The sequence below is a fragment of the Homo sapiens genome, chromosome 9, assembly GCF_000001405.40.
Source record: "Homo sapiens chromosome 9, GRCh38.p14 Primary Assembly".
Taxonomy (NCBI): Eukaryota; Metazoa; Chordata; class Mammalia; order Primates; family Hominidae; genus Homo; species Homo sapiens.
The window spans coordinates 67,756,334-67,817,281 of record NC_000009.12 but is presented as its reverse complement, the minus strand read 5'-3'; the positions used below and the strand labels follow the sequence as shown (position 1 = coordinate 67,817,281).

General features: G+C 35.0%; 2 pseudogenes; one reads left to right on the top strand and one right to left on the bottom strand.

Annotated features, from left to right (window-relative positions):
* Window positions 1-20,100: 20,100 nt before the first annotated feature.
* Window positions 20,101-20,195, bottom strand: LOC124900280 (uncharacterized; annotated as a pseudogene).
* Window positions 25,500-25,783, top strand: RN7SL787P (RNA, 7SL, cytoplasmic 787, pseudogene; annotated as a pseudogene).

Below are 60,948 nucleotides of genomic sequence, written 5' to 3'. Positions count from 1 at the left end.
TATTTTTATCCAGACCAAAATACTTTCTAATTTATCTTTTGATTTACTATTTGCTACAAGGCATCATTAGAAGTTTATTATATCTAAATATTTGGGGATTTCATTGTAGTTTTGGTTTTGTTTTTTATTTTAAATTTAATTCTATTGGGTCAGAGAACATACTCTCCATGATCTAATCCTGTTAAATTTGTTGAAACTTTATTATTTGTTACCTAACATGTGATGAATGTCAGTGCACTTGGAAAATAAAATAAGTTTTTGCTGGTGATGAATATAATATTCCATGCATCCTAGAACTTGTTAGGTTATAATGTCATTGAATTTGTAGATATTTTCTTTAAAATTTTTTATTTACTTGTTTAATAATATCAGAAAATAGTTTTCAAATCTTTAAATATATTGTGGATTTGTATATTTTTCTTCTCAATTCTGTAAGTTTTTGTCTTGAATATTTTAAATGCATAATTGTTTGTTAATGTGTGAAAAAACATTTTGCATTATCAGGTTCTCTTGATGAATTGGACCAATTATATTGATCTTTATCCTGCTAAAAATATTTCTTGATTTGTGGCCCATTTTGTCTGATATTAATAGAAGTCTTCAGTTTTTATATACTTAGTGTTTATACCATAGAAACACTGCCATCCTCTTATCTTAAAAGGGTCCAGAAATTTGAACTTTCATGTAAAATATTTTCAATATTAATTTATAATATTTTATAACATTACATAGTAATTTTGAAAAAATATTTGTTATTTATATAAAAAGCCTACTGAGATTTGGACTGATATTGCAATTAATCTAGAAATCAATTTAGTAGAACTACCTTCTTAACACTATAAAGCATTCAAATTATTGAACTTGGTTTATCTCTCCATTTATTTAGGTCTGCCTTAATGTCTCTCAGCACTGTATTGCAGTTTTCTAAGTATCAAACAGAATGGTTCATAGTGGATATTTTTGCATTCTTTCTTATAGTAGGAGGAACCATTTGGTATTTCACTATATTAACTATTTTTATATATGTTTATTACTTTTGAAATAATTTGTTTCTCTTGCCTACTTTTCTGTAAGTCTTTATTATGAATATGTGTGAAATGTCATCAAATGCTTTTCTACTTTTAATAAAATAATCCTATACAAATTTTTTAAATCAAAATGTAGATCTGTAGTTTTCTGTTAATCTCTACCTATTTTTTTCCTTTAAGGGTAATCTGTACCTCATATAATGTACTGTTAGGGTTGCTTCCTCTTTTATTTCTGAAAGACTTTGCATAGAATTGTTACTATTTATTCTTTAAAGATTGTGAGAATACAAGAGTGAAACCTTCCTGACCTGGAATTATTTTGTATGTGAGTTTCAAATTATAGATTTAATGTATTTAATAGATGCAGGATTATTCATGGTGTCTCTTTATTTTTAAGTGAATTTTGTAACCTCTTTTCTCTCAAGTAATGTGTCCGTTTACCAAACTTTTAAAATGTATTTGCATAAAGTTTAAACATTGTGTGCTTACTATCATTTTATAACCTGTAGTATAATTAGTGACAGTCTTTCATTACTGGCTTTAGTATTTAGTATTTTTTCTCTTTTTTGTTGAGTATAGCTAGAATTTTTTCATTTTTTAATAAATGAGCTTTTTATTTTATTGATATTCCATTTTGGTGTTCTTTCAATTTTTATTGATTTTTGTTCTTATATGTATTTTATTATTTCTTTGTACCTTAGTACATTTTGACTGCAATAGAAAAATACCTTTTTGTTGTGGCTTATAAACAACATAATTTTATAATTTATAATAATATAAACTTATAACTTATAAATTTACTTCTCATAGATCTGGAGGCTGAGAGGTCTGAAATCAAGGCTCTCAAAGATTTGATGTCTGATGAGGGCCCATTTCCTGGTTCATAGATGGTTCCTTCTCTCTGCATCTTCACATAATGGAAAGAGCAAGGTAGCTCTCTGGGGTCTCTTATGTAAGAAAACTACTCATTTACTATCCTTAATGTAGTACTAATTTAGTACCCTTATAAAAGAGCCCCAGATCTCTACTTTCATGACCTAAGCCCCTCCCAAAAGACCCCATCTCCTAATAACATAAGTTTGGGAGTTAGGATTTCTACATAGGAAATTCGAGGAGACACAAACATTCAGACAACAGCATTCTGTTTTGTTTGGGTTTAATTTGCTTTAGGAACTGATTAGATTCTTTTTTCTTTTCTAACATAAACACATGGCACTATTACATTTATCTAATTCTTTATTTCTAAAAAATTTTTAATTATTATGGATACATAATAGTTGCACATATGTATGGGATACATATGCATACAAGCATATGACATACAATTATCAAATCAGGATTCTGATATTCATCACCTTAACTTGTATAGTTTCTTTGTGTTAATATTGTTTAGTTATCTTAATAAATTGACCCCTTTATAATCAGTGAGTATATTTTCTATCACTGGTCATATATTTCGTTCTGAAATATATTTAGTTTGACATTAATATAGTAACTCTAGTTTTCTATAAATTTTTGTTTGTACTACACACACAGATATCTATGTATTTATATTTACAGTAGAATTTTAGTAGACAGAATTAGATTTCTGATTTTTCATTGATGTGTATGAATGATTTACATGTAATGTAATGTGATTATGAATAAGCTTAGGTTTAAATATACCTTCTTGCTATGTTTTCTATTTATCTTATATGCTCCTTGTTCAATTTTTTATCCTTTTTTTACATTTTGTAGATTAGTTAAATATGTACTTCATTATTTTATGTTATTTCTACTATTGGTTTACTAATGTACTTTTTTTTAGGTTCTGCTTTAAGGTTTAAAATATAAATACTTCTGTTTTAAGGTTTAAAATATAAATACTTCTACTTTAAGTTTTAAAATATAAATACTTAACTCATCACAGCCTACTTTCAAATAACAGTATATCACTTGATATGCAGTATAATACATTGCCAGTTTTTTTCTGCAGACACACATATACTTCTCATAAAATTTTACTTCTGCCTTAGGACTCTTTCTTATAAATGACAATGGAGGGTGGCTGACAATGAAATTCTTTAGATTTTGTTCAGTGCTGAGACAACGTTGAGATGAGCAAATTACCTCTGGTGAAAAACTTAATGAGGAACTCTCTCGGGTCACACAAGGCACAAGTCTTGCACTCTCAATCTCAAATATATAACTCTGAAAGTGAGTAGCTCTTTAGGTTTTGGGACCTAGTTGTGTCATTTACTTTACCCTAGTTCCAAACCTATTTTTAATTTTCTAAAAATAAACGAGCCCTATTTTACTTTAGTGCTTAAAATTTTCTACTTGTTATAAAAATGTAGATAAAGCTGTTTTTTATTATTTAATTATTTATGATTGCTCCATTGTCTCCAAGTTTTCATAGTTTCTGAAGAAAATTGCCCGTATTTGTGTGTGTGTGTGTGTGTGTATTTCTTTTGATGTGGATTATTTTGTCATCTCTGATGCCTTTTAAGATTTTTCTCTTTATCACTGATTTTCAGAAATTAGACAATAGTTTACCTTGCCATTTTGTCTTTATTTGTGATTCTAATAACATTTTGGCAATCATTTCTTCGTATTTTTGGTTTTGTTCTTCCCTACCACATACTCACACACAGACATCCACTCAGTGTTCTTCTGGGACTCCATCTCTTCTTGTATTATGCTGCTTGATATTGTCCAACACAGTGTGGTTGTTTTTTCAAATGTGTCTATGTTTTCTGTTTTGGATAGTTTATATTGTTATGTTATCAAAATCACTGGTATTTTTTCTACAATGGTTAAAGTGCTGTTAAATTTATTCATACATTTTTAATCTAATATACTTATTTTTTCTGTTTTAGGAGTCTGCTTGTTTTTATTTCTTCCATTTTTATTTTCTCATAATATACATATTTTCCCATCTTATTTGAAAAAATAAAGCATATTTTTAACAACTGAATTAACATGTTTCAACACTAATTATTATGTTCATCAAAACCAGATATTGTGAATTCTATATTGTTATGTGATGGATTTTGTTGAATTCCTTTTGTATATTTGTATTTTGTTCTCAAACACAGTTAAATTATTTGGAATCAGTTTGATGCTTTTAGAGATTGCTATAAAATTTTCTTAGAGAAGATGTAGAGTTGCTTTAGGTTTAGGAATGAGTGAGTTCCATCACAAAAGCAGGATTCTTCCAAAGATTCTACCTAATAGCTCATATATTACCCTGTCTTCTACTTTGGTTTGTGGCAACAATAATATTTGCAGAGTTTTCTTGAGCTTTGAGAATTGTTCTTCAAACCCTTTGTGTTGGCATTTTACCCCAGGCTTCTGTTATTTTCTCTCATGTATTCACAGTTTAGTATTCAATGAAGGACTCAATAATTTCCTAGGAAGGTCTGCAGACACACGGTCATCTGTATTCATTAGCATGGGCTGCTATAACAAAATGCCATAGACTGAGCAGCTTATAAACCACAGAGATGTATTTCTCAGTCTAACCTCACATGGTGGAAGAGGGAGGGGTCTCTCTGGCACCTTTCATAAGGGCTCCACTCCCATGATCCAGTCACCTACCAAATTGCCCATTTTTTACTATTATCACCTTGGTGGTGAGAATTTTAATATACAAATTTGGGGAGGTCAATTAGACCAGAGCATAATTCTTGGCAGATAAAAGAAGCCATAAGAAAGCTGGTGTGATAAGACCAGAATGAGCCAGAGGGAAGTTTTAAGGTACAATAAAATATTAGGCTAGACTATTAAAGTACTTTGTCATTAGAAATTACATCTTTCAGATGAAATCTACCCAATCCTTGCTTGTACATCTTGCTAAAGTTTTAGCTTTTCCATTGATTTCATTATATTTGTCATGTCTTTCCTATCAATTTAATTTTCAATTATCTTCACTTCTTATACATACTGCTATATATTATTTAATCATTCTGCCTTAAATTATTTTGTGTACAGTTATAATACTTCAGCCTAGTTTACTAGGAACTCATTACAGTTGTTCCCCTGTATTTGTGGGGTACTGGTTCTAGGAACCCTCAGACACAAAAATCTACAGATGCTCAAGACCCTTCCATAAAATGATGTATAATAGTATTTTATACACCTACATCCACACTGTCACATACTTTAAATCATCTCTAGATTTCTTATGATACCAAGTACAATGTAAATGTTATGTAGGTAGTTATAGTGTGTTCTTTAGGGGATAATGACAAGGCAGAATTCCATATGTGTTCACTTTTTCATAAATGTTTTTCCAAATATTTTTGATCCATGGGTGGTTGAATCCACACATGCAGAACCTATGGATATGGAGGGTCCACTGTACTTTTTTCTATCCTCCTAACTACATATTGGTTTCTATTTTTGTCTTTATTAAATCTTAAATTGTAGTCATACTACAAATTTGATCTTTTCTATTGTTTCATTTTTTTCTATTTCTTGAACAGTATTCTGTTTCTGTTTCAATGCATTAGTATCCACTTATTTATGTTTACCAAAATATTATACAGTCAAATAATTCAGGAAGACTTTGAAAATTTAAAGTCAACAGATTTGTATTAGCCTCAATTATATCGTCTGTAATAAATCAGATTATCCTGTCATTAGGATTAAATATTAAAATCTATTTAAGACATCTTAAAGAATATTTGAGATATTATGTATACTTAATATGGATATTTGTTTTCTTCCCTTCATTTTCTGACTTATTTTAGCCTTTTCATTTGTATTGTTTTATGTACCTTACAGTTACATAAACTCCTTAGTATCTGGAAACTTGTCTTCTTATTTTAATGTGCCATTCATCTCCTTAGCACAATTTCTTACACATATATGTTCTACAAATGTTTATTAAATGAATTAGTGTCAACTACATGCATGCTTTATTCATTAAGCTGTCAAAGGATTGATCTGCTTTACAGCTTTGTCAAACTATAGAACTTTAATTCTTTTGCCATACTTTAAAAATAATACATGTTTAGGTAATAATAAAATCAATATTCATACTCATAAAATAACAGATTGTAAAAGCATTGTAGGCTAACCACATACATTTTGGAAAAGAAACTGAAATTAATTCTTAAATTCTTTCAAATTCTTCATCTTATTTACTATTTTTGTAAAGTAAATGTTTATCTTGTATTTTAGTTTTAAGCTCTTAGAATCTTCAACAATATAGTTTTTTGTACATAAAATATTTAAATCAACTTAATCTATGTACATGTTATAAACTAAGTTCAAGTAAAATTACATAAAATGCAACAATGCATTTTATTTTTCTATTCATATTTTTCTAATAAATCTTGTAAGTTTAAGTAATTATTTTAGTTAACGCTATGAAATTCTACCTAGGCAGGTTAGGTGTTAATTTCCCAATTTGTATGCAAACTGAACAATTTTCTCTGCGCTCTTCATCATTTCATCTTTCCACTTAACTTTCTCTATTTTAACCAAATAATATTTATTGTATTTTGCCCCATTTAAACTAATGAATAAAAATTTCCCTCAGTGTAAACTCTATGTTGATGTTTCAAATAGAATATTTTATTCCCTGTGTGTTTTGAGTAGTAGCACCTTTAATGTTTTATCTATTTATATTTGTACAAGGCATATTACACATCTGAAATGAACACAGTACTAATTAGCATAAAGTCAATGTTAGCCTTAGACTTTACAGGTAAGTCTACAGAATACAGAAAGAAAAAATATAATGTCATATGTACTTCTTAAACAGTTGTATCAGTGGAAAAACTGATGATGCATTCATGTTTTCCTCAATATTTAGTGAGGAGAGCAAAAATGAGTAATAAGAAGGCAAGAAAAAATATCCACTGCATGACTGTAACAGGCACTAGATGATGAGGTCATAGAATGTATTCATCTTTATTTATTCAGAAATTAGCTCCATACCTAGCACATAAACACTCCCATCTCAGGTCTCAGTTCGCTTGTGCTTCTGTAACAAAATAGCTGAGACTGATAAGAACAGAAACTTGTTTCTCACAGTCCAGGAGGCTGAAAAGTTCAAAACCATGGTTCTGGCAGGTTTGGCACCAAGTGAGGTCCCAGTTTCTGCTTCTAAAATGGTAACTTGAATGCTGTGTCCTTACATTAGCTAGTTCCCTTCAGCCCTTTTGTAATGCACTAATCCCATCTATGAGTACAGAGTCCTCATGGCCTAATTACTCCTAAAGGCCTGACTTCTTAATACTATTGCATTGAGGATTAAGTTTCAAAATGGCTTTTAGAGGGGAGACAAACATTTAAGCTAAAGTATAATAATCCATAATTTTTGAATGAATGAACAAAAAGTCACTTGCATTTAAATGTGAAAAGGTAGATACTTTCGGTGTCAGTTATTTTCTGTACAATTGTGATTATTCCTCATAAAAATTCAGAGCAATCAGTTGGCTTTCAATTAAATTTACACATTAGTTATAAACATTTTAAATGTTAACTCTGTTTCTACCCTTCATGATATTTAATATGTATATTAATTTTACAAGAATTACTTAAATATTTTTCTTCCAATTTTCTAATTCTCTTTCCCTTGTTGAAATGAGCAAACACACAAAATATCAAGTGACAGATAATGCATTGCTAATGTCTTACTTTGGTAAGATATTTTCATTAGTATTTTAAATAGAACTGAGATTTTTATTTTTATATGTTTTTTAACCAAACCTGACTCATATTATAGATGATCTAAAGTATTAATGTAATACAAAACCATTGTATTTCTTGGCACAAAGAAAAAGCGTGGGTCATGTCAAACACCTGCAATGACAGTAAAATCATGTCACAAATAAGCTAATTATGTTGAAAAATGATTATGCACACACTATGTAAAGCATTGTCCTTTTCCTTTGTTGGAGGGCATTTATTCATAGACATCATGTATACTTTCTTCCCAAAGGGTAAGGTTGACCTAGAACCCTATGGACGACCCTTTATAGTTAAGCTTGCCAACTACTTGTCAGAAATGATTAGTGAGAAATGTAGGAAAGAAAATTTCCCCTGTTGATGACAGGGGGCAAATAGAAGATGCCCTGAAGTTGTCATAAGGAATCACATTTTTTTCAATAAGAATATTTTTTATTTGATAATATCTAATATCACAGATCAACCTTTATTTATACATATTCTAGACATGTGTTGAACTTGACAGGTTTTGGTAATAGAAAATTCTGTGGCAACTCACAAAAGAGTATGTGTGCATTGTAATCATTTTTATTATAAATAATAACTGTGTCTTTTTTTGATAAAATGAAGATATAATAAATCATGATTTCCCCTCAATCATATCTTTTAGAAACTGAGTTTATGTGTCTTTGGATTTATAATAATCCCAAACTCACATTTTATGTTAAAATACTCATTAAAATGCAATAATTTATTACAACTTTATTTTGGATTATATTCTGAATGTCTTACAACATGAAAGCTAAAGAGTGCTATACATTTTTTGAAACAGATTTATGTAAGCCTCACAGTCTGTATTATGAAATTATTAATGTTAGAGTAACATTTTGATCTACTAGATTCATAAAATTAATGAGAATTCTTCAGCTATTATTTTGAATCCTCTCCTTATATCTCTTAATAATACAGATAACACAGATTTGAGCTACAGGAAAATGTAATATGCATTGTGTTTGAACAAAGTGTGTTATAATTTTGGATGTACATCAACCTATACTGTATCCCTATGTTGTGTAAGACTGAATATCCTAGATCATATTGGATTATTACAGTCAATAATATTTTACATTAAACATCAAAAAATAATATGGCATTCATTTACAACCCAGAAAAATGAGTAACTCCCAGGAGAAATTTAGTTTTCATTGCTCCTTATGCTAACAACTTTAAAGTTCAAATGCTAACTTTCTATCTCCATTTTATTTAGAATGTATAATAAATCTTTCATGAAAAAAGATGAATTTCTTTTTTTTTTTTTTTTTTTTTTTTTTGAGATGGAGTGTCTCTCTGTCGCCCAGGCTGGAGTCCTGTGGCGCGATCTCGGCTCACTGCAAGCTCCACCTTGTGGGTTCACACCATTCTCCTGCCTCAGCCTCCCGAGTAGCTGGGACTACAGGCACCGGACACCACGCCCGGCTAATTTTTTTTGTATTTTTAGTAGAGGCGGGGTTTCACCGTGTTAGCCAGGATAGTCTCAATTTCCTGACCTCGTGATCTGCCCGCCTTGGCCTCCCAAAGTGCTGGGATTATAGGCGTGAGCCACCACGCCCGGCCTCTATTTTTGAAAGTTACCTTTTGTCATTTTTTTATCTGCAGTAGTGTGGATTAGAAACCTGGCTCAGTCCTACCACTAAAATAATTCTTAAAAGTTGGATGAAACATTAAAAAAATCTTGCTTTAGTGTCACAATGATCAGGCAAGAAGACAATAATTTTATGAAAATTAAGGTTTTACCTTGAGAGCATTCTCTGGTCTTGATAAGGATGAGGCCATGTTTCTTGGGACTGTAAAAAGCAGGGGACCAGAGACAAAGTTCAAAGTCCAGCCAAATTGGAAGTGTAGTAAGAGAACACTCTTACACTATTGGTGGGAGTGTAAATTAGTTCAACCATTGTGGAAGACAGTATGGTGATTCCTCAAGGATCTAGAACTAGAAATACCATTTGAGCCAGCAATCTTATTACTGGGTATATACTCAAAGGATTATAAATTATTCTACTCTAAAGACACAGGCACACGTATGTTTATTGCAGCACTATTTACAATAGCAAAGACTTGGAACCAACCCAAATGTCCATCAATGATAGACTGGATAAAGAAAATGTGGCACATATACACCATGGAATACTATGCAGCCATAAAAAAGGATGAGTTTGTGTCCTTTGCAGGGACATGGATGAAGCTGGAAGCCATCCCTCTCAGCAGACTAACACAGGAAAACCAAACACCACATGTTTTCATAAGTGGGAGTTGAACAATGAGAACACATGGTCACAGGGAGGGGATCATCAGGGAGGGGATCATCAGGGAGGGGCTGTAGGGGGCGGGGGCCTAGGGGAAGGATAACATTAGGAGAAATACCTAATGTAGGTGACGAGTTGAAGGGTGAAGCAAACCACCATGGCACATGTATACCTATGTAACAAAACTGCAGGTTCTGCACATGGACACAGGGAGAGGAACATTACACACCGGGACCTGTTGGGGGTGGAGGGCAAGGGGAGGGAGAGCATTAAGACAAATACCTGCATGTGGGGCTTAAAACCTAGATGACGGGTTGATAGGTGCAGCAAACAACCATGGCACATGTATACCTATGTAACAAACCTGTACGTTCTGCACATGTATTCCAGGACGTAAAGTGAAATATAAAAAAAAAAAAAGAATGCCCTTTTCTGGGGTTCTCACTAATATGACCTGTGTAACTTGAAAATCCTCAAGACAGAAATTTAAAGTGATCTCATTCTGTTTATAACCCTGGGCCCTTGGTACAAACAAATTTATATAATCCTTTTGGGAAACCTATTTCAATTCTATCCTAAAATTATTTGCATAAATATACTTCTATTAGTTAGGAATTGACAGTAAAACAAAACAAAACACACAGAGAAAGATGGTGCATGAAAAGAATATAGGAGGAAAACAGGGAGATAAAAGAATCACATGAAGAAAGACTCCAGATACTGGAATTATAAGAATGTATAACAAACAAGTTTGAATTAAGTAAGAATTAAAATGAATGATTTAAAAGTTTAATTCAAACAACGGTAAACACACAACTGACACATTCATAATATGTTAGAGATAGCTAAAGTGAGAATAACCACATAACGTAAAACATAGTTAAATTCACTTTGACTATTAAGAGATGTATAAAAATGAACAATAAAGAGAAAGGATTCAGTGATATGAAAGACAGAATGAAAATGACTATCATATATTAAACTGGAGTCTAATATATTCATTAGTGAGATTTACTGACATCCCTAATGAAAGACATCAAATTCTCAGATTCAGGAGAAATAAGACATTACACTCAAGATACATAAGATGAATCATTCCTCGGCACACCTAAGTTTTCATCATAAACTGTACCTTCAATCATCTTCATTCTTCCTGACCTGATCTATTTTTCTCATCGTATTTACCACCTTCAAACATATGGTACACATCCTAGTTACTTTGGGTATCTTATATTACAATATAATCTCAAAACAGATTTTGTTGATTTTATTTACAAGATGTAACCAAAGGGCCTAGATTATCTTTATAGCATAGTATATGTTCAAAATTTATTACCAAATAAATATAAAGTACATTTATGAAAGGTGAAGGAGAATATAAAACAGAGGGAAGATCTTCAGAACTACCACAACAAAATGACACATAACTTAAATGTCAAAATACCAACACTGACTTCTTATCAACAGCAATAAAAAGTAGGAAAAAATTTGGAAAATATCCTCAATGAGTTTAGACACACTTCTATACATTAGAGGTTTATAAAACACAAAAACTCCTTTTATAAATGAGTCAAAATAATGACATTTTAGACAAAGAATAACAGAAAATTTATCATCCAAAAGCACCTTCCAAAGAAACGTCAAAAGACAAATTTCAAACAAAGGAAAATGATCACAGATAAAAGATTTGGGATAAAATAAATAATAATGAGAAAAATAGAATATATATGGGAGGTATAAAAAAGAAAATAAAATTTACTTCAATACAAAATTGAAATGTGTAAAGATGTTTTGGTGGGGGTCTCCATTGCTCTTCAGCTTTGATTATTTAAAAAACTCTCAGAACTCAGAGAAGCAATTATACTCATGTTTACAGTTTATTAAAACAAAAGGATGCAGAGTCATATCAACAAAGGAAAAAGATTCTCAGGGCAAAGTCCAGGAGACTCCAGGCACAAACTTACAAGTGTCCATCACAGCAGAATCACATGCAGATACACTTCAGTCTCCCAGTAAAGCTGCATACAACCACATGTGAATTCTTGGCAATTAGAGCAGCTTATTTATTCTTTGATGTCCCAGGTTTTTATTGGTGGTTAATCACATAGGCATGCAATGCCCAAGTGGCAAAACTTGGCAAATTCAGCTTCCTTTCCATGATCCCTCTAGAACAAAACCAGGCATTCAGCATAAATCATATCTTAGAATAAACGTATCTGGTTAAATTGATACCACATGGTTCAAATAAATACAGCATGGCTCAGGGCCTCAGGCATATAAAGTCAGTCATTCACCATAAACCCAAGGCCTCAGATATACAAAAACACTCTTCACGGTAAGACTATTTCCAGAACTCAGAGGCTAGCTAGTCCTAAAAACAAACCTTACCTTTGAATGTGCAGGGTTGAAAAAACCCTGGGCTGCTGAGTTAACACATTCTTGCCTAATCCATATTTATTGTCCCTGGTCTAATCTCTCCTGTAGCAAAACAATCATATTTTTCTGAGCATCTACATTGAATATGGCATTTATATGACAGTAACAACAGTAATATTAACATGAATATGCCTAGCATTTTATGGACACAGTGTAGGGTAAAGATTGATTTTTAAAAATTACTAATGCATCCTACAAGCCCATTACATACACTTTAATATTTTGTACAAACAAAATTACTCATTCCTCCTCTCAATCTGCTTTTATTTTTACTTTTTGATAAATCTGTGCAGAACTATTTAGCATTGAAATTAGATAATGGTTAGCTGAATTCTGTTTTCTCAGACCATTTATTATTCACCCAGATTACATTCTGAAGAGGCTTTAACTCAATATCTTAATACATTTGATTATCAATATAAGCATTATATAACTTCTCTACATAAGATAGTTGAATCTTACCAACAATGCTAGTGTAATGTCATATTGCAGTATGATCATGTTACAATTCAGTTTTATTACAGAAAAAGTTATTACGAATGATAGAGCTATTTGTTACAGCTACTCAACATAATTGGTTCTTGTCTTTATACCGTATAGTATTATAAATAAGTGTTATTACTACTCACCATGATTTGATTATTTCTGGGTTTCTAATGGGTTGTGGACTTAGCCAGTCACCCTGTCTTAGTTCACAGGCCCTAATTGACAATGGTCTCTACTATATGCTGTCTTACACCAGGATACACTCCCTTCCTATAGACAAGACACAAGAATAAGAATAGTTTATATCTCTGCTACCTGTACTACAGGATGTCTTATCCTTATCTATTCTTGGGGCAATGGCAATAACAATGAATTAATATAAATTATGAGTGACCTCAGAGATGGGGTCCCTAAGATTATATAAATGTGTCCTTCTGCATCTAAGAAGAACCATTACCCTATGGTTATTTAGGCCTCCATCTGTGTTAAAGTGATAAAGTGATGCTATTGAGTCATAATACAAACTCATTACCAGTGTTGGGTCCTAGCATTATCCATCATTAATTGTTGAGTCTACCTTACCAAGTTCACTAAAACTTCATTACTTTTTCCAGGTTGAATCCCATCCCTTCCTCTCTCATAGGTGAGAATTCCCTCTAATCTATTTATTTTAGTTAATAAATCTTCTTTCCTTAAAAGCCATTCATGATTAAAAATGAATTCAGCTTTTCTCACAATGCCTAGATCAGCATCTATCTCCCTGAAGGTTTTTTTCTGTTTGTAGGCCAATGCTTAACCCAAGAGGGTTGTTGTCATTGTATACTAGATTTAACTGGAATGAGGAACCATGTTTTACACTCCAGACTGTTTGGTTCTCAGTATGAGGATAAAAATAAGAAAAAACAAAACAACAAACAAACAACAACAAAAAACAAGAGTTCTCTACAATTTTCGAGAAACAGAAGAGGAAGAAATGCTTCTCAATTCATTTTATGAAGCAAGCATGACACTTAAACAGAAGAAGACAAAGATGATAAAAAAAAAGAAAAGGAAAACAAACAAACAAAACTTTAGACCAACATAACCTAGATGCAAATCTACAAATATACCCTAGATGCAAAATCCTCGACAACTTGAATACGACACTATGTAAAAAAGTGACACATGACCAAGCCATGTTTATTCCAGAAATGCAAGACAGTTGCAATATTTTAAAAAATCTAATAATATAGTTCATCATATTAATATTCTAAAATAGGAGAATGCATGATCAGTTCAATAAATGCAGGGGAAAAAGACACTATTCAACAGTTACTTGTGATAAAAATTCAGCAAACCAGAAATAGCAGAAAATTCCTTCATCTTGATAAAGAGCATACAAAAAATCCATCATATTTAGCTGTGAAACACTGAATGTTTTCCACATGTATGCTCAGGAATAAAGCAAAGATGTTTGCTTTTATCACTCTTTTTCAACATAATACTTAGAGTTCTATCCAGTGTGTAAGGAAAAAAAGGAAGAATAAAATAAATGCAGACTGGAAAGAAATAAGTAAAACTGTTCCTATTTGTAAATAATATGATTACATATGTAGAAATTTATACAGCATTTAGGAGAGAGAAGGAATGTAGAAAAGGGAGAGGAAGGGGGAGGCAAAAACAAAGGGGAAGGAGAAAGTAAAAGAACAGTGGAAGGAGAAGCAGTGTCTCCTAAAATTAAGAAGGATTTAGCAAGATTAGGACAAAAGGTAAAAACAGGTTTCCTGATATTTTTAATTGCATTTCAATAGCTTTCCAAACATAAATATTTCTCAGGTAGTTGAATGCTTTGGTCAATTTCGAGAATGATGGAAGGCTGCTTTAATGAATTTCTAGTGGCCTTTTGTGCAGAGGATTTGCTGGTCTTTTCAAGTGACCATAGTCCACATTGATGGGTTGATTGAATATGGAAACCATCTTGAACTCCCAAGATAAACGCCAATTAGTAATGATATATTTTACAAACACACGTGCATGCACACACACACACACACAGACATGAGAGGATTTAATTGGATAATATTTTGCTGAAGTTTTTGAAATCTAAATTCATCATCAAAATACATATTTGTCTACAGGACATTTTCTTGTAATGTCTGTTTTATGGTTTTGGTATGGGGATAACGGTAGACTCATAAAACATGTTGAAAAGTGTTTCCTCTTATTAATTTGAAATACGTCCCATCAATACCTAATTTATTGAGAGTTTTTAGCATGAAGGGTTGTTGAATTTTGTCAAAGGCTTTTTCTGCATCTATTGAGATAATCGTGTGGTTTTTGTCTTTGGCTCTGTTTATATGCTGGATTACATTTATTGCTTTGTGTATATTGAACCAGCCTTGCATCCCAGGGATGAAGCCCACTTGATCATGGTGAATAAGCTTTCTGATGTGCTGCTGGATTCGTTTTGCCAGTATTTTATTGAGGATTTTTGCATCAATGTTCATCAAGGATATTGGTCTAAAATTCTCTTTTTTTATTGGGTCTCTGCCCAGCTTTGGTATCAGAATGATGCTGGCCTCATAAAAAGAGTTAGGGAGGATTCCCTCTTTTTCTATTGATTGGAATAGTTTCAGAAGGAATGGTACCAGTTCCTCCTTGTACCAAATGCTCATCATCACTGGCCATCAGAGAAATGCAAATCAAAACCACAATGAGATACCATCTCACACCAGTTAGAATGGCGATCATTAAAAAGTCAGGAAACAACAGGTGCTGGAGAGGATGTGGAGAAATAGGAACACTTTTACACTGTTGGTGGGACTGTAAACTAGTTCAACCATTGTGGAAGTCAGTGTGGCGATTCCTCAGGGATCTAGAACTGGAAATGCCATTTGACCCAGCCATCCCATTACTGGGTATATACCCAAAGGACTATAAATCATGCTGCTATAAAGACACATGCACATGTATGTTTATTGCGGCATTATTCACAATAGCAAAGACTTGGAACCAACCCAAATGTCCAACAATGATAGACTGGATTAAGAAAATGTGACACATATACACCATGGAATACTATGCAGCCATAAAAAATGATGAGTTCATGTCCTTTGTAGGAACATGGATGAAATTAGAAATCATCATTCTCAGTAAACTATCGCAAGAACAAAAAACCAAACACCGCATATTCTCACTCATAGGTGGGAATTGAACAATGAGATCACATGGACACAGGAAGGGGAATATCACACTCTGGGGACTGTTGTGGGGTGGGGGGAGTGGGGAGGGATAGCATTGGGAGATAAACCTAATTCTAGATGACGAGTTAGTGGGTGCAGCGCACCAGCATGGCACATGTATACATATGTAACTAACCTGCACAATGTGCACATGTACCCTAAAACTTAAAGTATAATAAAAAAAAAAGTACAAAGCAACCTCTTATTAAAAAAAAAAAAAGAAAAGTGTTTCCTCTTTTTTATTTCTTAAACTTTTGTGTAATGTATAAATTATATCTCCTTAAATATTAGTAAAATTTGTCAGTTCGTTTATCTAGGTGGGTATTAATAAATTTAAAACAGATATATAGGGATGTGCATTTTATTGCTTTCTTTTTGAGTTTGCCTTAGTTTGTATCTTTTGAGGGATTTATACACTTAATCTAAATTAACTAATTTACATTTATAAATTTCATCATGGTATTCATTTAGTTATCCTTAAACTGTTGTAGGACAATGGAAATGTTACTTCTATCATTCTTTTTTTGTTGTTTATTTGTTTTGAGACAGAGTCCCGTTCTGTCGCCCGGGCTTGAGTGCAGTGGCCTCATCTCTACTCACTGCAAATTCCACCTCCCAGCTTCAAGCAATTCTTGTGCCTCAGCCTCCCGAGTAGCTGGGAATACAGGCATGCGCCATCACGCTCGGCTAATTTTTGTATTTTTAGTAGAGACAGGGCTTCACTATGTTGGCCAGGCTGGTCTGGAACTCCTGACCTCAAACGATCCGCCTGCCTCGGCCTCCCAAAGTGCTGGGATCACAGGCATGAGCCACCACCCCCAGCCACTTCTGTCATTCTTAAAATTTGTAAATTATTTATTTCCTATTATTTTCTCCATAGTCTGGCCAGAGATTTAACAATTTTATTGATCCCTTCAAAGATCTAAATTTAGTTTAATTTACTTAGCTATATAATTTTTCTCCATTTAATGTTGTTTATTTCTTCATTAACCTTTATTATTTTCTTCTTTCTGATTGCTTCAGAATTAATTTGTTCTCATTTTTATAATAACAAGTTGGAAGCTTTCATCATAATTTCAAGGTAATTTTTCTTTTCTAATGCAAGCTCTTAATGGGATAGATTTTTCCCTAAACACAGAAATTTCCACATTTTGATATGTTATACTTTTTCAAATTTCTCTTACTTTTGGTTAGGTTCATGTTTAAATATACATATGTGCAAGAATATTTTCCCTTGATTTATATGGATTTAGAGGTTAAAAAAAGGCAAAAAAAATATTTTGGAAATTTCTAGGAGACTTAGTTCACCATAATTGTTACATAATTGTGCATATGTTGCAAGTAATGTATTGAGAAAAGTATTTATATCTGTATACATGTTTGGTCCTTAATGATGAAATTAATGCACAGTTGTCTAACTGTAATAATTTCCTTATAATCACACTAGTTTTCCTTTGGTGCCACAAGATGATGAATCTCACTTTAGTGTGACCAAGCAAAATGAGGTACAAAAACAGTCCAATCAATGTGAAAATATCTCAAATTCACAGGAATTTTAAAAATATTTTATATGTAAATTAAATTAGAAATTAAATATATATAATATATTTTATTTCAGAAATATTTGCTTGCCTTTTGGAACTCAAAGTTCAAAACCTTCTATTGTCATCTTTAAATAACTAGTTTTTAAGTTAATTTCTACTTGGTTCTATGAAAATACTACCACACAATGTGGAGATAAAGAAAACATTTACAGAAAAATTGTCCATATGGACACATTTTAAACAGATGATCTAATTAGCATCATAGCCACCAAACTGGTAAATAAACAGTTTTGTTCATTTGCTGCTTAATCAGCATCTATTCAGAATTCTGTAATATTGTTTAGTAAAACAGTTTATTTCCATCCATAAATGTATTTTATAAATTTATGCCCAGTAAACTTCCAGGTAAACCATCGAAATATTAACTGTTTTCTACAAGTGGTGGTCTTTTTTTTTAAGCTGGTTTCTATAATGAATTGATGAGAGTGAATGAAGATTAAAATGCTTATTCTGTAATAAAAGCCAATGCCAGCATGCCGATATATAATCTCTATAGATCAAAAAATATTCGGCCGGGCGCGGTGGCTCACGCCTGTAATCCCAGCACTTTGGGAGGCAGAGGCGGGCGGATCATGAGGTCAGGAGATCGAGACCATCCTGGCTAACGCGGTGAAACCCCGCCTCTACTAAAAATACAAAAAATTAGCCGGGCGTGGTGGCGGGCGCCTGTGGTCCCGGCTACTCGGGAGGCTGAGGCAGGAGAATGGCGTGAACCCGGGAGGCGGAGCTTGCAGTGAGCCGAGGTCGCGCCACTGCACTCCAGCCTGGGCGACAGAGCGAGACTCCGTCTCAAAAAAAAAAAAAAAAAAAAAAAAATATTCATGCCTTATTCTCAGATTTTTAATAGTGGCTCTAAGCAGTCTTAAAAATTTATTACTTAGACACCTTATCCTATATTTTAAAAATATTTTCTTAGTATACTGTGGATGTTATACAAGTCATATAATGGATAGAGAATTTCTTACATAAATTTACAATAAAATTTTTTTAAATAAAACTTTTGTGAAATTATTTTCAAATGTTATAAATGTTAATGAGTTTTGTTATATTGGTTCCAATATTTCTCATATATGGAAAATGTCATTTTCCCTGGGAATTAATATTTGGAACTGGTGTTTAAGAAAAACCATGTTTGATGTTGGAAAATGCTATGTCCGGTATAACTATAGATGTTTGGAAAGCAGCTCAGTTATGCTAAAGATAAAGAAAGGAGAGAAAAATGACAGAAGGGGAGGTTTGAACAAAACAAAATAATACCTGAAAATGTTGAATGGATATGTAATATTTGTGAATGTTTATGTTCTCTATTTCACCATTATTTAAACATTTATATTTTCAAAGGGAGACAATAATTATATTTTGAAATCATTTTATTTTTTTATAGAGTGCTGTATTTTTTCTTTTCAATTTCAATTTGGTAAGCAAACAAAATCAGTCAGAATATTATACATAATTAGGTTTCCTTTTTGAGATTTGTTGAAACTCTTTATCCTTTATGTATGTATTTCAAGTAGTATAATAAAAAAGAAATATAAAATGATTAGATATACATAAAAGTATTGTAGATTATGTTTTTCATATTTTCTTTCTTTTAATGTATTTTGCAGATATAGCCATTCCAGATTATGATTTCACAAACTAAGATGATTCTCAGTAGGGAAGCGTTACTGCATGTCGTTTTCATCAAAGGGAGCTTAGTTTATTTGCCTGTCTGAATATTGACATTATATTACTAATTTACACATTGGGGAAAGGGTCAAGAGAACTCCAAATTTTTGTTGACTTGATATTAACCTGAAAGGGGAATGTTAATAAATGACAAAATATATCCACAGTAGTTAGACATCAAGTTGTGTTTATTTTTTTAATCTACTGCATATTATTGAATTATTTAGATAGATAGATAGATAGATAGATAGATAGATAGATAGATAGATTGATTTATTAGATGTACAGGAAATAGAATTCACTGGTGGGCATGCGTAAAGAGGGGACAGCTCTTTTCTAATGCAGGGCTAGCTGCTTGTCCAGGGGCCCATGATTCCAGGGCTATATTTGGCCCCACAGCCATCCAGGATGAGTTGTTTCTCAGCCACCAAGTCTTAAAATGTATATGCATTAAACTTAGTAAAATCGCACTTCTTTGAGATGTGGCTTTTTGGGCATTCACTGAACTTGAATTTGGCCCTAAATAAGGCCTCAGTCACATGCTCCAGGGTTTGCAGCTTGGTATGGATGAACATGGCCAATGTGAACTCTGACCTCTGGGTCCTGAGGCTTTCCAAAGGCATACTACATCCGGTCTTAAACCTAGACTAGGGAAAGCACTAGATCCAAGACATAAATGTCCAATGGCAAAGGCTGTTGTACGCAAGGAACAGGCTGCTGTACACTACCTAGGATGATGCTGTTTGCAGCCCTTGCACACCAGGCCCCATGTGGCTTAATTGATTGTAGAAATTATTTTATATATTAAGTTTTTGGGGATTCATATCTTTTATTCAAGATAGCTAAATGTAATTTATATTAGACCATATACAGTAAGTTGTAAATTATAGAAGTTGTGCTTATCAAAATCATATTCAGTGGGCAATATGGCCTTTAATATAATGAAGTTTACTGATAAAAATTAAAATAAAATAATGTGGTTTTGTAGTGCTCTTGTATGTCAACTAAAACAAATTAACAAAACCTATTAAAACCCATAATCATTTAGACTATCTACTTACACTTTGGGAGGCCAAGGTGGGCAGATCACCTGAGGTCAGGAGTCAGGATTTCAAGACGAGCCTGGCCAACATAGTGACATCCCATCTTTACTAAAAACACAAAAATTAAACAGGCGTGGTGGTGCATGCCTGTAATTTCAGCTACTCAGGAGGCTGAGGCAGGGAGAACTGCTTGAACTTGGGAAGGGGAGGTTACAGTGAGCCAAGACTGGGCCACTGAACTCCAACCTGGGCGACAGAGGGAGACTCCATCTCAAAAACAAACAAACAAACAAACAAACAAAAACACAACAAAAAAACTATCTACTTAAATACCATTCTATTAAAATAAATATTTTTCTGTGATCTTAGGTTTGTTTTGTCTCAATAATATAAATAGTGTATTGGTTGTCTCAAAGTGTTAAATGGAAGCATATTTTATGGCATTGCTGAAATATCTACCAACTTTTCTTACTGTAAGTTATGCAATGGTGCATTGATTAATGCATTGGAACTTGTTAAGCAGTTTGCATGTCTGAAAAACCAAGGTTCAGAGGTATGTAGGTTAAATCCGGCAATCAAATATCAGAGAGATATTTCAGAATATTATTTTTGTGTACCAGAAAACACTTTTCAAAAAAAAAAAAAAAGTAAGGGCATTAGGAAGGCATTGTAAGGTTAATCTTTTCCAGCAAAGCTATTACATTTATTTTTCTGGAGTTCTTTAGTTATAAAAAGTAGAATGTAGTTATAGGATCTAGTCAGCATTAAATTGATTGAAAAAATGAAAAACACTGTTTCACTTTTAAATAGATTAACAATTAAGCAAGTTGTTTATGTTGTCCCACTGATATACTAGAATATGCTACATTCTTTTGGGCATCTTTTAGACCATAGGGCTAAAATGTTGAGAATGACAGAGAGACAATTAGGAGCTCAGCACAAAGCAAAATGTTATGAATCAGGAAAATAAATAGAACAGAGATCAAAATTAGATAGATGCAGAATTGGAATGATACTGAAAACAAGAGATGGAACTGCAGAAAATACTATGGCAGATCATTCATTCCTTTGAATGGTGAAAGTAGTTAATACAATGGCTAACAATTGAAATGGAAAACCAGACCCAGATGAAAAAATGCAAACCAGTAAACTTACCTAGTCCTATTATTTTACTCAATTGTAGGAAATACATGAAAAAAAAGTTGTTCATTATGAATCCTTTTTTCTAACATGGGAAGAAGTCACCACTAAACCTTTCTCATTTTTTTACTCAAATGTTTGTGTTTTCTCATAGAACTTATAATTTTAATTTATTTTTCAATATATGTTTCCCATACAGTCTAGTTGGATTCATAGTTGCGATGTTTCATGTGGTATATTTGCTCCCTATGGAACAGAACATAACATTAATCTTTAGATGTGTCACTAGAGAGACTTGTATATATCCACATAAATCTACAGTTGCAACTAGAAAAATTATCCTGTGAAAATTTTGTGACACGAATGTCTTTCAACTTTTTAAAAAGTAAAGAGAAAATGATGAACAAATATGAGTTGGAAATCAGAATGAACAAATCATGAAAATATAGTGTACCCCTTCAAAAATTTTGAAAATTAAGAGAAATCGGTAGAACAGCTGTATTATCATTTACAAAAATGTTTCTCTACCTATAGAACAAACAATTACTTTGTCCTCTAATTTCCAAATAACTTACAGAACATTTATTTCCTACTGTCACTGGAATGGCAGGCTGGCAGGCTGAGTTGGTAGCCCAATTGGTTCCTCACATCAAAAGATTCCCTTTATTATTTCCTTATTTTCTCTTTAATTCTGGCACTCCTTCATGATTGAACTTACAGATGTTCTTTTGTCTACTAATTTTCGAGTAAGCCTGTGCTCTCTATAACTTTCAGTCTCAATATCCTTCTACCATCAGCCTTTTGTCTAAACATTCTTATTCTGGTTTGTTTCCCTGAACTCTTGACATCAATCTCTGTTCCTTCAATATTCTGTTTCTTCTACTGGAAGCATTCTTTCCCAGATTTCACCCACTTTACTCTTCTCAATCTCTGTGTCTGAGTTAAATGCTTCCTTAGGTTTCTATGTAGGATTGTCTGTCCATCTGTAATTTTTCTATATCTCTCATGTTAACATACTTATATCCTTTACTGAAAAATGTCTCCTTTAAAAAAAAATCAATGTGTTTGTTTACTTTCTTAAAATGCCGTCTTAAACTGCAAGGTCAAAGAAGGTAAGTATGATATTTGGATATTAATATCTACCACTTAATACAGAAACTATTCTAGCACTTGTATAGGCAGTATAAGACATAATTTTAGAACTCTAAAATAAAAACTCATAAACTGAAGTTAAATATCCATTTCCCACTGCTATCTCCTTTTCCTTTTAACACATTGATATCATTTGGATCTGTGTCCCCACCCAAATCTCATGTCAAACTGTAAGTCCCACTGTTGGAGGTGGGGCCTGTTGGGAGGCAATTGGATCATCGGGCGGTTTCTCTTAAATGGTTTAGCACCATCTCCTTGGTGCTGTTCTTGTGACAGTGAGTGAGTTATTGTGAGTCTGGTTGTTAAAAGTGTATAGCACCTCCCCACCTCTCACTCTTCTTCCTGCTTCCAGCCATGTGAAGTGCTGGCTCCCCCTTCACCTTCTGCCATGATTGTTAGCTTACTGATGCCCCCGCAGAAGCCCAGCAGATGCATCATGCTTTCTGTATAACGTGCAGAACCATGAGCCAATTAAACTGCTTTTCTTTATAAATTACCCAGTCTCAGGTATTTCTTTAGAGCAATGTAAGAAAGGACTAATATAGAAAATTGGTAGAGGAATATGATATTGTTGTAAACATACCGGAAAATGTGAAAGTGGCTTTGAAACTGGATAGTGGGCAGAGATTGGAAGGGTTTGGAGAGATCAGAAGAAGACAGGAAGATGAGGGCAAGTTTTGAACTTACTAGAGTCTTGTTACATTGTTGTGACCAAGCTACTGATAGAGACTCACAATGAAGTCCAGGCTGAGGAGGTCTCAGATGGAGATAAGGAACTTAATGGGAACTGGAGCAAAGTTCACTTTAGTTAGGCATTAGCAAAAAGGTTGGCTGCACTGTGGGCCTGCCCTAGGGATCTGTGGAATTTTGAACTTGAGAGTATCTCAAGTTCTGGTGGGTATCTGGTGGAAAAAATTTCTAAGCAGCAAAGCATTCAGGAGGTAAGCTCACTACTTCTGACAAACTATTGTGATGTGTGTGAGCAAAGAAATGACCTCAAACTGAAACTTATATTTAGAAGGGAAGCAGAGTGTAGAAACTTGAAAAATTTGCAGCCTGGCCATGTGGTAGAACAAAAAGCCCATTTTCAGGAGAGAAATTCAAGCAAGCTGCAGAAACTTGCTTAACTAAAAGGAAGGCACATGCTGATAGCCAAGAAAATGAGGGATACCCTCCAGGGCATTTCAGAGACCTTTGTGGCAGCTCCTCCCATCACAGGCTCAGAGGACAACGAAGGAAGAATGGGACACTACTACATGCATCTCATCTGTTGCAGCTCTAGCCATGGCTCCAAGTGGCCCAGGTACAGCTCAGGATGCTGCTCCAGAGGGTTCAAGCCATAAGTCTTGATGGCTTCCATGTGGCATTAAGCCTGAGGGTGCACAGAGTACAAGAGTTGAGGCTAGATTTCAGAGAATGTATGAACAAACCTAGATGTACAGTCAGAAATCTGCTGCAGGGTCAGAGCCCTGATGGAGAATCTCTACGAGGGCACTGAAGAGGGGAAAGGTGGGGTTGGAGCCACCACACAGTGTCCCTACTAGACCACTATCTAGGGGAACTATGAGAAGAGGGACACTATCTTCCAGACCCCAGAATGGTAGATCCACCAGCACTTGTACCGTGTGCCTGGAAATGGTGCAAGCACTCAACACCAGCCCTTGAGAGCAGCTGTAGGAGCTGAACCCTGCAAAGTCACAGGAGTGGAGCAGCACAAGGCTTTGGGAGCTCACCCCTTGCAGTGGTATGCCCTGGATGGCGTCAAAGGAGATTGTTAAGCTTTAAGACTTAATAACTTTCCTACTGGGTTTCAGACTTGCATGGGGCCCGTAGCCCCTTACTTTTGGCCAATTTCTCCCTTTTGAAATGGGAGTATTTACCCAATCCCTGTACCCCCATTATACATTATATCTTGGGAGTTTTTTTTTTTTTTTTTTTAATTTTACAGGGTCTTAGGCAGAAGGGGCTTGCCTCATCTCAGATAAGACTTCAGACTTTGGATGTTTGAGTTAATGCTGAAGTGAGTTAAGACTTTGAGGGACTGATGGGAAGGCATGATTATATTTTGCAAACTGAGAAAGACAAAATTTGGGAGGGACTAGGGCAAAATAATATGGTTTGGATCTATGTCCCCAACCAAATCTCATGTCAAATTGAAATACCCAGTGTTGGAGGTGGGGCCTGATGGGAGGTTATTGGATTGTGGAGTGGTTTCTTTTTAATGGTTTAATACCATTTCCTTGGTGCTATTCTTATGATAGTGAGTGAGTGAGTTATTATGAAATCTGGTTGTTAAAAGGGTGTAGCACCTCCTCACCTCTCACTTTTCTTCCTGCTCCCAGCTATATGAAGCACCGGCTCCCTCTTCATTTTCCCACCATGGTTATACATTTCATGAGGCCTCCCCACATGCCCAGCAGATGCAACATTCTTTCTGTACAGCATGCAGAACTGTGAGTCAGTTAAACCTCTTTTCTTTATAAATTACCCAATCTCAGGTATTTCTTTATAGCAATGCAATAATGGACTAATACACACCTAATAATATTATTTCCTTGAATCACGCAATCAATTAACAAAATCCTCTGTGTGAAATGGCTGGCTTCCTTTTATTGGTGGTTAACTGCTAAACAATATTTTTGGCATTTCAATTTTGTTGTTATTATTGTTCAAAGCTTGTACAAAGCCTCCATCAAGTAGTCCAATTCTCCAGCTTCTGTCACTCCTGGACAACATTTGTATTTAAAAATACCTTTCAGCCAGGTGACACACACCTGTTGTCCCAGCTACTCAGGATGCTGAGGCGGGAGGAACACTTGAGCCCAGGAGTTCTGGGTTGTATGCACTATGCTGAGGAAGTGTCTGCACTAAGTTTGGCATCAATATGTTAGCTTCCAGGGAGCAGAGGACCACCAGGTTGCCTAAGGAGTGGTCAACTCAAAAATTGAGCAGAATAAAACTCCTCTGCTTATCAGTAGTGGGATGACCCCTTTGAATAGTCACTGCACTACAACCTGGGCAACATAGTGAGACCCTATTTCTTAACAAAAAAAAAGAAAGAACTACCTTCCATATTTCTGCAAGTATGTGAGTTATCTTTGATGTAGTGTTACCTTTTCGCAGTGAATGAAGTGTAATAACCTCTTGCTCATTTTGTTTACAAAAATAAATAAATAAATAAAAGCAGGGACATTCTAAGTGGAATCAAGTTCCAAGTAATACAGACTTAATACTATTTATAGAATAATTCAATTTTATGATATATTTCATGTGTTGCTATCCTCAGTTATATTTACTCATGTATAGTTACACTTGTCAATGTCCTAGCTATAATCACCTATTTTTAGATTTTAATAAATGTAATTAAATTAATAGCATTTCTATTTTTATAACAAGTTCTAAAAGTAAGCCACAGTAGAAAATTCATGATAAGATTAAGTTTGATTTTTATTTCACTTTTATATGTATGAATCTTAAGAATTTGGTATTTCCTATCTAATATTTGTCTTTCTGTTCTTGGAAACTAATTTCAAATTATTTACAAGTTTCAGAAGTATGCAGCCAGTGAAGAATCCAATATCATTTTGTTCAATATACCTATAATTTGAACTTAAATAAGTATACTTCCACAAATGTCACTGAAGCAAGTATTTCAAGTATTTATTTCCAGGTATAATTTCAATTATGGGGTATTCAGATATCTTGTTATATCAACAACTAAACATAATATATTAAATTATTTGAGATATAAAAAGTATATCTTGAAAACAGTGCAGTTGTAAATCTTTAAGGTAGGAAAGCAGCTCAGCAAATGTTTTCCTCCACTGTCCATGAGGCAAATGTCTAATGACTGTACACACACACTCACACTCACACACATACATACACATTCTGTCTCAAATATAGATATATATTCACACTCTGATTCAATGAATTCAACCTCATGACTAAGGATTTGAATAGATAGTGTTTTTTAACCTTCATCCTTTCCTCTACTGCAATTTATAATTGAATTAGCTTACTTATTTCCCAGTAAAAACATTCCAGCATTGTGATACTATGATAAGGTTAAGATGTGAAAGTGTTTTTTACCATTTATTATAGAAAAACTATCTTATTTTCAGATTTCTAAGAACCTTTTCAAATCCACCAAGGAAAAGTGTCTATGCCTTATAGATTGAAAAGCTCATCTTTACCAGTTAATTTACATTTTACTTTTTCCTAAAATATAAGGCTCTCCATATCTGTAGGTACACAGTTTGACTTAATTATCCTATGTTATATATTGTACATAATTATATGAGAGATAATGGCAATTTAAACAAATAAAATGATGGCTATTTCTTTTTATTAACTTCATCATATTTCACTGAGGTTTTCCTTACTTTAGGCTTCCTCGATGGCTGCAATGTATGCTAAAAGTAAATTTTTATGTGAAATGTTTAAAATATTTGAAAATGATGCTTATTGTTTGTCAGGTTTTGCCACTGTTAGCATGACTCAGTACCCATAGAGTCTGTCTCTTAGGGATGTGAAGCAAATGATTTCTCTGATCCAAAACATTTCATATGCCTTAAAAGTCAAACAATGCAAAGATGTGATATTTAGAATACTAGTTACATAATAATGGATAATGACTTAGCTTTTAAAACAACTGCTTTAAACATGACACATTTAAAGCTAATTTGTAACTTTCATATGTTTCTGAAACTTTTATAGTCACTAAATAATTTGAGTAAAGCAAATGGGTTTCAGACCGATTACAATTTGGAAAGATTGATTATAAATTTTTAATAATATGTAACAAAGAAAAATGTGGTCACTTGATTATATACCTCTTCCCCAAGATCAAGTAAATACTTTATCAATAGAAAAAAGAAAGAAAAGCAAAAAGAAAAGAAAAAGAAAGCAACACTGCTATACAGAACATTTTTTTTTCTAAATGGAATCCAGCAGCAAAAAAAAAGATAATTGAAGATACTATTAAAAGATACAATTTAATATTAATATTGACCACATTTATAAATTCACATAATTTTATAAAACATATGCACTTCTGAGTATAAAACACACATAATACAAAAAAGATTATTACATTTTAAATTGTTAAAATTTCCTCAATAGTTTTTCCACACCTGATGATTACTCTCAATCTCAACAAGATAATTATAAATGATGTTTATTATTCAAAATAGATTATTTTGTGTGTGTGTTTTATTCAATTAGGTGGTAAATTATAAGATTTTGCCAGGTGATTCAGAGAAGTAGCCTGGAAAAGTTTATATAGATGGTACTAAATGAAAGATAGAAAATTAAAAATTTATAGTTAAATTTATTAGAAACTTAAAATTCTTTAAAAAATTATAGTTAGGTAAATAAATCAACTAAATTTTTCCTTTTTCCTTCATATTGCAGAGTGTATTATTCCAGCCGGTTTACCGTGCAGGCTTCCCAATTTGATACTAATTTTAACCTGACTTTTATATATCAATATTAAAGAGACGAAAAATAAATGTGATTTTCTCCAGCTCTATATCCCTCCAAGGAGAGCTTTGGAACTGAAATCCTAATCAGGGGATACATTTTTAATATTTTTGTCTCAAATGAATTTGGAGTCCTCCATAGTATTTCCAAAGTTGCAGAGCAGAAAAGAGGTTACCAATAAAATTGGGTAGTTCTCATCCCAATTACAGAATTAGGCCAAGTTATCAGATATGCAACAAATATCCACTCAGAAAGATTGAATATTTAAATATTTTAATTTATGAAGTATTAGCCTATTGCTCAGTTAAAGTATTTTGGAAATTTTTCTTTAAAAAAATGTATCAAACTTGTGGTTAGATGACATTACTGACTCATTTTGCATCTGATCAAAACAAATAATGCATAAAACAAAGCAATGTAAGTTATAAAGCATTTTAAAATTGAAATAAGAGATCTTTATTTCTGTTGCATATCAAATGGAATTTATTGACTTCCTTTTCTCAAAAATGTCATATAGAAAACATTTCTACCCTCTAAAAATTACTAATAACATTAGCATCAATGACTTACAAGTAGACACAAGTAAGATGAAACACAGATTAACTCATACCATCAAATTCATATGGCCAAGTATAATCCCATTATATAACTATTTTCTATCACTAAGCATAGTCCAGCTATAAGTGTAAAAGGATGACGAAAAATGTTGCTAAAACATTAAGTGAAAATATACTGAAAAGAATCCCCAAAGACAAGAAATACAAGAACACACCAATTTGCCATCACACTTTATGTTCAGCCCTTTAGTGAAAAAAAAAAGTTTTCTAATTAATATTTCATTTACATTGGGGACAAGTACATAATGTAGTCATCAATTTGCTTAGATTCTGAAATACCATTCATTTATGTACATATTTTCTCTATTCAAATGTACTATTCACATCACTTGTCAATTTGCATATATTAAATCATCATGCAAAATTTACCATATTTTGAATATTTTATTAATAATGACCCTTTTCTACAATTTTTATATGCACTTAAATTTTAAACAGCCAAACATTCAAAGGCTTAAAAATCAACACTTGAATTTTAAAATACTATTTGTATGAAATGAAATATTTAATTACAAATGTTAACTATATGTTATTGCTGTAACTATTGGGATAGACAGTGGGCAGTTAGTATAAGCTACTTTGTTAATAAATAAAATTTTAAAAATAATCAATGGAATGTTCATTTCAAACTACTTTGTTATTTCATTTCATTTAAATTTAGCATAAACTTTACTTCGGCAGCCAATTCCTTAGTTGTTCTTCTCCATTAACTCATGACTACTTTAGCTCTTGATGCTAAGCATGATGATGTTTGGTTTCAGAAGTTGCCACATTAACAATAGGATCCTTCAAGCTACAATCATGCTAACCAATTTTGACAATTTTATATTTTATAGGGCCTAGTTCTAACATTCTATTGTTATTTAATTTTATAAATATTTTTTAAAATCTTGTTACTAAATTAAAAATAGACCTCTGGAAAATAAATCGAAAGGTTTTTTTGTTTTTTGTTTTTTGAGACAGAGTCTCACTCACTCTATCACTCAGGCTAGAGTGCAGCAGCCTGATCTTGGCTCACTGCAACCTCTGCTTCCTGGGTTCAAGCGATTCTGCTGCCTCAGTCTCCCAAGTACCTGAGAATACAGGTGCCCACAACCATGCCCGGATAATTTTTGTACTTTTAGTAGAGATGGGGTTTTGCCATGTTGGCCAGGCTGGTCTCAACTCCTGACCTACATGATCCACTCGTCTGGGCCTCCCAAAGTTCTGGGATTACAGGCATGAGCCACTATTCCCTGCCAAATTAAAAGTTTTTATATGAAAAAGATATACACAAAGCAAAGATACTTTTACAGTATGAAAGTGAATTATAATTGAGAAAAATATCTGCAGGCCATAATAGAATAGTTCTATTTCAATAGTTCGCAAACAATTTGTTAGTTCTGCTAAATAAAAAAATTTCCAACACTTGTTAAAATGGTTAAGGATCACTTTATTTAAGATTAAAATGATAGGTGTCAAGATGATTCTAACAGGCAAGAGAGATAAGGTTCAACTCTGAACACAGCAAAGATATCTGGGAAGTGCAGCTAATGAGCAGAGTGAAAAGTTGTCAATGAATACAAATTACTAAGAGGAGACATCAAGGGTAGGGGATTTCTTGTTAGCTAACGTAAGAGGATTCTTGCTGAAGGCAAGCCAGAGTGATCAGATATCAAGAGTGGGAGATTCTCTCTAAACTGACTTAGCAGCATTCTTGCAACAGCTGGACTAGGCAGTGTAAAGACAGGGCCCAAGGACAAAGTAGAGTCAAAAAGAGTGTTCCTAGAAGCCTGACTAAAGCGTAGACAAGAAGAAAGTCTTCATCAGTTCAAAAGTCACTTTCTATACTTATGATTTGGCCATGAGCATTCCTATCTTTACTTAGTTTGGAGGAGTGGACTCAGCAGCATGTATGTTATGGGAAAAAAAGAGATTTGGAAAAATTACTTACATAAGTTTGAAAGGCAAGATGAATCTGGCCATATGGTAAAATCCAACAGAACTCTTCTGGTTATGAGTAATTTGTAAAATAATTCATACATTGCCCATTATATGCGTTAGATATATGTAAATTTTACCATGCTTATTCTTCAGAACACAAAAAGTGAAATACAAAGGCAAACATGGTAAAGCAATTTATTTTAGTTTTTGTGAGTTGTTCTTCTAGAGTATGTTATATGACTCTATGCCCTCAGTTTGAAACTCTCATTGAACCATATCTAAATTAACTAATAAAATGAACTTTGAATTATATATGCCACTGTGTGCAAATTAACATTCATTGACTGTATGTGTATGTAAATATTGGCCAGTAAACAGAGCCATTTACATCTTCATAAAGAGAATAACACTTCCAACTAAAATTCCTTCTAAAATTGGACTCATATCAATTGGAAGTATTTCAAACAATTACTAAACTGATTTACTTGAACAAATATAGAAAATATTATCTAAGCTATGTGTACCTATTTTTTTATATTCCTAGAAATTAGGGGGAACTTTTATTTCCTTTGATTGAATATGAGTTTCTAACTTAACAAAATATATAATAGTGAGTCAGTAAAATGAATACTTTTACCAAAGATGGAAAGTGTTCTGAATTATCTAAAAGACATTTTCATTGCAGTTAACATTTGCCTGTGTAGATCAGATTAATATTAAAATCTATTTTTTTCTTTTAACAAAATTTAGCAAATGAGGAATTTTCTATTGGTTCATTTCTTCTGACATTTCTTCTATGTTGACCCTTCTCCCATTTCATGTTGCAAGATGTGAGATCTTACTTCATTTATCACATTCATATTCAAGGCAAACTAAATAGAATCGGGATGATAGGCTTGTACATTTATGCTTTTTTACAGAAACCTTTAGAGAAGTGTTCAGCTATACTGTATCTCACCTATAAAAGGTGGTTCACATTTCCAAATGGATAAAGGCTAGAAAAATCAAGAAAAAGAGCTGTCATGAGTATACGACAGCAAACATAATTTGGGGCTTAGACTCATGACCAAATTGAAGTTCTGTAAGTAAGAAATTAAGAGAAAATTAATATTGGGCAGGCAAAATCCATGTTGGTATATCCTTATGCATATAACTAGAAATATATTTCTAATTTTAATAAACTTACTTTCAAAAATGTATTCTGTGTTATTATACTTTAACATGTGTTCATTAACTGTGTGTGTTCCTAAACCTTGTCATATTTGGATATGATTTTTAGCAATAAATAGTGGGGCAAGATGGAAAATCTGAAGTTTTACAAAAACTAAATATAAGACAAAAACAATATATATTCAACTAAAAAGGAGTTGGCAACAAACTTCTCTGATTCTATATCAAATCCCAAAAAACAATGGAATATGTATCAGTAATTATTGACTACCATAGGGTAATAATAATAATAAATGGTCATAAAATAAATTAGTTAATGGAAAATGATAGATATTAATTATTGAATGATAAAGCACAATGTAAAACAAAATGATAGAAATAATCATACTCACAAACATAACAATCTGTATGTAGAAGTCTAGGTTTTCCAAATTAAAGCTGGTTACTCACAAAATCCTTGAAAAGAGTGAGAAGTTGGTGGGGTGATTATATTTTTAAGCTATGAAGTCAGATAGTGTGATGTTTCATCTCAGTACCACTATAAAATAAAGTTTTAATCCTGTTCATGTCACTCTTAATTTTCACTAGCTTTTTAGGTAAGGAAAATTCATGTCCATCCCTTCCTTGATTCATCTCTTTCAAAAGCAACATTTTAAATGGTTGATGACTTAACATCACTGCAACTATTTTCTCCTTCATTTAAGAACATAATCAACCATTTATGTGAGCATGTTTATTTTACACCTCAATTTTGGCTCAAGGAATATAACACATAGTGGTTTCTTTCTTTCATTTGCCATATCAAATCCATGAACACCTGCCTTTAAGATGTATCAGATTACTTTTACCTCTTACTAGCCATGTCCAGGCAACTGCCAAAGCACTGGATCATTGGAATAGCTTCATAAATGATGACCCTATTTCTCTCACTTTCATTCCTAGAGGCTGTTTTTCAGCCAGGAGTCAGAATGATTATAAAACATAAATCAAATAATTTCACAGTCTTGCTCATAGCTTTCTAATTGTTCCCCTTCTCAAAGTAAAACCCAAAACCTTGTCATTGTTTGTGAAAGCAACAATATGGGATCCTTCTCCATACCTCCCCCAATTTATTTTATCACAGCCCTCATTGTTTTGGTCATTCTATCCTTAAGAGCCTCCTGGTATTTCTTGGAAATGCCAAGATTCACCCACCTTAAAAACCACTTTGTTTTTCTGTCTTTGAAAGAGACACGCGCTGTAGATATTTGCTTGCTACTCTACTTACTTCTAGACATCTCAGCAGAATTCTTTTGAGAGGCAGACAGTCACTCGGATCTGCATTCAAATTTCACCCTAGAACTTATCCGCATGTTAATACTGCGTTTCTTTTTTTAATTTTTCACTGCCTTTCTCGCCCAAAAAGAAAGAACGTAAGCTCTTTTAGTCAGGGACAGCTATTTTTTTTCTGTTTTCTCTTTTTCTTAACCTGGCATGAAGACACATTTCTGGCATAGAGCAAATGAATAATAAATATTTGTTGAATAATCTTGCATAAGTTAATCCTTAATTTGTCAACTGTTGATTCATTTTGCTCTGAAATCAGTGACAATAAAAAAGAATTGTACTTCTATTTTGTACTTTTTTACTCAGAGTAAATATTTATTGAGATTTAATTTGTGCCCTGTAAACTGCTAAACTCCTAAATCCATTAGGTCTATTTCTCCCATGAGGTAAATATTTGCTCTTCATTGAGGATATAGCCAGCAAGGCAGAAACTAGTCTAGGACTTACAAACAATCTGATTTTATTATGTGGAGCAGGTAACATCAGGGTGAAAATAACTAAGAAACAAAGCAAGGAATAGTGATGAAAGTATTAGCACTAGCAGAGAACTAATCCTTTCCTCATGATAGTAAGGTCAATGGGAGAAACTAAAGTTCCAGAGATCCAGTAATGAGCCATTTCACAGTAGAATTACTGCTGGTGAGAAATGGGACCAGGGAGAAATATGACCTCTGATGTAGGTGTCATTAGAAGCAGAGAAAACAAACAAACAAAAACAGAAGTGGCCCTTCTCCTTGCCTTTTCCTGTCCTTCAATCTTTGGCTTTTGCCTTCCCTTGCCTGAATCTACCCAAAGACTAGATGACAAGGAAGCATGGGAAATGCAGATTTCTGTTACAGTGAAAAAATACAAGAAAACTGCTGAGGAAATTGATCTGAGAGCAAACAAACTTTGATCAGCATATTAATATTATCATGTCATTTTACAGATTAAAAAATTCAAGTTCAGGGTTCGGGCTCACACCTGTAATCCCAGCACTTTGGGAGGCCAAGGGGGTTAGATCACTGGGTCAGGAGATCGAGACCATCCTGGCTAACATGGTGAAATCCCGTCTCTATTAAAAATACAAAAAATTAGCCGGGCGTGGTGGTGGGCACCTGTAGTCCCAGCTACTCGGGAGGCTGAGGCAGGAGAATGGCGTGAACCTGGGAAGTGGAGCTGGCAGTGAGCCGAGATCGTGCTACTGCACTCCAGCCTGGGCTACAGAGCGAGACTCCATCTCAAAAAATAATAATAATAATAATTCAAGTTCAGAGAGATGAAACAACTTTTTAAGGCAATCAGACTACAGATCTAACTGTCATTTACACTAAAACATTTTAGGAAAACAAAATCATAATGCTTTTGTGGTATTTTGATATTTCAAGAAAAATAGTTATATGTTTCGGTGTGTGGCGTGTGTGTGTGTGTGTATAAAATGATTCTACATTAAATCAAAAATTTAACTTAAAATTTTAAAGATAGAGTAAGGGCTGATAATAGGTTTACCACCAATGCACATTTTCAAGCAGTTAAGTGATTCTAATTAGTAAGAAAAAAACCTAGCAGTCCGTACCTAGCATATGGGCTGGCATATAGTTGGCACTCAGTGACCGTCTTTTGAAAGTTATTATGCCCTTGAGGCTGTTACAATTCCAAAATGAGATGGAGCAAAGTTTGTGATAGTTGTGATTTCACTTATAATTCATTTATAGGTGTTGAATTCTCAGTAAGGATAATCCAGGTATTTCACTTCCATTTATCCTTTGTAACATTTACTTAATACACACTTTGTGCTCTTATCGAACTTTTCTGTTATATTTTTAAAAGGTTTATTTGCCCTCCAGGTTAACTGGAGAAATAGTGTTTTATTCAAAGTTATGAAGAAGGACTTCCTCATTCTATTATTTCTACACAAATATTTATTACAAATATATAGATTACTTAAGTAGCTACTTATCTGATGACTTACAAAATGATTTGAGAACAATTTAAAGTTACGTGGTGTGCTTTCTGTACACATAACCCACATACTAAGTAATTTATAAAAATCCATAAAATAGGAAATTAACTTAAAGGTCACTAGGCTCTCAGAAGAATAAATGACCTTTGATGCTGGAAATAACTTACTATTTTTTTCAGGTTTTGCATAATATATTATGTATCACTGTTCTCAAGATATTTCTTATAAAAATTAAAAGAAAACTCACACAGAATGAACTGTTATAAAATATGTAAAATTTTAGAAACTCTCATAATTATATGAATACTTAAAGCACTGCTCTGGAAAAATAATTGAAAGATAAAAGGATATTTATCTTAAATGGTAGTAATTTTCATGTTTATTTAAAATAAGCACAGATAAAATTCTGAAAAAAGAATGATAAAGTGAACTCAGAGTAGAAAAATCCTTTAGTAGTGAAATAACAGGTAAAACAGGACTAAAATCTTTTAAATAATGTACTTAACTTACTTAGTTTTGAAAATATCATCATCATGTATAAAAGGCCATTTTATGTCCAGAGCAATGTTGGCCTTGGTCTAAGCCAAAATTCTTAGTAGAGAGTTTTTAGAGTGTTTGCTGTGGTAACATGTGTTAAACTTTTTTCAATATAGCCAATTCAAAAATTTTAAGTAAAATGTATGTTAGCTCTATTCTTACCTGCCATGCCTCTCAGATCTTATATCCTTATCTTATAACATCTGGCTGCTCCGTGATGGCCATTAAATCCCTGCTAGGAATTAGGAATCCATTCCTGTTTCAGGGTCCTCTTCATCACCTTCAAATTATTTATGTACAGTGTACTTTTGAAGGCTATACACTTTATATTTTTAACATTTAAAAAACGAATATTGATGCTATTTATTCACAGCTAAGTATATACACATTTAAATATTAATCCAATATACATGTAATTGGTGCACATTACACGCTGAGTACTTTTCTAGGCCCTGAGGCTAGAGCTGGGCACAACGGAGACAAGTCCTTGCTTTGTGAAGCAGAAAACAGATGACTTCCAGTAAAGTGCTAAGTTGTGCTTGGGAAAAATAAAATTAGAAAAGCAGCTAGAAGGTGTACTGGAGATGACAAGAAACTGAGAAGAGAGGTTGCTGTTATATAGAAAGGGCGGAGAAGGCTTCTAGCAAAAAGCAGCATTTTACCAGCTATCTGAAGGATATGTGAAGCCCTAAGGTCTTTAATTAGAAATGCTTTACTTGCAAGAGCAACAAAATATAAAATATTGATAATTTTGACAACAAATAACTTAGGATTTTCTAAAGAAAAATGACAAACTAGGTTGGCACCATGGTCTCTCACTTGTTATTTATTTTAAGTCTAATTTCTCTACTTATATAAAGGATGCAATTTTTGTTTGGTATATGGTTTTACTCAATATATGAAGATATTGAGTAAATATCAATTATTATTACAACTTTTAAAAACAAAAACAAGGGACAAAAGATGAGATTTGACTAAATCGTGACCATGTTTTCTTAAATGAGTGTTATCGATACACATTTTTTTCCAAATTACTTTAGTAAGTTTTATAATTTTAAAACACCTTAATGCATTCTAATTCTCCTCATTTATTGGAGTTAATATTTACTTTAATTAATAAAATTTTAGTCTATTTTTCTCTTTTTCGAAGACCTTTAAAATATGGATTTCACATTTTCACAAGATAATTTTTAGAATTTTTGTAAATATCCAAATGGGGTGCTTTCCTATTGTTGGGATATTCCCTTTTACTAATACTGCTTTCATATTCTCCTTTCTGTAATGTATCTTAACTTCTTTTGTTGCAGAGAATGTGAACAATATCTGAAACTATACTATGGCCCTACAAAAGTTGTCATGTTGTCTATGCTAACTGTTGTGCTAATTTTACTCTTTCGGTAGTGCCTGGTATAAAGTTTGGGTCTATCATGGTGATGTACTGGTACCTTACATATACCTTTGCTATATTGCACTTCACATACTGCCTTTTTCACAAATTGAAGGTTTGTGGCAAGCCTGCATTGAGGAAGTCTACTAGAGCCACTTTGTTTACAGCATGTGCTCACTCCATGTCTCCGTGTCACATTTTGGTGATTCTCACAATATTGCAAGCTTTTTCACTATTATTATATCTGTTATGGTGATCTGTATTCAGTGATCTTTGATGTTGCTACTGTAATATGGGGAGAAACCACAAACCATACCTTTAAGAGATAGCAACTTAATCAATACATATTGTGTGTCTTCTGACTACTCCACTGAACAGAACTTCCCTGTCTCTCTCCCTCTCTTAGCGACTCCAATTTGTGAGACACAACAATAGTGAAATTAGGCCAGTTAATAACCTTATAATAGGCTCTAAGTGTTCAAGTGTAAGAAAGACTTTCATGTGTGTTATTTTAAATCAAAAGCCGGAAATACTTAAGCCTGGCAAGGAAGACATGTCAAAAGCCAACTTAGATCTAAAGCTAGAACTCTTGTTTTTAACAGTTAGCCAAGTTGTGAATGCAAAGAAAAAATTCTTGAAGGAAATCAAAACTGCGACTCCAGTGAACACAGGAACAATAAGAAAGAGAAACAGCCTTATTGCTGAGACTTGGAATGTTTTAGTGGTTTGGCCAGAAAGTCAAATCAGCTACAACATTATCTTCAGCCAAGACGCAATCTAGACCAAAGCTCTAATGTTCTTCAATTCTATGAAGGCTGAGAGAGGTAAGAGAAAACTGCAGAAGAAAAGTTGGAAGCTGACAAAGGTTGGTTCTTAAGGTAGAGGGAAAGGAGCCATCTTAACAACATAAAAGTGGAAAGTGAAACAGTAACTGCTGATGAAAAACCTTCAGCAAATTATTTAGAAAATTTAGCTAAAATAATTGATGAATGTGACTACGCTAAACAACAGATTTTCAATGTAGACAGAACAGTTTTATATTGAAAGAAGATTTCATCTAAGCCTTTCATAGCTAGAGGGGAGAAGTCAATGCCTGGCTTCAAAGCTTCAAATGACAGACTGACACTCTTGTTAGGGGTTAGTGCAGCTAGTGACTTTCAGTTGAAGCCAATGCTTATTTACCATTTGAAAATCCTAAGGCTAATAAGAATTATGCCAAATCTACTCTGCTTGTCTCTATAAATGAAGCAACAAAGCCTTTATGACAGAACACCTGTTTATAGCATGGTTTACTGAATACTTTAAGCCCACTGTTGAGACATACTGATCCAAATAAAAGATTCTCTTTCAAATATTACTGCTTGTGGACAATGTACGTGGTCACCCAAGAGCTCTGATGAACATATACAAGGACATTAATGTTGTTTCATGCAACCTAACACAACACCAATTCTGTAGCTCATGGATCAAGAAGCAATTTTGACTTTCAGGTCTTATAACTTAATATATACATTTTGTAAGGTTGTAGGTGTCATAGATAGTGATTCCTCTGATGGATCTGAAAAATCTTCTGGAAAAGATCCACCATTCTAGATACTATTAGGAACATTTGTGATTCATGGAAGAAAGCTAAAGTATCAACATTAGTAGGAGTTTAGAACAAGTTGCTTCCAACCCTCATGGATGACTTTGAGGGGTTCAAGACTTCAGAGGAGAAAGTAATTGCAGATGTAATGGAAATAGCAAGAGAACTAGGATTAAAAGTGGAGCCTAAAGATGTCACTGAATTGCTGCAATCTTGTAATATAACTAACAGATGAGCAGTTGCTTCTTATAGATGAACAAAGAAAGTGGTTTCTTGAGATGGAATCTATTCCTGGTGAAGATACTGTGAACATTATTGAAATAACAATGAGGATTTAGAATAGTCCCTAAATGTAATTGATAGAGCAATGGCAGGGCTTGAAAGGATTGCCTCTAATTTTGAATGAAGTTCTACTGTGGATAAGTACTATCAAATGATATCCTATGCTACAGAGAAGTCTTTCATGAAAGAGTCATTCAATGCAGCATACTTCATTGCTGTCTTATGAAACTCTGTGCACGGCGGCTCACACCTGTAATCCCAGCACTTTGGGAGGTCAAGGAGAGCAGATCACCTGAGGTCAGGAGTTGGAGACCAGCCTGGCCAAAATGAAACCCCATATCTACTAAAAATGCAAAAATTAGCTGGGTGTGGTGGCAGGCACCTGCAATCCTGGCTACTTGGTAGGCTGAGGGAGGGGAATTGCTTGAACCTGGGAGGTGGAGGTTACAGTGAGCCGAGATGGTGCCATTGCACTCCAGACTGGGCGACGGAGTGAGACTCTGACTCAAAAAAAAAAAAAAAAGAAAAAGAAATTCCCACAGCCACCCCAGCCTTTAGCAATCACAACCCTGATCAGTCAGCAACCACCAGTACTGAGGCAAGACCCTCCAGCAACCAAAACATTATGACTCACTGAAGGCTCAGATGATTAACATTACTTAGCAATAAAGCTTTTTAAAATTAAGGTAAGTACATTATTTGTTTAAACATAATACTATTACACCCTTTACAGTACAATGTAAACATAACTTTTATATGCATTGAGAAACCAAAAATTTTTGTTGACTTGTTTTATTGTGATTTTTGCTTTATTGTGATGGTCTGGAACAAAACCCACAGTATCTTCAAGTATGACTCGAATATGTAGAGAATTTTTAAAAATTTTTAGCATATTTTACAAAACTTATTGCCTTATAAGTACTCACTCAATATTTTATTTAAGGAGTACATCTTGATTTTTAAGGGTTTCTTAGCTTTATTGGTTATGTATTAAATAAAACCTCAGCATTTCAATCATAATGTATAAGAAGTATGTTTATGTCATTATTTTTAAAACATAATTTGAATAAATGTATAATATTCCATGTATGCTGTTATCATAACATATTTAAAAATTTTAGCAACATTCAATATCTCTTATTTTATTATCATATTTTAAAAATTAAAGCCTATTGATCACACTTTTTACATAAGCTTTCGTTTGATTTTACTTTCAAAGATTATGGTCAAGTTCTCTCACTATGTAGACTCTTTTTCAATCATATATTTCTAGTTTCATAAATGACACAGCATGTTTCTTACTTCAAAAATAGCATAAACTTTAAATTAGATTCCTATTTAGCTACATTTGAATAATTTAAAGTAAATGTCTTACATTGCAGAGCTAGAAAAATGTTTATTTTTTATATTTTGGTTTGCTTTTGGTTCTTTTAGTTCTTTAGTTAGCTTTTTTTTAAAAAAATAAAACACTTCACAAATATTCTCTCTAAAATATATGTATAAACTAAATGTGGTTTGCTTTCAGCTACAGTTGACCCTTGAACACATGTGTACACTACGCAGGTCCACTTATATGCATATTATTTTTTCAACCAAACTCAATAAAAAGTGCGGTGTTTTCTGTAGGGTTGCCTTTTCCTATAAACAGGTTCCACAGGGCCAACTGGGAAACTTGAGTATATGTGGGTTTTGGTACATGAAGGTGCCCCTGGAATTGATCCCCACCTATATGGAGAGATAACTATATGTTGTGTTTGCTAGATTCACCAGCCAGAGATAATATACTATTATAGAATGCTTTAGATTTATACAATTACCTAATATATTTGGCACATTTTTATTTATGGCTCACATCAAGTTACATACTCAATACATGTCTGACTTAGCTTCTTTATCTGTAATCTGAGAATACTCCTTTTCCTGAATACATATCATGATGACAAGGATCTTACAAAACAAATCATGTCAAAGACTAGGCATGTGCTAGTTAGTTTTAAACATTCTTTAACAAATAATCTCCAGGGGCACTACCTTCAACACTCAGTCTTTGAGAAAATCTAGTTTTTAAATGGTCCACATTTTGCATTAATTTTTAAAAATGTATTGAAGACCGTAGGAAAGAACTGGAAAGATTTCTGAGACATCTGAAAATAATAGAAAATAATCTATTTTATATCAAGAAACATTGAACAAAAATGAAATAAATAAAAAAATTCTGTGGAAGAAGAAATTAATTCAACCTCATGTATTTCTCAATTTATTCAATAATGAGGTCACTTGATTTACTTCATGTGTACATTTCAATGAATGACTGCATGTCCAAAATATATTTTATACATTTTTACTGAGATTATTCACACTTCAGTCTTCCTGTTTTGGTACAAAATATTTTAGACAAACTATTATACTTGTTCATGTATAACTGTCACTTTAGTGACTGCATGTCCAAAATATATTTTATACATTTTTACTGAGATTATTCACACTTCAGTCTTCCTGCTTTGGTACAAAATATTTTAGACAAACTATTATACTTGTTCATGTATAACTGTCACTTTAGTTATAAAAATGATGCTTAAGTTAAAAACAAAATGGCCGGGCGCGGTGGCTCACGCCTGTAATCCCAGCACTTTGGGAGGCCGAGGCGGGTGGATCATGAGGTCAGGAGATCGAGACCATCCTGGCTAACAAGGTGAAACCCCGTCTCTACTAAAAATACAAAAAATTAGCCGGGCGTGGTGGCGGGCGGCAGGAGAATGGCGTGAACCCGGGAAGCGGAGCTTGCAGTGAGCCGAGATTGCGCCACTGCAGTCCGCAGTCCGGCCTGGGCGACAGAGCGAGACTCCGTCTCAAAAAAAAAAAAAAAAAAACAACAACAAAATAATTTTAATAAAGAAGTGTGAGAAGTAATATATAACCTCTGAGTCAGTCAGAATCTAGCAAATCTTTATAGGTCACATACATTAAACATTCTTACATTCACTGTCAGTGGCTCTAATTAAGAATGATCATATAAAAAGATCTTTTCATTTTTCTTGGCTTTTTCTAGTTTGCCCAAATCGCACCAATTATTTCTTCTATACTGTTGGTTCATGAGTTCGTGACTGTACATAGTTAGTAATTACTTAAAATCAGATTTTTTTTTTACATTTTACTGAAACATAGTTTAATTCACCTTTGCTTTTCTCCCACTAGCTTGATATATTATTGAACTATAATAATTTTAAAAAGAAAAATCACACTATGCCAAAGATAAGGAAGCATTTAAATGACAGAACTATTTTGTCTGAATAAAGACACAAGATCATATATAGAGAAGAGAAAATGAGCTAATTCATATATTTGGATGATATGAAGTAGATTAAATATTTTATGTTTTTAAATAAGCAACATGTTAAGCAAGACAGAAAATTATTTTTAATAAAATAAAAAATATACAAAAGCTTTAAAATTCATGCAAATATCTAAATGAAAGAAGAAATCAGACAATGTATATCTTGGCATTGTTCAGTTGGGGATTATTGCTTGGACGATATTTGCTATATTTGTATTTCTCTGTCTTGTTATTTTTTTTTCTATTAGCTGAACATAAAAATTTCAAACACGAAACTAAAATAAATGAGTAAAATAACATCATTATGGGCTGACATACTTTTGGTGTGTTAAGGTGTATTACTAATATGATACATATTGTAAAAACCATTAATAATAATTTAAAATTATAATATTTAACAATAAAATTACTACGTTTTGTAATTAACTATGCTAACTATATCATTAACTATATTAATGACTGATATTGCATAAAAATATATTTGTATAGCAGATAAAAAGATGGGGGAGGGATAGCATTAAGAGAAATATCTAATGTAAATGATGAGTTAATGGGTGCAGCAAACCAACACGACACATGTATACATATATAACAAACCTGCACATTTTGCACATGTGCCCTAGAACTTAGAGTATAATAAAAAAAAGTTGTAAAGATAAATTTTGTCTAGAATTCAACTAAGAGGCACCTAGAAATTTTTAAGGATAATTAAAATTCGAAGATGAAATTTGAATGTTAACATAAAGCAAAATAAAAGAAATGCCAAATACATACAATTTTAAAACTATAACAACTTCAAAATTCAAAAAGAAACTTTTATATTATTATGTTATATAATATTTTTATTTTTAAAGGCACTTTTTTCTTGTGATTAAAGGTATGTGTTCTCTTAAAAACATGTATTTCTCTACATTTAAAAAAATGATTTTTTAACTTAAAAAAATAAATTATTTTCTTCCTTTTTCTATTCCTATTTTATTTTTTTAAATTTTTTTAGACTTTTGGCCATTTTTCTTAACTTTATATAGCACTAAAATGACTTATAAAATACTATAATTATATAAATTTTGATAGGATGTTAGTGGAAATTTATATGCTATTCTGTTAGTTTATTAAATTAATGTTTATTTTTATACAAACATTAATTATTTTCAAAGTGGCTACTAAAATGAATAATAAGCAATCATAAAATAATTATACAAAATTATATAGATAAATAAGGGCAGAAATTGTTTATTTTTATATAATTATTTATTTTATTTTATTTTTTTGAGAGGGAATCTCGCTTTGTCACCCAGTCTGGAGTGCAGTGGCATGATTTCGGCTCACGGCAAACTCCATCTCCTGGGTTCACACCATTCTCCTGCCTCAGCCTCCATAGTTGCTGGGACTATAGGTGCCCACCACCACATCCAGCTAATTTTTTTTTTTTTTGTATTTTTAGCAGAGACAGGATTTCACTGTGTTAGCCAGGATGGTCTTGATCTCCTGACCTCATGATCCGCCCGCCTTGGCCTCCCAAAGTGCTAGGATTATAGGCATGAGCCACTGCGCCCAGCCAGAAATTGTATATTTTTAAATACACTAATAATCTTAATAATGCATCCGGTATATTTATATGAGTTACTGAGAAAGGTGTATTAGAATCACCTTCAATAATTTTGGTTTTAAAAATTTATCCAATTAAGAGACACTAGACCTTCTTTTTTCTTCCTAGTGAAAATACAATGAGAAGGCAGCTGTCTGCAAGCCAGGAAGAACTCTTACCAAGAATTGAATCTGCTGGCACCTTTAACTTGGACTTGCCAGCCTGCAGAACTGTGAAAAACAAATGTCTTTTGTGATCAAGTGCCAAGATGACTTACTAGAAGCAGCTAGTATGCTCCACTCTCGTGAAAAGGAAATAGACTGGCCAGTAAACACTAGCACTTCAACTGGATCTTCCAAGAGGACATGTTGGGATTCAGCAAGGAAGCAACAGAAGCCATGGAGAACAAAAACAGCAAGACACAACAGCCACCCACCCAGGATTGGGTGGAGTCAGGGGAGGATCCTTACCACAAAGAAATAGTGACTGAGAGAGAGCCCCATGGCCCCATACTTCTGTCACGGACCTTTGTAATCATAGGCACAGGTGATCCACCCTGAGTCCCTCCCCCTGGGGCCTTCAGACTAACAAGGAGAGCTGCATAGAATCTGGGCAGAGCTCCAGATCAGGCACATGAGAAGTCCCAGGGGTCTTAGACCCCTAAGCACCCCAGTGCTAGTTGCCATAGCTTCACCAACAAGAACGCCAAGTTCTCTGCATGCCAAAAGTTAGTGGCTACATTCATGGTTCTGAGGAGCAGAGGGACTTCATGCCTTGCCTCTGGTTAACCTCTCCAGGCAAGGCACACTGACCTGGAACTCCAGAACAGCCATGAAACACCCATTTGACCTCTTCAACTGGCAGCAGCTCTGCATTTCTCTGGGATGAAGCTCCCAGATGCAATAGACATATCTGCTGTTTTTGCTGCTATTGCAGCTCCAGCCACTACCCAACTGCCTTCAAGGTCAGGAGGGAGTGAAGAGTGTTATGACTGTTGTGGGCCTCCAGCACAGGGCAAGCTGCCTTCTGGAAAAGCAGTCATATAGTTTTTAATGTTGGTCATGGCCCCTTCTACTCCTCACTGGTCAGGGCCTCCTGGCTTGAGCCTCCAGCACAGCCACCTACCTCAGCCTGACAACTTGGGCCAGAAGCAGCATTGCATTTCCCTGGGACAGAGCTCTCATAGGTATAAGACAGGCCTGCCGTTTTTGCCTGCTATAGCCCCTGCCCATAATGCCCTCAGATCAAGAGATAGCAAAGAGGCTTAAGGATTATAGCAGGTCTTCAGCTCAGCACATCTGCCTTATGGAGGTGTTGTCAGACTTTTTTCCATGCCTGTCTTTGCTCCTGCTACTTCTCACTGGGTAGGGCCTCCCGACCTCGGCCCCAGCACAGCTACCCTGCTCCCACTTGAACACTTCAGACAGTGGCACCTGTGCATTTCTCTGGGATAGAATTCCCAGTGACAACCCACAGCCCCTCTGCCATTACATACAGTGGTACCACCCTTGCTGCCTGATATGGTTTGGCTCTGTGTCCCCATTCAAATCTCATCCTGTAGATCCCACAATTCCCATGTTTTGTGGGAGGTACCTGGTGGGAAATGACTGAATAATGGAGATGGGTATTTCCCATGCTGTTCTCGTCATAGTGGATGGGTCTCATGAGATCTAATGATTTTAAAAACAGGAGTTTCCTGACACAAGCTCTCTCTTAGCCTGCTGCCATCCATGTAAGATGTGACTTGCTCCTACTTACCTTTCACCATGATTGTGAGGCCTTCCCAGCCACGTGGAACTGTAAGTTGATTAAACCTCCTTCTTTTGTAAATTGCCCAGTCTCAGGTCTGTCTATCAGCAGCATGAAAATGGAATAATACAGTAAATTGGTACCAGTAGAGTGGGCTCTACTGAAAAGTGCCTGAAAATGTGGAAGCAACTTTAGAACTGGGTAACAGGCAGAGGTTGAAACAGCTTGGAGCACTCAGAAGGAGACAGGAAAATATGGCAAAGTTTAGAACCACCTAGAGACTTGTTGAATGGTTTTGCCTAAAATGATGTTAATGATACGGACAATGAAATCCAGGATGGGGTGGTCTCCAATGGAGATGAGGATCTTGGGGACTAGAACAAAGGTGACTTTTGTTATGTTTTAGCAAAGAGACTGGTGGCATTTTGCTCCAGGCCTAGAGATTTGTGGAACTTTGAACTTGAGAAAGATGATTTAGGGTATCTCATGGAAGAAATTTCTAAGCAGCAAAGCATTCAAGATGTGACCTGGGTGCTGTTAAAGTCACTCAGTTTTATAAAGGAAGTAGAGCATAAAAGTTCAAAAAGTTTGCAGCTTGACAATGTGATAGAAAAGAAAATCCCATTTTCTAAGGAGAAATTTAAGTCAGCTGCAGAAATTTGTATAAGTAATGAGGAGATGAATGTTAATCCCCAAGACAATAGGGAAAATGTCTCTAAGGCATGCCAGAGGTCTTCATGGCAGCCCCTTCCATCACAGGCCTGGTGACCTAGGAGAAAAAAAGTGGTTTTGTGGGCCAGGCCCAAGGTCATCATGCTGTGAGCAGCCTGGGGACTTGGCACCCTGTGTCCCAGCTGCTCCAGCCATGGCTGAAAGGGGCCAATGTAGACTTTAGGCTGTGGCTTCAGAGGGTACAAGCCCCAAACCTTGGCAGCTTCCACTTGATGTTGAGCCTGTGAGTGCACAGAAGTCAAAAATGGGGGTTTGGGAATCTCTGCCTAGATTTCAGATGTATGGAAATGCCTGGATGTCCAGGAATAAGTTCACTGCAAGGGTGAGGCCCTCACAAAGAACCACTGTTTAGGGCAGTGTGGAAGGGAAATGTGGGGTTGGAGCCCCCACAGAGAGTCCCTACTGGGGCACTGCCTAATGCAGCTGTGAGAAGAGGGCCACCATCCTCCAGACCCCAGAATGGTAAATCCACTGACAGCTTGCACTGTGCACCTAGAGAAGACTAAGACACTCAATGTCACCCTGTGAAAGCAGCCATGAGGGAGGCTGTACCCTACACAGCCACGGGGGAGGAGCTACCCAAGACCTTGGGAACCCACCTCTTGCATTAGCATGACCTGGATGTGAGACATAGAGTTACTGGGAGATCATTTTGGAGCTTTAAAATTTGACTGTCCCTCTGGATTTCACACTTGCATGGGGCATGTAGCCCTGTTGTTTTGGCCAATTTCTCCCATTTGGAATGGCTGTATTTACCCAATGCCTGTACCCCCATTGTATCTAGGAAGTAACTAACTTACTTTTGATTTTACAGGCTCATAAGTGGAAGGGACTTGACTTGTCTCAGATGAGACTTTGGACTGTGGACTTTTGAGTTAATGCTGAAATTAGTTAAGGCTTTTTGGGACTGTTGGGAAGGCATGATTGGTTTTGAAATGTGAAGATATGAGATTTGGGAGGGGCCAGGGGTATAATAATATGGTTTGACTCTGTGTCCCCACCCAAGTCTCATCTTGTAGTTCCCATAACTTCTACATGTTGTGGGAGGGACCCAGTGGGAAATGATTGAATCATGAGAGTGAGTCTTCCCCATGCTGTTCTCATGATAGTGAATGGGTCTCATGAAATCTGATGGCTTTAAAAATGGGAATTTCCCCAAATGAGGTCTCTATTTGGCTGCAGTCATCCATGTAAGATGTGACTTGCTCCTCTTCTTGACTTCTGCCATGAGTTTGAGGCCTCCTCAGCCATGTAGAACTACAAATTGATTAAACCTCTTTCTTTTGTAAATTGTCCAGTGTCAGGTATGTCTTTATCAGCAGTGTAAAAAAGGACTAAGAAACTCCCCTTGGGCTGGGGAAAGAACAAAATCCTGGTTGCTTCACTAGCACCTTCATCATGACACAGCTGCCATATAGCGTAGAGCCCAGTCTCTCTTCCTTGTGAGCTCCCAACTCCTATCCTTCACTAAGCAGAACTCCTTGCTTGGGCCTGCAGAGTAGCTACCTCACCCAAGCTGAACATTTCTATTGCCAGTGGCTCTGTGTTATCCTGTGATGGAGCTCCCAGAGGCAAATGACAGCCAACTGCCACTGCCAATGCAGTGGTACCTGCCCTTGCTGTCTTAGACTGGGAAAGAAATAAAAGAGCCTGAATGCTTTACTCATGCTTCCAGCACACTATGATTACCATATGATCACCATATGGCATGGAGCCCAATCTCTATTCTCTGTGAGCCCCTGATCCCCTGCTCTTCACCAGGCAGGGGTCCCAGCAAAGGCTCATAGTGCAGCAGCCCCACTCCAGGCTGAAAATGCCCAGTGGCAGTGGTTCTGCATTTCTCTGGGGTGGAGATCCCAGAAGCAACTGAAAGTTTTTCTGCAACCGCTATTCAGCAGTACTGCCCTTGCTGCCCTCCAACTGGGGAGGGAACAAGACCCCAAGTGCTTTACTCACACCTCCAGCACACTGCAGCTACCCTACAGAGAAGAGATGAATCTGTCTTCTCACAAGCCCTGACACCCTCTGCTCATCACCAGTAGTGTCCCCCAGCTTGGTTCCAAAATGCACAGGCCCCATCAAAGGTTGACCACTCCATTTGGCAGCATCTCTGCATTTCTGTATGGTGGAGCTGCAAAAGACAAGTGATAGACCTCCACACATTACCACTGCCAAGGTCCTCACCCCTTTTGTCCCCAAGCTTGTGAGGAAACAAAAACCTTGAGCTCATCCCAGGGCTGTGATGTGCAGCACTGCAGTGACAAGCCAAGCTATGCAGCCAGCATTTCAGTAGGAGGGAAGCCTACACACACAGAATACTGACACGGAGCATGGCTGCAAATGTGAGAAAATATATATTTGTGTATGAACAAGAGCCTACCTATCAGCCATTATAGGTAGGTAGGCTGAACAAGAGCCTACCTATCAGCCATTATACCTAAGTGTCATCAGCCAGATTGCAGCAGAAACTTCAACTCTAAAATTACTTTGCTAATATAAGCCTCTGTGAAACCCAGGACAATAATTCAGCTACTAATAAAGATCATGCAAAAAGGTGCTTTGAAAACATCCAGAAACAAAGTCAACTGACTATGCTCAAATTATACCACAGTTAAAGAAACACCAGCCCACACAGATGAGAAAAAAGCCAACATAAGAACTCTAGCAACTCAAAAAGTCAGAGTGTCACTTTACCTCCAAATGACTGCACTAGTTCTACAGCAATGGTTGTTAAATAGAAGGAAATGGCTGAAATGACAGATATAGAACTGAGAGGTAGAAGGAAATGAAGATCATTGAAATTCAGTAGAAAGTTGAACACTATTTCCAAGAATCTGAGGAATCCAGTAAAATGATTAAAGAGAAAAAAATTAGCCATTTGAAAAAACAAAACAAGACAAACAAACAAACAAACTAAAACCAAACCTAGCAGGTAGAGTTACAAAATACACTACAAGAATTTCATAAAATGATTGGAAATATTCACAGCAGAATGGACTAAGCCAAGAAAAGAATCTCAGAGATTGAAGACTGATTATTTAAGTTAACACAGCCAGAAAATAAATAAAGAAAAGAAGAATTTTAAAAAATGAAAGGTCAGGCATGGTGGCTCATGCCTGTAATCCCAGCACTTTGGGAGGATATTGAGACCATCCTGGCTAACACGGTGAAACCCTGTCTCTACTAAAAATACAAAAAAAAAAAATTCACTGGGCATGGTGGCAAGTGCCTGTAGCCCCAGCTACTCAGGAGGCTGAGGCAGGAGATTGGTAGGAACACGGGAGGTGGAGCTTGCATTGAGCCGAGATCATGCCACTGCACTCCAGCCTGGGCTACAGAGCAAGACTCCATCTCAAAAAAAAAAAAAAAAGAAAGAAAGAAAAAGAAAAGAAAAAACCTTGGAGAAGTAAGGGATTCTGTAAAAAATTTCCCCAATTTCACTAGAGAGATTGACATATAAATTTAGAAAATTCAGATAACCTATGTAAGATGCTATGTAAGACAACCATTGCAGAGACACAAAGTAATCAGATTCTTGAAGGTCAATGCAAAAGAAAAAAATATTAAAGGCAGTTAACGACAAGGGGCAGGTCACATAAAGTGGAAACTACATCAAACTCACAGGGGAACTCTCAGCAATATCCCACAGTCAGAAGACATTAAGAATCCATATTCAGCATTTTTGAAAAAATAAAATTTTGAACCAAGAATTTTATGTCCCACCAAACTAAGCTTCATAAACAAGGGAGAAATAAAATCCATTTCAGATAAGCAAAAGCTAGGGGAATTTATTACCACCAGGCCTTTAGAGACCACAAGAGATCCTTAAGAAAGTGCTAAACATGAAAATGAAGGACTGTTACCTAGCACCAGAAAAACACACTCAAGTATATAGACCATCAACACTATAAAGTAATTACACAATCAAGTTTACATAACAACCAGCTAACAACATGCTGGGAGGATCGAATGTGCACATGTCAATATTGAAGATAAACAAGCTAAACACCCACTTAAAAGGCATGGAGTGGCAAAGTGGATAAAGAATCAAGACCCAACTGTATGCTGTCTTCAAGAGACCCATCTCACATGTGAGAACACCCATAGGTTCAAAGTAAAGGGATGGAGAAAGAACTACCAAACAAATGAAAAACAAAGAAAAACAGGTGTTGCTGTTCTTATTTTAGATAAAACTGACATTAAACTAACGATGATCAAAACAGACAATAAAGGGCATTACGTAATGATGAAGGATTCAATTAAACAAGAAGACTTAACTATCCTAAATATATATGCACCTAACACTGGAGCACTCAGATTCACAAAACAAGCTCTTAGAGATATACAAAGAAACTTACATAACTACACAATGACAGTGGCAGACCTCAACACCTTACTGACAGTGTAAGACAGATCACTGAGGCAGAAAACTAACAAGGATATTCGGGACCTAAACTTGACACTTGGCCAAATACACCTAACAGACATCTGCAGAACACTCCACACATCAACAACAGAATATATATTCTTATCATCTGCACGTGACACATATTCTAAAATCAACCACATGCTCAGCTATAAGTCAATTCTCAACAAATAAAAAAAAAATTTTACCAGCCACACTCTCAGACCAGAGCACAATAAAAATACAAATCAATACCAAGAAGATCTGCCAAAACTGTAGGATTAAGTGACAATTAAACAACCTGAACCTGAATGACTTTTGTGTAAACAATAAAATCAAGGCAGAAATCAAGAAATTCTTAGACTCTGATGAAAACAAAAATACAACACACCAGAAACTCTAGAACACAGCTGAAGCATGGTTAAAAGGAAAGTTTATTGTGCTAAACACTTATGTCAACAGCTAGAAAGATCTCAAATTTGCAACCTAACATCACAGATAGAGGAACCTAAAAAACAAAACAGAACCAACCTCGAAGGTAGTAGAAGAAAAGAAATGGCCACAATCATAACTGAAATTAACAAAATGGAGATGAGAAAAAAATGTAAAAAAATCAACAAAACTGAATGTTGGGTATTTGAAAGAAAAAATAATGTTGATAGGCCATTATCTAAACTTATAAAGAAAAAAAAGAGACAATATTCAAATAAACACAATCACAAAAGAGACAAAGGGGACATTACCAGTGACCCCACAGAAATACAACAACCCTCAGGGATGATTATGAACACCTCTATGTACACAAACTGAAAAACCCAGAGAAGCTGCATAAATTCCTGGAAGCAATCTTCAAAGATTGAACCAGGAAGAAAATGAAACTTTGAACAGACTAATAGGAAGGTCCAAACTGAATTGGCAATACGACGCCTATCAATCAGAAAAAGTGTTGGCCTCAAAGGATTCACTGCCAAATTCTACCAGATGTATAAAGAAGAGCTGATACCACACCTACTGAAACTATCTAAAATAATTGAGGAGGAGGGACTCATAACTAACTCATTCTATGAGGACAACATCATTCTGATACCAAATCCTGGCAGAGATGCAATGAAAAAAAAAACTTCAGACCAGTATTTCTAATGAACATAGATAAAGAAATATTCAACAAAATACTAGCAAACCAAATCTAGTTGTACATCAAAAAGCTAATCCACCACAATCAAGTAGGTTTTATTTCTTGCATAATATTTCCAGAATGGTACTTCCAAGGTTTTCTTCTAGAGATTTTATAGTTTGAGGTTTTACATTTATGTCTTTAATCCATCCTGGGTTGATTTTTGTGTATGGTGAAAGGTAGGGGTCCAGTTCAAATCTTCTGTGTATGGTCAGCAGGTTATCCTGGCACCATTTGTTGAATAAGATGTCCTTTCCCCATTGTTTGTCTTTGTCAGCTTTGTTAAAAATCAGATGATTGTTTATGTATGGCTTTATTTCTGTGCTCTCAAAACTGTTCCATTACACTATGTGTCTGTTTTAGTTACTGTAGCCTTGTAGTATAGTTTGAAGCCAGGGAGTGTGATGCCCCCAGCTTTGTTCTTTTTGCTTAGAATTACTTTGGCTATTCAGGCACTTTTTTGGTTCCAAATTTATTCTAGAATTTTTTTTCTAGTTCAGCGAAAAACGTTGTTGGTAGTATGATAGGAATAGCATTGAATCTGTAACTTGGGTTGGGCAGAATGAGCATTTTAATAATACTGCAAACCCCAACCTTTGGTAGAGTCTATGTGATATTGGGCCTGTGGGTGTGCAGAAGACAAGAGTTGAGCTTTAGGAACCTCAGCCTGAATTTCAAAGGATGTACGGAAACACCTGAATGTCTAGGCAGAAGTATGCTGCAGGGGAAGGGCCCTCATGGAGACCTCTGCTAGGGCAGTGCAGAAGGAAGATGTGGGGTCAGAGCATCCATGCAGGGTCTCCACTGGGGCACTGACTAGTGGAGCTGTGAGAAGAGGGCCGTCATTCTCCGGATCCCAGAATGATAGATCCACCAAAAGCTCACACCACTCACCTGGAAAAGCTGCAGGCACTCAACACCAACCTGTGAAAGCAGCCAGAAGGGAGGCTGTACCCTGCCAAGCCATAGGAGTGGAGCTTCCCAAAGCCATGGTATCCCATCTCTTGCATCTGTGTGACCTGGATGTGAGACATGGAGTCAAAGGACATCATTTTGAAACTTTAAGGTTTAATGACTGCTCTGTTGGATTTCAGACTTGCATGGGGCCTATAGCTCCTTTGTTTTGGTCAATTTCTCCTATCTCCAATGGGTGTATTTACCCAGTACCTGCACTCCCATTGTATCTAGGAAATAACTAACTTGCTTTTGATGTTACAGGCTCATAGGTGGAAGGGACTTGCCTTTTCTCAGATGAGATTTTGAACTCGAACTTTCAGGTTAATGCTGAAATGAGTTAAGACTTTGGGGGATTCTTGGAAAGGCATAATTGTGTTTTGAAATGTGAGGACATGAGATTTGCGAGGGGCCATGGACAGAATAATATAGTTTGGCTTTGTGTCCCTACCCAAAATCTCATCTTGAATTGTAATGCAAATTGTAATCCCCACATGTTGGGGGAAGGACATCATGGGAGGTGATTAGACATGGGGATCATACTGTTCTCATGATAATGAGTGAGTTCTTATGAGAGCTGAAGGTTTTATAGGGGCTTTCCCCCACTTCACTTTGCACTTCTCTCTCCTGCAGCCATATCAAGAAGGACATGTTTGCTGCCCCTTCCACCATAAGTGTATGTTTCCTGGAGCCTCCCCAGCCATGCAGAACTGTGAGTCAATTAAAACTATTTTGATTCTAAATTACCCAGTCTCAGTCAGTTCTTTATAGAAGCATGAGAACAGACTAATACAGTGACCCACCCCTTTATATTTGTTTAACTGAGTTGATTCAATGAATCCATCTCACAGCTCTCAGTTTTTTTCCTCAGCTTAGTCCTTTCTGTTGTTAATACTTCCAGTTAAACAATGAAATGCTCATAGTGAGTTTTTCAGCTCTTAGACGAGTTTGGGTCATTGTCTTTCTTTCCTTTGTGTGTGTGTGTGTGTGTGTGTGTGTGTGAGATGGAGTCTTGCTCTGTCACCAAGGCACCAAGGCTGGAATGCAGTGGTGTGATCTCGGCTCACTGCAACCTCTGAATTCAAGCCAGTCTCCTGCCTCAGTCACCCGAGTAGCTGGAACTACAGGTGTGTGCCACCATGCCTGGCTAAGTTTTGTATTTTTAGTGGAGATGGGGTTTCACCATGTTGGCCAGCCTGGTCTCGAACTCCTGAACTCAGGTAACCTGGCTGCCTCGGCCTCCCAAATTGCTGGGATTACAGATGTGAACCACTGTGCCTGGCAAGAGTTTGGGTCTTTTAAAAAAATGACTATATCGTCTCTTAGCTCTTGTTTCTTTCTAATTGATTCCTTAGATTCTTTGGATGGGCTTTTAACTGTCTCCTGAATCTCAGTAACCTTCATTGCCATCAAGCTTGTGAATTCTGTCTATTATTTCAGCCTTTTCAGTCTGGTTAACAGCTGTTGCTGGGGAGTTAGTGTGGTCATCTAAAAATAGACACTCTGGGTTATTGAATTGCCAGTGTAGTTATGCTGGTTCTGGTTCTTTCTCATCTCTGTGAGCTAATGTTCCTTTAATCGTTGAAGTTAGTTTGCTTGTTTGTTTTGGATGGGGCTTTTTACTTGTATACTTTGATGCCGTTAAGGGTTTACTATGCTATAAGTTGCATTTAATTGACTGGCTTCATCTCTGGATGATTTCAGGTGGCCAAGGCTCAGCTCAGCTCTCCTGGGATGTGTGCTCTAACACTGGGGGGATTGGGACCTGGCCCACAGCTTTGTTATATGCCCCCTCAAGATGAAGTACCTGCTGCACTGACAGGGCCACAGCATTCTCAGTCCACTGGCAACAACAGTCCAACGGGGGATGCCAACAAAAGTGCTTCATTGGAGCATTTGCTGAGGGGTCCATGCTTACGCACATGTGCACCAGCTGCAGCAGGGGTGCAGTGTGGCATGTTATACTCATACTCACCCTGGCAGTGGCAGGTTGTCAGGGTTTATACACACACACCAGTGGGGCCCATGCAGTTGCAGTGAGGACTCTGCATATGTGCACACTGGCGAAACAGTGATTGGAGACTGTGCACAGTGCATGCCGGCAATGCAGTGAGGGGGGACTGTAAGTAGGTGTGCACTGTTGGAGGTATATTTGCAGAAGCTCTCCAATGAGAGCAGAGTAGAGTCTGCTGCTATGGTGATGGCCACTGAGAAGCACCCTCGTTGGGCATGCAAAGCTGCCCTCCAAGAGGGTATGGCCTGGCGGGGACCCCAGGAGAGTCCAGTCGACAGGAGAGCATCTAATCACACTGGCATATCCCATGGGCAAGACAGCCCTTCTCTGTGCAGGTCTGACAATCAATAATGACCTAAGTCACTCAGAGGCGTGTGGTAAGCCTTAGGAAATGGGTGTCCCTGGCTGTGCTTCACTGGAACCATTCTTATGTCAAACTATCTGGGCTCTACACATACTGGAATCCTGTCTTTGCTACTTCTCCAAGCAACTCTCCTTGCTAGCTCGAATGTCCATGGGGATTGTGAAGTCTCCTAAAGCTAGGATTCTGGAGCTCTTTGGAAAGAGTAAGCCACTCCATCGTATTTAACTCACCCCCTCCCTCACCTTTCAGGGCCAGGAATGAGTCCTGGTGCTCCACAACCCCATGCTGGGTTCCCAGCTTTCTGATCCTTTAGCCCAGTGTCTCCATCCTCTCTCCTTCCACTCTCAATGCTTTCCTTTTGAAGATCTGCTCAGAGTGTGCTGGTTTTCTTGATAGTCAGCTCTTTCAGTGGAGGATCTTCCTGACTCTGTCTTGATGGCCATTTTGGCTCTTCTGTCTTTTAGGGTTTCCTTGGTGAGTATCAGGTGTTCATAAATTAAGGATTTATATATTGGGTTTAAAAATCAAGATTGTAAATCAAGATATCTTTAGTGTGATGAAAGGAAGTAAATTATAAAACGTATTTAGGTTACTATGTTGCTCTTAATAAGTAGTACGGCTGCCACATTTTAAAGTGTTTTCTTTTTCCCCTATGGTTGTTTTAAGGATTTCTTTTTCTCTGTCACTCTCTGTCTTTCCAGCTCTCATTTTCTCTCTTTCTCTCACATCAGATTTATTGTTAAGTGTTAATTCAGTGGTTATTTTTTCCTTGAAATTTACTGTGTTTCTTGAATGGACACGTGTATCTTTCATCATTTTGGAAAGTTTAAACCATTAAGTATTCACATATTTATCTGCTCCATTTATTTTATTCTAGCTCTCTATTTAAATATATCACCTCACACAACTCATTATTTGTGATAACCACTCTTCTACATTTCCATTTTTTCATCTCACTGTATTGAACTGTGCTCATTTGCTTTTCTGATTTAGCTTCCAGTGATCTAGCTCTTTTGCTATGTCCAAAATATTATCATACTCATGCTCCTAATGTTTAATTTTAGTCATAATATCATTTATCTTTAAAATTTGTTATTAGTTTCATGTTAAAACTGAAAGATTACATTGTATTGTTTTCATTTGGCAGATATTTTCAAATTTACTTCTTAGAACATAATACAAATACATGTTTTTCAATGTGTCTGTAATAATACCAGATCTGCAATTTTTGTGACTTTTTTCATTATTTTTCCTGCTACTTATTGCAAAATGTGTCCTGTTTCCTTGCATTCTTTATTAGCTTTGAAAGCATGATGCTTACTGCTTCTGCCAAAATTACTTGGAAGGATTCCTCAAATCCTGGAATGATGACTTCCTATATAGAATCATTTTCTTTATCTTTACTAGTTATCTCTGTAGATTACTTTAAGAACGATATAAATTAAATTAGTAGCTTCCTGCTGTGACAGCCAGCCTGTGGACTATCCTTCAAAACCACAACTTTTCCCATTTCTACTATTTAACCTGGTTTATTCATTTTCAGGACAGCAATCCACACATTTTCCCGGAAGTGGAGGGACAAGGGTCAGTAATCGTTTGCTTTAAACATACTCTGATATTTCAGGCCTTCAAAACAATAGCACAGGTTTTAGGAAGTGGATTTCCAAGAAAACTTCCCATTTTTGCCTGACATTTCTACTACTGCCTTCTCACTTATCCACCATTGAGTTTCTTCTGGATCAAACAACCTTCTCGAAAAATATCAGATACTTTAGCCCTAATTAATTCTCATACTTTCTTTTTTTTTTGAGACAGAGTCTTGCTCTGTTGCCCAGGCTGGAGTGCATTGGTGTGATCTTGGCTCACCACAACCTCTACTTCCTGGGTTCAAGCTATTCTCCTGCCTCAGCCTCCCAAGTAGCTGCGACTATAGGCATTCACCACCATGCCCAGCAAATTTTTGTATTTTTAGTAGACATGGGGTTTCACTATGTTGGCCAGGCTGGTCTCAAACTTCTGACCTCGTGATACACCCACCTCAACCTCCCAAAGTGATTTTTGATCAAGTAATTCCTTACATACTTACCATTTTCTTCCTTTAAGAAGATTTTATAAAATATTTATATATCTATTAATATTATCTGCCGTTACCTGACAGAAGTAGATATGCATCATTTTTTGATGCAGGTGGAGACTTAATAATTGAGAAAAATAATATAATCTATAAGCCTGCAGTAAAGATTAAACCAAAAAATCAAGAGTTTGATCACCTCTGTAGATAAAGGAAATAAATTGATAAAGTTCAAAATTTGTGCTACACTTGAAGGAAGTAATTTGAAATCATTTATCTTATAAAGGCTTTATAATCCAAGAATTAAAAATACTCACTTTTTTCCATTTTAGGTATTCACATCAAAAATCTATTACCTAATATATAAAACTATCAAGTATGTTGATTATGTTTTTAGTATAGTGGTATTGTTTATCCGGATTTAATCTTGAAGATTAAAAATAAAAATAATGTTAACTTCAGTTAACTGTTCAGGCAAATTATTTTCTTTTTTGATAAAATGTATTTGTGTTGCTACACACTGACATGGAGCTGCAGATTTTCTCATTCAAGTTATTAAAATGCCAACCACCTTTGTAATGCTAGTAGTCACTGCCAAATCAATTTTCATTACATCGGGGGGAAAATACAAATCTTCTTAAAAACTGATATAACTGAAACTGTACGTACATTGTATTATATCACAAAATACATGTAAGTATAATGAAGAAAAATTTGTTAAGAAAGTTTACCAAAGCATTCTAGTTAAGATTACATTTAGGTGGATAAGAAATTTTTCATTTCCAAAAAATTACAAAACAACGGTAAATTGAGTTGGTATTTCACAGTATTTGAATTGCAATAGTATGAAGCGTGTATCTAAATGCATGCTATTTATGAGGCAATAGTTATGACAAAGGCATAGTAACATAACTGATTTCCCTTTGCATTCTGAGTTTGAGAATAATTAGGTAAACGACATATAAATGAACAAGAAATAATTCCATTGATCTTATTAGGCATTATTATTAAACTATACCAGTGTACTTAATGGAAAAAAATGTACATATCGCTATAAATTGTTCTCTCTGCTAACATATAATATTTTAAATTTTGAAAACAGAAAGTTAATGTTATTAATCATTTTATTAAATAAAGCAAAGATATATCAGCCGTAATTATAATAATTACTTCATGATATGTTTGGATAAACATGTTTATTAAAACAGAATTCTATATTTGAAAGATGCTATACAACATTTTATTTACATATTTTAATTGAAGTCTACTGAAAATACACCAGAAAACCTAACAGATACACTTAACATAAGGGAAACATTATCCTACACTGCTTCACTTTTTCAAAGATGTTATTCCTCCTAGTTAATGACTTACTCTAAAAAGAGTGTTAGAAGTAGCTGAAAAGAAAGGCTATGTTTAAATATGTGAAGAGGGCAAGTTTGAACATTTAATATTTATTGCCCACCTCTTAGCTTTGTTATGCTCTCAAGTGACTCTTAAGAGAATTTCACACTTCGACAATATTCAGAGAATAAGAGACATGACATTGTTAAATACCATCAACATGCCTGCTGCTCCGTTTTGAAATGTTCCTGAATTCAAAATACCCCAAAATAGTTCAGAATATCTTGCTTCTGATGTCAGGATTTACTCTGAACAGAAATATTTTGAATGAAGAAACACAAATATGTAATGAGGTATAATAGTACCCCTCACTAATTATTAAAGAAAGACTACCCGAAGGCTAGATTTATCTTCTTGCTTGAAAAACAAAATCAAGGAAACACCCACAGAAATACAAGACTCTGGATATGAGGGAATGAAGTACTTCCCGAAAGACAGAAAACAAAGGAGTTAAACCCTGCTACTGCCCTAATTTAGTGGCTAGAGTTTCCAGCAGTGGGGCAGAGAAAGTGGGCTCCTAGAGTTGTACAAAGCCAAGAGTTCCAGGAGACTAAGGTAACTAGAGTTTCTAGGTCTGAGAAGCTAGAGATTCAAAGAGAGAAATCTCTGATATCTACAGATGTTCTCCTTTCAGTGCTTAGCAGAATACTGATTAGTGTATACATGTGAGTAATCTGCTCACTGCCAGGGAAACAAGCATCTTCAAAGATTAAAAACAAACAAACAATAACAACAACAAAAACCAGTGCCTGACATTCACATATGACCTGGATTATACCTGTATTTGCCAGCCAAATGAAAGAAAAAAGCTCAATTCACAGTGCATTTGGTAAAGCAATTTAAAAGGTCTTGCCTCAGGGGTAGAAATTAATTAGATTTAAACTGAGTACTGAGTTGAATGCATCAAAAAATCATAAAAGAAGTATCTAAAAGGATCAAGCGGTTTTGAACAAATTAACTGTGTCCTAGAGAAAAAGCTCATATTTTGTACAGAAATACAAAATATCCAGCACTCACAAAGATAACATTAACAAAAACTTCCATTATATTAAACTGTAGTTAGGTTAAAATTTCTTTAACAGATTCACAGAGACTGGCAGCACAAAGTTTTGTAAGGATTTAGAGCTACTGGAACTCTCATACCTTGATGGTAGAAATGTAAAATGTTTTAAAAACTTCTGAAAACTCTTTGGAAATGTCTTATTTTCTCATAATGTTAAGCATACACCTATACTATGACAAAGAACTCCATTATAAGGTGTTTACAGGCCCTCGATCAGAAAAAACATAACCAAACATAAGTTGTATAAACATGTATATGGAAACTTTATTTAAGATAGTCAAAAATTTGAAAAATTCTAAATGTCTATCAAAGAAAAGTGGATAAACATTGTGTGACATAATCACACAAGAGAGATTACCTTTCACCAATTAACAAATAATGAGCTTTTGATACGCACAATGACACAATTAATCTCAAACACATGTTGAACCAAAAGATGCCAGGCAGAAATTAGTGCACACTGTTTTAATTCCAAAAACAGATACAACTACTGTGCAGATATGAGAAAAGTGGTTGCTTCATTAATGAGAGGTATTAACTAGAAAGAGATATTAGGAAAATTTATTGGGTCATATTTGTGCACTTGAATGAAAGTAGAATTTATTTTTGTAAAAATAAAGATGTCAGCAGATATTCAACTACTATACATGTACTGTCACATGTAACCTACCAAAGAAAAATATGTTTAAAAATACTTTTACAAAATGACAATTTAAATTAAATAAATTTGCAACTATTTGAAAACCAATTTGGCTGTTTTCTATAAAAGTAATTATTCATCCACCCAACTTCCCTATAATCAAGTCACTCCTAGGCACTTATTCAAAAGGAGTAAAAACTCTTCTCCACAGAAAGACTTGAATAAGAATTGTAATAATGAATTAACTTTTAATTACCCCAAAATAGTAAAGCTGATGTGTTCAACAACAAATAGAAAAAAATCTGGTATATTCACACAAGAAAATACCACCTACCTATTGAAAGAGACCAACTATTTATATATGCAACAGCATTTATGAATATCAAAAACATTATTTTAACTAATCTGTACACAAAAGTACATGTTGTATGGTTCCATTCATATGAATTTCTGGAAGACAAA